Source organism: Anomaloglossus baeobatrachus, assembly GCF_048569485.1.
Source record: "Anomaloglossus baeobatrachus isolate aAnoBae1 chromosome 5 unlocalized genomic scaffold, aAnoBae1.hap1 SUPER_5_unloc_5, whole genome shotgun sequence".
NCBI classification, from domain to species: domain Eukaryota; kingdom Metazoa; phylum Chordata; class Amphibia; order Anura; family Aromobatidae; genus Anomaloglossus; species Anomaloglossus baeobatrachus.
The window spans coordinates 1,129,117-1,201,205 of NW_027441809.1; the positions used below are offsets into that span (position 1 = coordinate 1,129,117).

General features: G+C 47.5%; 2 protein-coding genes and 1 long non-coding RNA gene across 5 annotated transcripts; all 3 read left to right on the top strand.

Moving 5' to 3' along the window:
• Positions 1-17,684: 17,684 nt before the first annotated feature.
• On the top strand, positions 17,685-18,378 carry LOC142259283 (uncharacterized). The gene is made up of 3 exons (XR_012727936.1): positions 17,685-17,851; positions 17,956-18,075; positions 18,205-18,378. It is a non-coding gene; the product is annotated as an uncharacterized LOC142259283 (long non-coding RNA).
• A 317-nt stretch (positions 18,379-18,695) lies between these two features.
• LOC142259282 (uncharacterized) lies at positions 18,696-35,263 on the top strand. 2 transcript variants are annotated; one of them, XM_075331761.1, is made up of 3 exons: positions 18,696-18,782; positions 18,901-19,024; positions 32,221-35,263. In XM_075331761.1, the coding sequence occupies exon 3, from the start codon at positions 32,439-32,441 to the stop codon at positions 33,234-33,236; it is 798 nt and encodes a 265-aa protein (XP_075187876.1). In that variant the 5' UTR covers positions 18,696-18,782; positions 18,901-19,024; positions 32,221-32,438; the 3' UTR covers positions 33,237-35,263. The 2 variants fall into 2 exon arrangements, with proteins under 2 accessions (XP_075187876.1, XP_075187877.1); XM_075331762.1 differs by lacking the exon at positions 18,901-19,024.
• A 16,721-nt stretch (positions 35,264-51,984) lies between these two features.
• On the top strand, positions 51,985-56,403 carry LOC142259280 (uncharacterized). Of its 2 annotated transcripts, none has more exons than XM_075331758.1 (4): positions 51,985-52,168; positions 52,250-52,373; positions 52,457-52,570; positions 54,089-56,403. In XM_075331758.1, exons 1-4 carry the CDS (start codon positions 52,073-52,075, stop codon positions 55,177-55,179), a joined length of 1,425 nt encoding a protein of 474 aa, XP_075187873.1. In that variant the 5' UTR covers positions 51,985-52,072; the 3' UTR covers positions 55,180-56,403. The 2 variants fall into 2 exon arrangements, with proteins under 2 accessions (XP_075187873.1, XP_075187874.1); XM_075331759.1 differs by having other exon boundaries at positions 54,092-56,403.
• Positions 56,404-72,089: the final 15,686 nt, after the last annotated feature.

Genomic DNA, 72,089 nt, shown 5'->3' on the forward strand with positions numbered 1-72,089 from the left:
AGAAACACAGCATAAAGAAAGCAGTATTTTTGTTAAAAAAAAGCCGATTTCATGCGCTCGGGATGCTGCTCCCACCATAGACAGAGTGGGAGCTGCATCCAGAACGCACAAATAATTGACATGCTCATTTTATGAACGCACGGATTTGGGTCAAAATTTTAGCACTCAAATCGCTGCGTTCATAAAAGCAACGTGCGCACGTCATAGTATCATAGTTTTTAAGGTTGAAGGGAGACTCTAAGTCTATCTAGTTCAACCCATAGCCTAACATGTTGATCCAGAGGAAGGCAAAAAAAACCCAATGTGGCAAACAAGTTCCAATGGGGAAAAAATGTCCTTCCTGACTCCACATCCGGCAATCAGACTAGTTCCCTGGATCAATACCCTGTCATAAAATCTAATATACATAACTGGTAATATTACTTTTTTCAAGAAAGGCGTCCAGGCTCTGCTTAAATGTTAGTAGTGAATCACTCATTACAACATCATGCGGCAGAGAGTTCCATAGTCTCACTGCTCGTACAGTAAAGAATCCTCGTCTGTGATTATGATTAAACCTTCTTTCCTCAAGACGTAGCGGATGCCCCCATGTTCCAGTCGCAGGCCTAGGTGTAAAAAGATCTTTGGAAAGGTCTCTGTACTGTCCCCTCATATGTTTATACATTGTGATTAGATCCCCCCTAAGCCTTCGTTTTTCCAACTAAATAACCCCAAGTTTAATAACCTGTCTTGGTATTGCAGCCCACCCATTCCTCTAATAATCTTGGTCGCTCTTCTCTGTACCCTCTCCAGTTCAGCTATGTCCTTCTTATATATCGGTGACCAGAATTGTACACAGTATTCTAAGTGCGGTCGCACTAGTGACTTGTACAGAGGTAGAACTATATTTTTTTCATGAACACTTATACCTCTTTTAATACATCCCATTATTTTATTAGCCCTGGCAGCAGCTGCCTGACACTGTCCACTAAAGTGAAATTTACCATCCACCCATACACCCAAGTCTTTTTCTGTGTCTGTTTTACCCAGTTTTCTACAATTAAGTACATAATCATAAATGTTATTTCCTCTACCCAAGTGCATGACCTTACATTTATCTACATTAAACTTCAATTGCCACTTCTCAGCCCAATCCTCCAATTTACATAAATCTCCCTGTAATATAAAATTATCCTCCTCTGTATTGATTACCCTGCAGAGTTTAGTATCATCTGCAAATATTGAAATTCTACTCTGCATGCCCCCAACAAGGTCATTTTATAAATATGTTGAAAAGAAGTGGGCCCAATACTGACCCCTGTGGTACGCCACTATGAACTCAGACCCAGTCCGAGTACGTACCATTAATAACCACCCTTTTGTTTCCTATCACTGAGCCAGTTTTTAACCCAGTTACACATATTTTCCCCTATCCCCATTATTCTCATTTTATGTACCAACCTTTTGTGTGGCACCGTATCAAAAGCTTTTGAAAAGTCCATATACACAACATCCACTGCATTTCCCTGGTCCAGGCTTGAACTTACCTCTTCATAGAAGCTGATCAAATTAGTTTGACAGGATCGATCCCTCATAAACCCATGTTGATACTCTGTCATAAGGTTATTTTTCTTGAGATACTCCAGTATAGCATCACTCAAGAAACCCTCAAGGATTTTACCAACCGTAGAGGTTAAACTTACCGGCCTATAATTTCCCGGCTCAGTTTTTGTCCCCTTTTTGAATATTGGCACCACATTCGCTATGCGCCAGTCCTGCGGTACCGACCCTGTTATTAAGGAATCTGAGAAGATTAAAAATAATGGTCTATCTATCACAGAACTCAATTCCTGTAGTACTCTGGGGTGTATGCCATCCGGGCCCGGAGATTTGTCAACCTTAGTGATTTCGAGGCGGCGGCGTACTTCCTGCTGGGTTAAGCAGGTAATATTCAAGGGTGAATTTATGGTATCACTGGTCATGTCATCTGCCATGGCATTTTCTTGTATAAAAACCGTAAAAAAATAGTCATTCAGCAGGTTGGCTTTACCCTCATCCCCCTCCACCATTTCACCAAGACTATTTTTAAGGGGGCCAACACTATCGCTTTTCAGTTTTTTACTGTTTATGTAGTTAAAGAATATTTTAGGATTATTTTTACTTTCTCTCACAATGAGTCTCTCTGTCTCAAACTTAGCTAACTTAATTTGCTTTTTACATATTTTATTTAATTTTCTATAATTATATAATGCCTCATCACTACCTACCCTCTTTAATTCTTTTAAGGCTTTCTGTTTTTCTTTTATTGCTTCCCTTACAGCTCTATTTAGCCATAGGGGTTTCCTCCTATTTCTAGCATGTTTGTTCCCATAGGGTATATTTTCTGCACAAGCCCTATTCAGGTTTCTCATAAAAGTCTCCCATTTGCTTTGTGTACTTTTATTACTTAGTACATCATCCCAGTTTATTGCACTAAGATCATCTCTCAACCGTTTAAAATTTGCTTTCCTGAAGTTTAGTGTCCTTGTAGCCCCTCTACTAGACATCTTACTAAAGAATACATGAAAACTTATTATTTTGTGATCACTATTCCCCAAGTAACCCCCAACTTGTATATTTGATATGCGGTCTGGCCTATTGGTTAGTACAAGGTCTAGTAGTTCTCCCCCTCTCGTGGGGTCCTGTACCATTTGTGAAAGGTAATTATCTTTCATTGTTATCAAAAATCTATTTCCTTTGCTGGAACTGCAAGTTTCTGTTCCCCAATTTATAAGGGAGGGCAGTGTGTAGTTTATTAGGGGCAGTGTGACAGTCGCAGTATATAAGTGGGGACGGTGTGGTGGGAATATTTTATACTCATGCTATGTTTTGATGTGCCTGTGGTGATCCCGATTGGGGGGGTTAGTGCCCTTCGTTTCTCATTGATACTTTTTCAAGTGTTTTACAGAGTAGATCTGCCTTAAACAGATGTCGTGTGCGAAAACTCAGTTTTACGTTGTCACTAAAAGGCGCGACCACTTAAAGTGCCTAGGGCAGCACGAAGGCAAAATACAGCCCTGCCCTCCAGTGTCAGTGTCATTATCTTGTACCCCCAGTGTCAGTGTCATTATCCTGTATCCCCCAGTGTCAGTGTCATTATCCTGTACCCCCCAGTGTCAGTGTCATTATCCTGTACCCCCCAGTGTCAGTGTCATTATCCTGTACCCCCCAGTGTCAGTGTCATTATCCTGTACCCCCCAGTGTCAGTGTCATTATCCTGTACCCCCAGTGTCAGTATTCTGTATTTCCAGTGTCAGTGTCATTATCCTGTACCCCCAGTGTCATTATCCTGTACCCCCAGTGTCATTATCCTGTATTCCCAGTGTCAGTGTCATTATCCTGTACCCCCAGTGTCATTATCCTGTACCCCCAGTGTCAGTGTCATTATCCTGTACCCCAGTGTCAGTGCTATTATCCTGTACCCCCAGTGTCAGTGTTATTATCCTGTACCCCCAGTGTCAGTGTCATTATCCTGTACCCCCAGTGTCAGTGTTATTATCCTGTACCCCCAGTGTCAGTGTCATTATCCTGTACCCCCAGTGTCAGTGTCATTATCCTGTACCCCAGTGTCAGTGTTATTATCCTGTACCCCCAGTGTCAGTGTCATTATCCTGTAGCCCCAGTGTCAGTGTCATTATCCTGTACCCCCCAGTGTCAGTGTCATTATCCTGTACCCCCAGTGTCATTATCCTGTATTCCCAGTGTCAGTGTCATTATCCTGTACCCCCAGTGTCATTATCTTGTACCCCCAGTGTCATTATCCTGTACCCCCAGTGTCATTATCCTGTATCCCAAGTGTCAGTGTCATTATCCTGTACCCCCAGTGTCAGTGTCATTATCCTGTACCCCCAGTATCAGTGTCATTATCCTGTACCCCCAGTGTCATTATCCTGTACCCCCAGTGTCAGTGTCATTATCCTGTACCCCCAGTGTCAGTGTCATTATCCTGTACCCCCAGTGTCAGTGTCATTATCCTGTACCCCCAGTGTCAGTGTGATTATCCTGTACCCCCAGTGTCAGTGTCATTATCCTATACCCCAGTGTCAGTGTCATTATCCTGTACCCCCAGTGTCAGTGTCATTATTCTGTACCCCCAGTGTCATTATCCTGTACCCCCAGTGTCAGTGTCATTATCCTGTACCCCCAGTGTCAGTGTCATTATCCTGTACTCCAGTGTCAGTGTCATTTTCCTGTACTCCAGTGTCATTATCCTGTACCCCCAGTGTCAGTGTCATTATTCTGTACTCCAGTGTCAGTGTCATTATCCTGTACCCCCAGTGTCAGTGTCATTATTCTGTACTCCAGTGTCAGTGTCATTATCCTGTACTCCAGTGTCATTATCCTGTACCCCCAGTGTCAGTGTCATTTTCCTGTACCCCCAGTGTCAGTGTCATTATCCTGTACCCCCAGTGTCAGTGCCATTATCCTGTACCCCCAGTGTCAGTGTCATTATCCTGTACTCCCAGTGTCAGTGCTATTATCTTAGGCTATATGTAATTACGTTTCAGGGGGCCTCTATATGTGATGATAGCACAGGAGGAGCCTCTATATGTGATGATAGTACAGGAGGAGCCTCTATATGTGATGATAGTACAGGAGGAGCCTCTATATGTGATGATAGTAGAGGAGGAGCCTCTATATGTGATGATAGCACAGGAGGAGCCTCTATATGTGATGATAGTACAGGAGGGGCCTCTATATGTGATGATAGTACAGGAGGAGCCTCTATATGTGATGATAGTACAGGAGGGGCCTCTATATGTGATGATAGTACAGGAGGGACCTCTATATGTGATGATAGTACAGGAGGAGCCTCTATATGTGATGATAGTACAGGAGCAGCCTCTATATGTGATGATAGTACAGGAGGAGCCTCTATATGTGATGATAGTACAGGAGGAGCTTCTATATGTGATGATAGTACAGGAGGAGCCTCTATATGTGATGATAGTACAGGAGGAGCCTCTATATGTGATGATGGTACAGGAGGAGCCTCTATATGTGATGATAGTACAGGAGGAGCCTCTATATGTGATGATAGTACAGGAGGAGCTTCTATATGTGATGATAGTACAGGAGGAGCCTCTATATGTGATGATAGTACAGGAGGAGCTTCTATATGTGATGATAGTACAGGAGGAGCCTCTATATGTGATGATAGTACAGGAGGAGCCTCTATATGTGATGATAGTACAGGAGGAGCCTCTATATGTGATGATAGTACAGGAGGAGCCTCTATATGTGATGATAGTACAGGAGGAGCCTCTATATGTGATGATAGTACAGGAGGAGCCTCTATATGTGATGATAGTACAGGAGGAGCCTCTATATGTGATGATAGTACAGGAGGGACCTCTATATGTGATGATAGTACAGGAGGAGCTTCTATATGTGATGATAGTACAGGAGGAGCCTCTATATGTGATGATAGTACAGGAGGGACCTCTATATGTGATGATAGTACAGGAGGAGCCTCTATATGTGATGATAGTACAGGAGGAGCCTCTATATGTGATGATAGTACAGGAGGAGCTTCTATATGTGATGATAGTACAGGAGCAGCCTCTATATGTGATGATAGTACAGGAGGAGCCTCTATATGTGATGATAGTACAGGAGGAGCCTCTATATGTGATGATAGCACAGGAGGAGCCTCTATATGTGATGATAGTACAGGAGGAGCCTCTATATGTGATGATAGTACAGGAGAAGCCTCTATATGTGATGATAGTACAGGAGGAGCCTCTATATGTGATGATAGTAGAGGAGGAGCCTCTATATGTGATGATAGTACAGGAGCAGCCTCTATATGTGATGATAGTACAGGAGGAGCCTCTATATGTGATGATAGTACAGGAGGAGCCTCTATATGTGATGATAGTACAGGAGGAGCCTCTATATGTGATGATAGTACAGGAGGAGCTTCTATATGTGATGATAGTACAGGAGGAGCCTCTATATGTGATGATAGTACAGGAGGAGCCTCTATATGTGATGATAGTACAGGAGCAGCCTCTATATGTGATGATAGTACAGGAGGAGCCTCTATATGTGATGATAGCACAGGAGGAGCCTCTATATGTGATGATAGTACAGGAGGGACCTCTATATGTGATGATAGTACAGGAGGAGCCTCTATATGTGATGATAGTACAGGAGAAGCCTCTATATGTGATGATAGTACAGGAGGAGCCTCTATATGTAATGATAGTACAGGAGGAGCCTCTATATGTGATGATAGTACAGGAGGAGCCTCTATATGTGATGATAGTACAGGAGGAGCCTCTATATGTGATGATAGTACAGGAGGAGCCTCTATATGTGATGATACTGCAGGAGGGACCTCTATATGTGATGATAGTACAGGAGGAGCCTCTATATGTGATGATAGTACAGGAGGTGCCTCTATATGTGATGATAGTACAAGAGGAGCCTCTATATGTGATGATAGTACAGGAGCAGCCTCTATATGTGATGATAGTACAGGAGCAGCCTCTATATGTGATGATAGTACAGGAGGGACCTCTATATGTGATGATAGTACAGGAGGAGCTTCTATATGTGATGATAGTACAGGAGCAGCCTCTATATGTGATGATAGTACAGGAGGAGCCTCTATATGTGATGATAGTACAGGAGCAGCCTCTATATGTGATGATAGTACAGGAGGAGCCTCTATATGTGATGATAGTACAGGAGGGACCTCTATATGTGATGATAGTACAGGATGGACCTCTATATGTGATGATAGTACAGGAGGAGCCTCTATATGTGATGATAGCACAGGAGGAGCCTCTATATGTGATGATAGTACAGGAGGAGCCTCTATATGTGATGATAGTACAGGAGGGACCTCTATATGTGATGATAGTACAGGAGGAGCCTCTATATGTGATGATAGTACAGGAGGAGCCTCTATATGTGATGATAGTACAGGAGGAGCCTCTATATGTGATGATAGTACAGGAGGGACCTCTATATGTGATGATAGTACAGGAGGAGCCTCTATATGTGATGATAGTACAGGAGGAGCTTCTATATGTGATGATAGTACAGGAGGAGCCTCTATATGTGATGATAGTACAGGAGGGACCTCTATATGTGATGATAGTACAGGAGGAGCCTCTATATGTGATGATAGTACAGGAGGAGCCTCTATATGTGATGATAGTACAGGAGGGACCTCTATATGTGATGATAGTACAGGAGAAGCCTCTATATGTGATGATAGTAGAGGAGGAGCCTCTATATGTGATGATAGTACAGGAGGAGCCTCTATATGTGATGATAGTACAGGAGGAGCCTCTATATGTGATGATAGTACAGGAGGAGCCTCTATATGTGATGATAGTACAGGAGGGACCTCTATATGTGATGATAGTACAGGAGAAGCCTCTATATGTGATGATAGTAGAGGAGGAGCCTCTATATGTGATGATAGTACAGGAGGAGCCTCTATATGTGATGATAGTACAGGAGGAGCCTCTATATGTGATGATAGTACAGGAGGAGCTTCTATATGTGATGATAGTACAGGAGGAGCCTCTATATGTGATGATAGTACAGGAGGGACCTCTATATGTGATGATAGTACAGGAGGAGCCTCTATATGTGATGATAGTACAGGAGGAGCCTCTATATGTGATGATAGTACAGGAGGAGCCTCTATATGTGATGATAGTACAGGAGGGACCTCTATATGTGATGATAGTACAGGAGGAGCCTCTATATGTGATGATAGTACAGGAGGAGCCTCTATATGTGATGATAGTACAGGAGGAGCCTCTATATGTGATGATAGTACAGGAGGAGCTTCTATATGTGATGATAGTACAGGAGGAGCCTCTATATGTGATGATAGTAGAGGAGGAGCCTCTATATGTGATGATAGTACAGGAGGAGCCTCTATATGTGATGATAGTACAGGAGGGACCTCTATATGTGATGATAGTACAGGAGGAGCCTCTATATGTGATGATAGTACAGGAGGAGCCTCTATATGTGATGATAGTACAGGAGGAGCCTCTATATGTGATGATAGTACAGGAGGGACCTCTATATGTGATGATAGTACAGGAGGAGCCTCTATATGTGATGATAGTACAGGAGGAGCCTCTATATGTGATGATAGTACAGGAGGAGCCTCTATATGTGATGATAGTACAGGAGGGACCTCTATAGTGATGATAGTACAGGAGGAGCCTCTATATGTGATGATAGTACAGGAGGAGCCTCTATATGTGATGATAGTACAGGAGGAGCCTCTATATGTGATGATAGTACAGGAGGAGCCTCTATATGTGATGATAGTACAGGAGGGACCTCTATATGTGATGATAGTACAGGAGGAGCTTCTATATGTGATGATAGTACAGGAGGAGCCTCTATATGTGGTGATAGTACAGGAGGAGTCTCTATATGTGATGATAGTACAGGAGGAGCCTCTATATGTGATGATAGTACAGGAGGGACCTCTATATGTGATGATAGTACAGGAGGAGCCTCTATATGTGATGATAGTACAGGAGGAGCCTCTATATGTGATGATAGTACAGGAGGAGCCTCTATATGTGATGATAGTACAGGAGGAGCCTCTATATGTGATGATAGTACAGGAGGAGCCTCTATATGTGATGATAGTACAGGAGGAGCCTCTATATGTGATGATAGTACAGGAGGAGCCTCTATATGTGATGATAGTACAGGAGGAGCCTCTATATGTGATGATAGTACAGGAGAAGCCTCTATATGTGATGATAGTACAGGAGGAGCCTCTATATGTGATGATAGTACAGGAGGAGCCTCTATATGTGATGATAGTACAGGAGGAGCCTCTATATGTGATGATAGTACAGGAGGAGCCTCTATATGTGATGATAGTACAGGAGGAGCCTCTATATGTGATGATAGTACAGGAGGAGCCTCTATATGTGATGATAGTACAGGAGGAGCCTCTATATGTGATGATAGTACAGGAGGAGCCTCTATATGTGATGATAGTACAGGAGGAGCCTCTATATGTGATGATAGTACAGGAGGAGCCTCTATATGTGATGATAGTACAGGAGGAGCCTCTATATGTGATGATAGTACAGGAGGAGCCTCTATATGTGATGATAGTACAGGAGGAGCCTCTATATGTGATGATAGTACAGGAGGAGCCTCTATATGTGATGATAGTACAGGAGGAGCCTCTATATGTGATGATAGTACAGGAGGAGCCTCTATATGTGATGATAGTATAGGAGGGACCTCTATATGTGATGATAGTACAGGAGGAGCCTCTATATGTGATGATAGTACAGGAGGAGCCTCTATATGTGATGATAGTACAGGAGGAGCCTCTATATGTGATGATAGTACAGGAGGAGCCTCTATATGTGATGATAGTACAGGAGGAGCCTCTATATGTGATGATAGTACAGGAGGGACCTCTATATGTGATGATAGTACAGGAGGAGCCTCTATATGTGATGATAGTACAGGAGGAGCCTCTATATGTGATGATAGTACAGGAGGAGCCTCTATATGTGATGATAGTACAGGAGAAGCCTCTATATGTGATGATAGTACAGGAGAAGCCTCTATATGTGATGATAGTACAGGAGGAGCCTCTATATGTGATGATATTACAGGAGGAGCCTCTATATGTGATGATAGTACAGGAGGAGCCTCTATATGTGATGATAGTACAGGAGGAGCCTCTATATGTGATGATAGTACAGGAGGAGCCTCTATATGTGATGATAGTACAGGAGGAGCCTCTATATGTGATGATAGTACAGGAGGGACCTCTATATGTGATGATAGTACAGGAGGAGCCTCTATATGTGATGATAGTACAGGAGGAGCCTCTATATGTGATGATAGTACAGGAGGGACCTCTATATGTGATGATAGTACAGGAGGAGCCTCTATATGTGATGATAGTACAGGAGGAGCCTCTATATGTGATGATAGTACAGGAGGAGCCTCTATATGTGATGATAGTACAGGAGGAGCCTCTATATGTGATGATAGTACAGGAGGAGCCTCTATATGTGATGATAGTACAGGAGGGACCTCTATATGTGATGATAGTACAGGAGGGGCCTCTATATGTGATGATAGTACAGGAGGAGCCTCTATATGTGATGATAGTACAGGAGGAGCCTCTATATGTGATGATAGTACAGGAGGAGCCTCTATATGTGATGATAGTACAGGAGGGGCCTCTATATGTGATGATAGTACAGGAGGAGCCTCTATATGTGATGATAGTACAGGAGGAGCCTCTATATGTGATGATAGTACAGGAGGAGCCTCTATATGTGATGATAGTACAGGAGGAGCCTCTATATGTGATGATAGTACAGGAGGAGCCTCTATATGTGATGATAGTACAGGAGGGACCTCTATATGTGATGATAGTACAGGAGGAGCCTCTATATGTGATGATAGTACAGGAGGGACCTCTATATGTGATGATAGTACAGGAGGAGCTTCTATATGTGATGATAGTACAGGAGGAGCCTCTATATGTGATGATAGTACAGGAGGAGCCTCTATATGTGATGATAGTACAGGAGGAGCCTCTATATGTGATGATAGTACAGGAGGAGCCTCTATATGTGATGATAGTACAGGAGGAGCCTCTATATGTGATGATAGTACAGGAGGAGCCTGTATATGTGATGATAGCACAGGAGGAGCTTCTATATGTGATGATAGTACAGGAGGAGCCTCTATATGTGATGATAGTACAGGAGGAGCCTCTATATGTGATGATAGTACAGGAGGAGCCTCTATATGTGATGATAGTACAGGAGGGACCTCTATATGTGATGATAGTACAGGAGGAGCCTCTATATGTGATGATAGTACAGGAGGAGCCTCTATATGTGATGATAGTACAGGAGGAGCCTCTATATGTGATGATAGTACAGGAGGGACCTCTATATGTGATGATAGTACAGGAGGAGCCTCTATATGTGATGATAGTACAGGAGAAGCCTCTATATGTGATGATAGTACAGGAGGAGCTTCTATATGTGATGATAGTACAGGAGGGACCTCTATATGTGATGATAGTACAGGAGGAGCCTCTATATGTGATGATAGTACAGGAGGAGCCTCTATATGTGATGATAGTACAGGAGGAGCTTCTATATGTGATGATAGTACAGGAGGAGCCTCTATATGTGATGATAGTACAGGAGGAGCTTCAGTATAAATACTGTATATGTTTAAAAAAAAAAAAGCCTGATCTGCCTATAGAGCAGTGTTGTCAGAATACACAGGACTAGTGAAGGGTTTATCCAGCATGTAACACTAATGTGGAAACTATAGTGAAGACAAATATTTACCAGTCTCCAAATGGTAAAGTGTATTGGGTGGTAATGCTTCACACCTCCACATACTGACTCTTAGGGTATGTGCCCACGATCAGGACTCACTGTGTTCTGCATGGAGCGGGTCCTGACCTGCGGGGCCACGAGTCCCCTCCGCAGGAGACCGCAGCTGTCAGTACCCACAATCAGGCTTCAGTGCGCTGCGGTCTTTCGCTTGTGTTCTCCCTACGGAGGAGCACGCGATTACGCAGCAAACAATTGACATGCTGCGTCTAGAAAGAAGATCCGCAGGTCAGTGTTTGCTGCGGAAACAAGAAGCACATCGGGCACGGGATTTCTAGAAATCCATCCACTGCTTGTACTTACAACACAGCATTTTGGATGCAGCTGAACCATGCTACAGCCAACATGCTGCACACACTGATCGTGGATGGCTGGGCACGCACCCTTACAGGGGATTTCCCAGATAGATGGCGGCAGAGGGGGATTAATGTTAGTAAATGTTTCCATGTGAAGATGCTGGAGAACGTTCTGCTTCTCTTTGATTATTGTTTGGCTGATGGACTCGGTGGTTTCATAGGACCGGGAATGTCCGTGTGTAAAAAACACTGCGACTGACTGTAAATAACAGATTCCATTATTAACCATATAAGAGGCTACAAGAAATCCTGTGCTATCTGCAGGCACAGGACAGGGCTCTTCTGCGCTATCTGCAGGCCCAGGACAGGGCTCTACTGCGCTATCTGCAGGCCCAGGACAGGGCTCTACTGCGCTATCTGCAGGCACAGGACAGGGCTCTTCTGCGCTATCTGCAGGCCCAGGACAGGGCTCTTCTGCGCTATCTGCAGGCACAGGACAGGGCTCTTCTGCGCTATCTGCAGGCCCAGGACAGGGCTCTACTGCGCTATCTGCAGGCCCAGGACAGGGCTCTACTGCGCTATCTGCAGGCACAGGACAGGTCTCTTCTGCGCTATCTACAGGCACAGGACAGGGCTCTTCTGCGCTATCTGCAGGCCCAGGACAGGGCTCTTCTGCGCTATCTGCAGGCACAGGACAGGGCTCTTCTGCGCTATCTGCAGGCCCAGGACAGGGCTCTTCTGCGCTATCTGCAGGCCCAGGACAGGGCTCTTCTGCGCTATCTGCAGGCCCAGGACAGGGCTCTTCTGCGCTATCTGCAGGCACAGGACAGGGCTCTTCTGCGCTATCTGCAGGCACAGGACAGGGCTCTTCTGCGCTATCTGCAGGTACAGGACAGGGCTTTTCTGCGCTATCTGCAGGCACAGGACAGGGCTCTTCTGCGCTATCTGCAGGCACAGGACAGGGCTCTTCTGCGCTATCTGCAGGCCCAGGACAGGGCTCTTCTGCGCTATGTGCAGGCCCAGGACAGGGCTCTTCTGCGCTATGTGCAGGCCCAGGACAGGGCTCTTCTGCGCTATCTGCAGGCCCAGGACAGGGCTCTTCTGCGCTATCTGCAGGCCCAGGACAGGGCTCTTCTGCGCTATCTGCAGGCCCAGGACAGGGCTCTTCTGCGCTATCTGCAGGCCCAGGACAGGGCTCTTCTGCGCTATCTGCAGGGCACAGGACAGGGCTCTTCTGCGCTATCTGCAGGCCCAGGACAGGGCTCTTCTGCGCTATCTGCAGGCACAGGACAGGGCTCTTCTGCGCTATCTGCAGGCACAGGACAGGGCTCTTCTGCGCTATCTGCAGGCCCAGGACAGGGCTCTTCTGCGCTATCTGCAGGCACAGGACAGGGCTCTTCTGCGCTATCTGCAGGCACAGGACAGGGCTCTTCTGCGCTATCTGCAGGCACAGGACAGGGCTCTTCTGCGCTATCTGCAGGCACAGGACAGGGCTCTTCTGCGCTATCTGCAGGCACAGGACAGGGCTCTTCTGCGCTATCTGCAGGCACAGGACAGGGCTCTTCTGCGCTATCTGCAGGCACAGGACAGGGCTCTTCTGCGCTATCTGCAGGCACAGGACAGGGCTCTTCTGCGCTATCTGCAGGCACAGGACAGGGCTCTTCTGCGCTATCTGCAGGCACAGGACAGGGCTCTTCTGCGCTATCTGCAGGCACAGGACAGGGCTCTTCTGCGCTATCTGCAGGCACAGGACAGGGCTCTTCTGCGCTATCTGCAGGCCCAGGACAGGGCTCTTCTGCACACTGTAGAGTTTGCTAAAAGGCGCACGTTATACTAAGAGAAGCCGAAAATGTACAAGTAATAAAAACGTTTATGGTAGCTATAGTGTGGGCCCCTAGAGGCAATTTCCCTGGTAGGCCCCTGATACCCCAGTCCGACCCTGGTGGGGTGTGATGTTGCTGTTTCTGTGACGACCTGGCTTGTCCAGGGCGCCACACATAGGCTAATTTCACACATCCGGTTTGAGCCGTGCGGCTCAATCCGGCTGTGAAACCTATGCAACGGATGCGGCGAAAACACTGCATCCTTTGCATAAGTTTTTACATGCGGCTGGTCCGTTTTTTTCCGGTTGCGGCACGCTACTGAGCATGCGCAGTGGAAAAAAACCGCATGCGGTGGCCGGATGCGGTTTTTTCCGCATCGCGCCGCATTCGGCATCCATAGGCATGCATTGAAAATGCGCCGCAGCAGCCGGCTAAATCTGCCGCATGCGGCAAAAACCGGACCGAACGCAAGCCCATGCGGCACAATACGGCACTAATGTAAGTCTATGCAAAAAAACCCGCAACCGGCGGCAAATAAAACGTTTGCGGTTTTTCTGCAGAGCGCCGTATTGTGCCGCAGAGCAAAATCCGGATGTGTAAAAGTAGCCATACACAGAGGAGCTGATCATGTGACCCCTGACTCCTCCCCTCCATGTGACATCATCACAGGTCCTGTAAGCACAGAGCAGCCATATATCTAGTGTGCGGCTCTGCAGGAGGAGGTAGGTGCAGGGTATTATATATCTAGTGTGCGGCTCTGCAGGTGGAGGTAGGTGCAGGTTATTATATATCTAGTGTGCGGCTCTGCAGGAGGAGGTAGGTGCAGGGTATTATATATCTAGTGTGCGGCTCTGCAGGTGGAGGTAGGTGCAGGGTATTATATATCTAGTGTGCGGCTCTGCAGGTGGAGGTAGGTGCGGGGTATTATATATCTAGTGTGCGGCTCTGCAGGTGGAGGTAGGTGCAGGTTATTATATATCTAGTGTGCGGCTCTGCAGGAGGAGGTAGGTGCAGGGTATTATATATCTAGTGTGCGGCTCTGCAGGGGGAGGTAGGTGCAGGGTATTATATATCTAGTGTGCGGCTCTGCAGGGGGAGGTAGGTGAAGGGTATTATATATCTAGTGTGCGGCTCTGCAGGTGGAGGTAGGTGCAGGGTATTATATATCTAGTGTGCGGCTCTGCAGGTGGAGGTAGGTGCAGGGTATTATATATCTAGTGTGCGGCTCTGCAGGAGGAGGTAGGTGCAGGGTATTATATATCTAGTGTGCGGCTCTGCAGGTGGAGGTAGGTGCAGGGTATTATATATCTAGTGTGCGGCTCTGCAGGTGGAGGTAGGTGCAGGGTATTATATATCTAGTGTGCGGCTCTGCAGGTGGAGGTAGGTGCAGGGTATTATATATCTAGTGTGCGGCTCTGCAGGTGGAGGTAGGTGCAGGTTATTATATATCTAGTGTGTGGCTCTGCAGGAGGAGGTAGGTGCAGGGTATTATATATCTAGTGTGCGGCTCTGCAGGTGGAGGTAGGTGCAGGGTATTATATATCTAGTGTGCGGCTCTGCAGGTGGAGGTAGGTGCAGGGTATTATATATCTAGTGTGCGGCTCTGCAGGTGGAGGTAGGTGCAGGGTATTATATATCTAGTGTGCGGCTCTGCAGGTGGAGGTAGGTGCAGGTTATTATATATCTAGTGTGCGGCTCTGCAGGTGGAGGTAGGTGCAGGGTATTATATATCTAGTGTGCGGCTCTGCAGGTGGAGGTAGGTGCAGGGTATTATATATCTAGTGTGCGGCTCTGCAGGTGGAGGTAGGTGCAGGGTATTATATATCTAGTGTGCGGCTCTGCAGGTGGAGGTAGGTGCAGGGTATTATATATCTAGTGTGCGGCTCTGCAGGAGGAGGTAGGTGCAGGGTATTATATATCTAGTGTGCGGCTCTGCAGGTGGAGGTAGGTGCAGGGTATTATATATCTAGTGTGCGGCTCTGCAGGTGGAGGTAGGTGCAGGGTATTATATATCTAGTGTGCGGCTCTGCAGGTGGAGGTAGGTGCAGGGTATTATATATCTGGTGTGCGGCTCTGCAGGTGGAGGTAGGTGCAGGTTATTATATATCTAGTGTGCGGCTCTGCAGGTGGAGGTAGGTGCAGGGTATTATATATCTAGTGTGCGGCTCTGCAGGTGGAGGTAGGTGCAGGTTATTATATATCTAGTGTGCGGCTCTGCAGGTGGAGGTAGGTGCAGGGTATTATATATCTAGTGTGCGGCTCTGCAGGTGGAGGTAGGTGCAGGGTATTATATATCTAGTGTGCGGCTCTGCAGGTGGAGGTAGGTGCAGGTTATTATATATCTAGTGTGCGGCTCTGCAGGTGGAGGTAGGTGCAGGGTATTATATATCTAGTGTGCGGCTCTGCAGGTGGAGGTAGGTGCAGGGTATTATATATCTAGTGTGAGGCTCTGCAGGTGGAGGTAGGTGCAGGGTATTATATATCTAGTGTGCGGCTCTGCAGGTGGAGGTAGGTGCAGGGTATTATATATCTAGTGTGCGGCTCTGCAGGTGGAGGTAGGTGCAGGGTATTATATATCTAGTGTGCGGCTCTGCAGGTGGAGGTAGGTGCAGGGTATTATATATCTAGTGTGCGGCTCTGCAGGTGGAGGTAGGTGCAGGGTATTATATATCTAGTGTGCGGCTCTGCAGGTGGAGGTAGGTGCAGGGTATTATATATCCGGTGTGCGGCTCTGCAGGTGGAGGTAGGTGCAGGGTATTATATATCTAGTGTGCGGCTCTGCAGGTGGAGGTAGGTGCAGGTTATTATATATCTAGTGTGCAGCTCTGCAGGTGGAGGTAGGTGCAGGTTATTATATATCTAGTGTGCAGCTCTGCAGGTGGAGGTAGGTGCAGGGTATTATATATCTAGTGTGCGGCTCTGCAGGTGGAGGTAGGTGCAGGGTATTATATATCTAGTGTGCGGCTCTGCAGGTGGAGGTAGGTGCAGGTTATTATATATCTAGTGTGCGGCTCTGCAGGTGGAGGTAGGTGCAGGGTATTATATATCCGGTGTGCGGCTCTGCAGGTGGAGGTAGGTGCAGGGTATTATATATCTAGTGTGCGGCTCTGCAGGAGGAGGTAGGTGCAGGGTATTATATATCTAGTGTGCGGCTCTGCAGGTGGAGGTAGGTGCAGGGTATTATATATCTAGTGTGCGGCTCTGCAGGTGGAGGTAGGTGCAGGGTATTATATATCTAGTGTGCTGCTCTGCAGGTGGAGGTAGGTGCAGGGTATTATATATCTAGTGTGCGGCTCTGCAGGTGGAGGTAGGTGCAGGGTATTATATATCTAGTGTGCGGCTCTGCAGGTGGAGGTAGGTGCAGGGTATTATATATCTAGTGTGCGGCTCTGCAGGTGGAGGTAGGTGCAGGGTATTATATATCTAGTGTGCGGCTCTGCAGGTGGAGGTAGGTGCAGGGTATTATATATCTAGTGTGCGGCTCTGCAGGTGGAGGTAGGTGCAGGGTATTATATATCTAGTGTGCGGCTCTGCAGGTGGAGGTAGGTGCAGGTTATTATATATCTAGTGTGCGGCTCTGCAGGTGGAGGTAGGTGCAGGTTATTATATATCTAGTGTGCGGCTCTGCAGGTGGAGGTAGGTGCAGGGTATTATATATCTAGTGTGCGGCTCTGCAGGTGGAGGTAGGTGCAGGGTATTATATATCTAGTGTGAGGCTCTGCAGGTGGAGGTAGGTGCAGGGTATTATATATCTAGTGTGCGGCTCTGCAGGTGGAGGTAGGTGCAGGGTATTATATATCTAGTGTGCGGCTCTGCAGGTGGAGGTAGGTGCAGGGTATTATATATCTAGTGTGCGGCTCTGCAGGTGGAGGTAGGTGCAGGGTATTATATATCTAGTGTGCGGCTCTGCAGGTGGAGGTAGGTGCAGGGTATTATATATCTAGTGTGCGGCTCTGCAGGTGGAGGTAGGTGCAGGGTATTATATATCTAGTGCGCGGCTCTGCAGGTGGAGGTAGGTGCAGGGTCTCTGTTATTTTGGGGGGGGGGGGGTCATCATCGTTATAATTAACTCTTTTAGGTCTGGGCTATTTTACACTTAAGCGAGTGTCTAAACTTTTTATTTGTCACTATTTTGCTGCCTTCATGGAAGAAATGGGCAGTAACGTGCTTGTTACGAAATGCACAGATCCGTCCGCCATCCGTTTAGCTCTGTGACCCTTGAATAAGAGGAACCCCGCGACTGTCCCAGCGTCAGATCATCTGATTTTACTACATACGTCTCACTGTCAATCAATTCGCAGGACCCGGATACAGAGGCCAGGTCGGTAGTCTGCTGTGAACAATAGATATGTTACTTTCCTCATTATTTCCAGTAATTTTACATATTGGCTAATTTCCTTCCCATTTACGTCCCTATAATATCAGATCTTCTGAGTTTCTTCTGCATAAGAGTATTTCCTCTCAAGGATGGATATGGACAGGGACAAGATGGCGGAGAGGATATTACACCTCACCCTAGAGATCCTCTTCCGGCTTACTGGAGAGGTGAGAGATTCTGATGACGTCACATTACATCATTCTTATCTATGGGAATAACAGATGGACAGAACTGGAGAGGTGAGGACTCTGGAAATGTCTGGAGTGAGATTTATTACTGTGTCTCTCCATAACCAGGATTACACAGTAGTGAAGAAGACCTCTAGTGAGCGCTGTCAGGCCCCTGTGTCTGAGGGATGGGGAAGACCCCTGAGCCCAATCACGGGGCCTCCACCTCACCCCCCGATACATGAGGACATCAATGACCAGAAGATCCTAGAACTCACCTACAAGATGATTGAGCTGCTGACTGGAGAGGTGACACTGCTGGGAATGCTGGGACATTATACAGTAATGCTATGAAGGGATCGGGGGTGACGGTATCATTGTATGTGTCAGGTTCCTATAAGGTGTCAGGACGTCACCGTCTATTTCTCCATGGAGGAGTGGGAGTATTTAGAAGGACACAAAGATCTGTACAAGGACGTCATGATGGAGGATCCCCAGCCCCTCACATCACCAGGTAATAGACAGGACTAAATACACACGGCCTATAATTATCTGTAAGGAATGAATTCAGTCCCTGTATGTGTCTCCTCCAGTTCTATCCAGTAAGAGGACAACACCAGAGAGATGTCCCCATCCTCTTCTCCCACAGGACTGTAAACAAGAAGATCCCGATGTTCCTCAGGATGTGTTTCCTCCAGCTCTATCCTGTAAGAGATATCTACTCATGTACTTTCTGCACTAATTTGTGGTTACATTTTTAGACTTTCTGCTATGGGTTTTTTTAGCTGTATTTTCTTTTCTGCTTCTTCTGCTGTTTGTTTCTAGTGTCTTCTCTATGTCATTATGAAGGCAACTCAAAGACCTGCAGAGGGTTCATGAATACCCGGTTTCCCCGAAAAGACGACTAAAACCGAAAATAAGCCATAGCATGATTTTATGCAATTTTTAGGTAATGCTTGAAATATAAGCCCTACTCAAAAAAAAACCTAGTTAGAGTCAGGGCCAGCGTTGGAAGGAGTCAAACTGTGCAATTTCTCAGGAACCCCACTCTCTTAGTGACCCCATCAGTTGTATTCTAAAGTTGATTGTTTAAAGGGAACCTGTCATCAGAAATTTTGCTTTAAACCTAAATGTTTCCCCCTCTGCAGCTCCTGGGCTGCATTCTAACAAGGTTCCTGTTGGTGTTTTGCTCCCTTTTAGACCAAATATAATACTTTATAAAAGATGTACCTTTTGGGGTGCAAATTTTCTAAATCGTCCATGGGGGCGGGCTCTCTGGTGTCCGTTATGTCCATCCTGCCGATTTACGACGTCCCCAACGAGATTATGGGCGGCGCTGTGATTATCATTGCAAGTGCCCACCCATAATCTAGTACACGCGCTTTCCTCTCTGCCTCCAGCGTTCTGCGCAAGCGCTGGCCGTAACCGGTGGTGTCCTGCTCTGATCCTCCCATCTATTTTCTGCTACAGGGAAAGATGGGAAAGAGGGGACGTGCGGTCATCTGGCCAGCGCTTGCGCAGAACGCTGGAGGCAGAGGGGAAAGCGCGGGCACTTGCGATGACAACACAGCGCTGCCCATTCTCATGCCTGCGCAAACGTCACCAGCGGTCACACTGTGCACGCAGTGCACAGTCCCGCTACAGTGGCACTGCGCATGCGCCGGACCACGGGCTCACTGGGCGGCATCCTGGAAGTATGAAATGCTGCATTGGGGGACGGCGTAAATCGGCAGGATGGACATAACGGACACCAGAGAGCCCGCCCCCATGGACGATTTAGAAAATTTGCATCCCAAAATGGTACACCTTTATAAAGTATTATATTTGGTCTAAAAGGGAGCAAAAAACCAACAGGAACCTTGCTAGAATGCAGCCCAGGAGCTGCAGAGGGGGAAACATTTAGGTTTAAAGCAAAATTTCTGATGAAAGGTTCCCTTTAAGGACCTTTGATGGCTTCAAAGTCATGTGACATGATGTAACCAAAGGTCTCTTAATTGCAGAAGTCTAAACTGAACACGACACAGGCTGGAATTAGGGGAAAGGAAGAGCAAATTGGAATTGTGCGACTTTTGTAGGTTGGCCAGAAGAAGGGTGTGAAGCTACTGCTTCTCTAATTCATAACAAACTGCGGCCTTCCCTATGACAGAAATCTCACTCCAGTCCCTGATGTCATTTTTCAGTGTCCATTGCTGGTATTCATGAATTAGAGCCCTAATGTTTATCTGCACATACAGCAAGACCCTGCTACCTGTTTTAGTTACAAAGGATAGGCCATCAATTCTACAGTCCAGTCCCTATTTAAATATCCGTAATCTTTCTGTAATTATTACACTGTGTGCCGAATTATTAGGCAAATGAGTATTTTGATCACATGATACTTTTTATACATGTTGTCCTACTCCAAGCTGTATAGGCTGAGAGCCAACTACCAATTAAGTAAATCAGGTGCTGTGCACCTCTGTAATGAGGAGGGGTGCGGTGTAATGACATCAACACCCTATATAATGTGTGCTTAATTATTACACAACTTCCTTTCCTTTGGCAAAATGGCTCAGAAGAGAGATTTGACTGGCTCTGAAAAGTCCAAAATTGTGAGATGTCTAGCAGAGGGATGCAGCAGTCTTGAAATTGCCAAACTTTTGAAACGTGATCACCGAACAATCAAGTGTTTCATGGCAAATAGCCAACAGGGTCGCAAGACGTGTGTTGGGCAAAAAAGGCGCACAATAACTACCCATGAATTGAGGAAAATCAAACGTGAAGCTGCCAAGATGCCATTTACCACCAGTTTGGGCACATTTCAGAGCTGCAGCGTTACTGGAGTATCAAAAAGCACAAGGTGTGCCATACTCAGGGACATGGCCAAGATAAGGAAGGCTGAAAAACGACCACTTTTGAACAAGAAACTGTAACGTTGCACCCTGCAACCTGGGGGTTCCACTCGCTTGCAGCGGTGTGAGGTAGCTTCAGCAACATATGTACACAGTCTCTTTATAAGAATTCTGGCAGTTTATTTAAAAACACTCTCAGCATAAACTGCTCTTAAACATAAACGGTCCACGTACCGTAGCCATCCAGTCCATTATAAGTCCATAGTGGAAGTTTTAGCAACTTCCCCACTCTCTGGCTCCTGCCAGTGTACAGCTCTAGCCAAGGTTCCTTCCAGCACCCAGGGCCCTCTGCAGACCCCGGTCTGTCCTCTCCTCCAGGAGAGATTCGGCCCTACAGCCCTGGCCTGGCTGCTCTCACCTCAGTCTCAACTCAGACTCAATTAATTTCAGAGCCCTGTGTTCAGCCTCCACACAGGCTCATACACCCAGAGCTCCCTGTTCTGCTCTCACTCGTCTCCAGCACACACACTGGAAGTCTAGAGCCAGTCTCTCTCTAGACTGCCCTAGACACACTCCACCCAGGTTCAGAGACAGGATTGCCTTAACCCCTGGAGCCAAACCCACAGGTGGTAAGGAGTGTGTAATCAGCATCACACACCCTTCCATAGCTCTGCATGTAATGCAATCCTGTGGAACCCAGCCAACTTCACATTGCAGAGCACCAACACTTCTGCAAAACATACCGACCCTTTGTAATACAGCCGGTTGATACTTCACATACCCTCCACCTCTGTTCAAACCCGTAGGGGAGAACACTTCCCAACGACCTGGGGCCGCGAGACAGGGTATCCCTGCTGCCATGCCCCACCAGTCGAGAGGGCCGTTCAAGGTGCCCAAGAGCATTAGTCCCTGAGACATCTCCCGACAGTGTCACCAAACCCTGTCGTGTCAACCTAGGGTTAAAGGACGTCCCCTTTCCGGACCGTTCTCTCCCTTACCCCCTCCCAGGGTCACCGTAGTAGAGAGACACGTCCTCAGTCAAACCTACAGTCTTGTCCGAACTGAGGCTTACTCGTGTACCCCCAGGGCTCTGTCAGGAACTCTAAGCTCATAGCGGCCACTATCTACAGTACATCGTAGGTTACTTCTCTGTCGGCGATTCCTTCTATCGCGTGTCTTAACTACTGGACCGATTCGCCATCTTCCACTTCTTTCCCCTGAACAACGGATGGAAGACGGCTGCTGTCCCCCACACAGTTGGCGAAGCTGCTCCTCAATTTTCAGGTTTTCTTGCCTCAACCGCTCCATGTCACGTACATGGTGTACCCGATATTCAAGAAGGCTTTGAATGTTTCCAAGACTCTCTACAGTCCCGACACAGACGAACGGAACCACACCAGCTGCTCTCATTAGCAGCAGGGATTCTTAATCTCACCAATACCGACTTATTCACCAATCACCATGTCTTGCATGACTCGTCCGGTTCTTCCAATGACTCTCCCCACCAGACCCCAGGGTACTAGGACGATATCTTCCGCCAGACTCTGCGCTTTCCTTTTATACTCTAGCTGTCTAGTGGCTTCTTCATTTTGCAGTTGGACCTGCCACTTCATACGAACACATCTGAAGTGCATGTCCTTTAGAATAGCCACCCGCTGCCCAGTAACTGCAGTGGTGGACAATATCACTAACTGTTCAGCCTCTGGAGTACAGTAGACCTCACACGCTTCCACAGCTCTCTTAAATTCGTCATGCATGCCCTCGGTGGCACATGTGTCTCTTAAGTCCTCAGGTATATCCACCATGCACTTGACTACAGAAGTCTCATTCATCCCTGCCGCTTCCACATGCTTGTCCAGTTTAGCTTCCAGAGTCAGCTCTCTTTGGGCCTCCCCTGCTTCAACAAGTTTGGTCAGGATCGACACTCGCTGCTCCATCTGCTCCAAGGCTACCTGGGACCTGGACTGGTACTCTGCCAAGCGACTTCGGAGCTCTGCCACTTCTTTCTCCAGCTCCCTTACTCAACTCTCAGTAGCCTTCCTAAGACCCGCAACACACACATCCGTTTTTTTTGTACGTCTGCGGTACGTATTTGCACGTACCGCAGACACATACACACGGATACCCATGTTATGCAATGGTAGATGGCACACACACGTAAAATCACACAAAACGTGTGTCCGTGTGATAAGTACGTGTGTGCGCTTTTCTGCACGGACGACATGTCCGTTTTTGGCCAACAGCACGCAGGCACGGACCCGCTAAAGTCTATGGGTCCGTGCCTGCACGGACCGCACACGGAGTATGTCCGTGTTCAGCACGTTTCGTGCGTGTGCGTTTTTACACTAGCGATCTTATTTTTATTTTTTATTAAATTCAGTATACTTACCTTTTTTTCTGCTGTTCTCAGTCATACTTACATTGGCGCTCGTTTTTTTTCTTCCCCCGGCTGATACCGCTCCCCGATCACCAGCGCGGCGAGGAACAGCTGTGCAGAGAATACGCGGCAACAATTACTTTGAATATGCCGGCCGCTCATTAATCAATCTCGTATTCCCTGCTTTCCACGCCCACTGGCAAATATGATTGGTTGCAGTGAGACACGCCCCCCACGCTGAGTGACAGCTGTGTAACTGCAACCAATCACAGCCGCCGGTGGGCGTGTTTGTACTGTGCAGTAAAATAAATAAATAATTAAAAAAAAAACGGCGTGCGGTCCCCCCCAATTTTAATACCAGCCAGATAAAGCCATACGGCTGCAGGCTGGTATTCTCAGGATGGGGAGCCCCACGTTATGGGGAGCTCCCCAGCCTAACAATATCAGCCAGCAGACGCCCAGAATTGCCGCATACATTAGATGCGACAGTTCTGGGACTTTACCCGGCTCTTCACGATTTGCCCTGGTGCGTTGGCAAATCGGGGTAATAAGGAGTTAATGGCAGCCCATAGCTGCCACTAAATCCTAGATTAATCATGTCAGGCGATCAGCTGCTGTCAGTCAGGTAACTCACGGCCACCGCTGGATCCAGCGGTGGCCGCGGGTAACCTCAGTGACAGCACAGCTGATCGCGCTACTCACCTCATTTGCTGCGTGGAGCTGACAGGAGCGGCGGTGTATTCTGCAGCTCCTGTCACCTCCATGTAGCAGAGCTAGAAGCGACGCTGGAATTCCGTGGATTACGCCAGACATGGAGGGTTTTATCGGCCTGAATAAAGTGGTGAATGAGGGTATGTGTTATTGTTTTTTATTGCAAATAAAGGATTTCTTCAGGTGTGTGTGTATTTATTTACTGTAACTTACCCTCCATGATTAATCTGTATCTCGGGGAGACGCCTGACATGATTAATCTAGGATTTAGTGGCAGCTATGGGCTGCCATTAACTCCTTATTACCCCGATTTGCCAACGCACCAGGGCAAATCGGGAAGAGGCGGGTAAAGTCCCAGAACTGTCGCATCTAATGTATGTGGCAATTCTGGGCGTCTGCTGGCTGATATTGTTAGGCTGGGGGGCTCCCCATCCTGAGAATACCAGCCTGCAGCCGTATGTCTTTATCTGGCTGGTATTAAAATTGGGGGGGACCGCACGCCAGTTTTTTAAATTTATTTATTTTACTGCACAGTATAGACACGCCCACCAGCGGCTGTGATTGGTTGCAGTTACACAGCTGTCACTCAGCGTGGGGGGCGTGTCTCACTGCAACCAATCACAGGCGTCTGTGGGTGGGGACAGCAGGGAATACGAGATTGATTAATTAGCAGCCGGCATATTCAAAGTAATTGTTGCCGCGTATTCTCTGCACAGCTGTTCCTCGCCGCGCGGGTGATCGGGGAGCGGTAAGTATGAGAGAGGGCTGCTCACTTCAGTCACTCGGGGGATTAGCGGTCACTGGTGAATCCTTCACAGGTGACCGCTAATCAGTACGCGGCACACAGACAGAGCCGCGGCATGACAATGAAATCGGGTGAAGTACACCCGAGTTCATTCTCATTGCGCAACTCTGTCTGCTGGCAGCCGACATGTATCAACGACATTGTGCAACACACAAACAGACATTCCACACGGACATTCCACGTACACATACACGTGCATTGTACACACAAACACGGACATTTTACACATACACACGGCTCGCATACGCCATCACACGGATGCCATACGTACCGGAGAAACGCCCCAAAGAAACGGAACACGGACCCGAAAAACGGACCGTGTCACACGGACGTTTTTTTTTGCGGAAGTGTGTTTTAGGCCTAAGAAGTATCTCTTATTGCAGATGGTCTTTGCTCATCCTCTTGAATGAGTGTTCACTTGCGGACCTCTCTGGTCTACGACACCCTCTTTCCGAGACTTCTTCCACCTCTACACCTCTGGCTTTTTCGTGGGGTTCAACTTTGTCATAGTCACCACTCTCTTGGGTCTCAGCTGCTTCACCTTCGGCTTTCAACTCTGGGGTCGGCTCCTTCTCCATGGCTTCATCGCACGGACCACTGTTGTCCCGATTTATCGGTTTCTCTGGCAGCACGTCATCGCTTGCCAGTGTACCCGCCTCAGCTGCAGAACCTTTGGGTTTCTTACTCTTCTTACCCACGACCTTCGCTATATCCTCCATCTTGGTTTTACCAAGCAGGTCAGGCAGGCTCTCAATCCTGGATGAGACCTCTGGTCCAGACTTCACCTCCTCAGAGGCTCTCTTCACTTCAGCGCCAGCTGTTTCTTGGGTCTTCACTGCATTACCTTCAACTTCCTCTGGTGTCTTTGCAGTGTCACCCTCAGCCTGGGTGTCACACCCTTCAACATGGCACTCTGTTCCTTTTAGAGATTTGGGGCTGAATTCGCTGTCATCCACCCCAGCACCCGGTAGTTCACCAGTCTGCTCACCATGACTGTTGGGGATTATTCCTCCCCCCCTCACTCTCCAGGATTCCATTTCCTATACCACTCTCGCTTGACAGACTATCAGCTGCACCCGGGGAAATCATAGGGACCACCCCCATTACGTCCTTGGTTGGCTCCTTTTCTGCGTTTTTACCCTGCTGATTTCTGTCGTTACAATGTGTCAGTTCCGTCTCTGATTCCTCTTTCTTTTGTAGGACATCACCATCTGACTCTACTGTAGCAGTTTTTACTGGCACCAAGTCTTCATTACCCAGGCATGTCACTTTCTCTGCACCCTCAGACAGCATACACTGTGCCCCCTCTCGGTGCTTATTACGTCTTCGGCGTCGTGAGGATGTTTTACCCTTCTCGCCCATCTGTACCTCACTGTACTCGTTTGTCCCCTTTCTAGAGTCAGTGTCTTTACTGGAGTCATCATCACTCCCCCTGGTGTCCTGGACTAACATGTCCCCGCTTAACCAGGTGTCAGTCTCCTCCCCTGAAATTACTTGGGTTTTAGTCGTCAGACTGTCACTTCCCTTTGGAGACGTCACGTCACTAACTTGGGGAGACCCTCTATGTCCCTTGGTCACCCCTAACTCTGGACAGTCCTTATTTGGAGGTGCCATCTCCTCTTTGCACCTCAATATACCACAGGGAATCGATATAACCTCATACGGTAAACAGGCTGTCTTAGGCGGGGGCCGACTCATTCCGGTGTAATCGGTCCCGGCCTCTGTCTTCCATAAGTCCTTAAACAACTCAAAGTCCTGTCCTATGATAACTGGATAGATCAAATCCCGAACCACACCCACGTCTGGGCGCCCCATACGGTCGGGCGTCTGAATCATGACTCTGGCCAGAGGATATTCTTTAGTGGTCCCATGCACACAGCGTCCTTCTATTGTCCTACCATCCATAAAATGGAGATTGGGCATGGGTCTCACTAAGGTCAACCGGCTCCCCGGGTCTAACAGACCAAACACACGTAGCCCATTCAAGTCCATGGAGCACTTCTGTGGCCTCACATCGGATGGATAGCCTATACCGCAGGTAGGACATAGGTAAGGCGAACCCCATTGCCCCTTGCTATAGTCCACCTGTTCGGCTTGAGAATGCTCCACCCCCTTGTGGGTCATCAGTGCTTTCTGAGGCGCCGCCCCCTGTTGGGTAACCACCCCCTTCCAGGACTCCGCCCCCTTTTGGATAACCATAACGGACTCCGCCCCCTTTTGGGTAACCATTCCCTTCTGGGACTCCGCCCCCTTTTGCTGTTTCCATGCAATGTCCTTAGCCCCCAGTTCACACCGTTCGCCCTTATCTCCCTGGTCACCCAGTGTCCATACTGGCCCCCGAAGGGAACGCTCAAACTGGTCCATGGCTGCGACATCGCTACACACTGACAGCTCCTGCTGTCCCCGGACCAGGAACTAGTACAGCTCCTCCACAACATCCGCAGGGACCATTCCCTCTTTTTGGTTTTCAGCCCCCACTGCTGTCACTGGACCTCCTGGCACATGCTGTTGGTGCTGCTGGCTCTGCAGCAGCTGGTTCAGGAGCCCCTCCATGCTGCAACGAGAAGAGGAACAGGAGGGGCGCTCCAATGGGTAATACCCAGTGGTCAAAGACAGGGAGGGGGTTAGAGAACCACTAACCTTTCCAGGTTGTACCACCCGCACAACCAGGATCTCTAGCCTGTGGTGTATCGCTGCTCACCAAGCAGGGCCTCACAATTCCGCCTGGCCTGGAACCTCCAGTCACTGGTCTTGCCACTGCAGCACAGAACCCCGCTGATTCACCGCCAGCAGCTGGAGCACGCTGTCCCTGTTCGTGGACCCGCCGATCCACCGCCAGCTGCTTGAGTGCGCAGACAAAATTTTCGTGGACCTGCCAATCCACAGCAATACTTCCTAGGCCGTTGCCCTTAGCAACCAGACTGCATTGCCCCTAGCAACCAGACCGCATGCCCGCATTCTCCACCATATGTAACGTTGCACCCCGCAACCTGGGGGTTCCACTCGCTTGCAGCGGTGTGAGGTAGCTTCAGCAACATATGTACACAGTCTCTTTATAAGAATTCTGGCAGTTTATTTAAAAACACTCTCAGCATAAACTGCTCTTAAACATAAACGGTCCACGTACCGTGGGCATGCAGTCCATTATAAGTCCATAGTGGAAGTTTTAGCAACTTCCCCACTCTCTGGCTCCTGCCAGTCTACAGCTCTAGCCAAGGTTCCTTCCAGCACCCAGGGCCCTCTGCAGACCCCGGTCTGTCCTCTCCTCCAGGAGAGATTCGGCCCTACAGCCCTGGCCTAGCTGCACTCACCTCAGTCTCAACTCAGACTCAATTTCAGAGCCCTGTGTTCAGCCTCCACACAGGCTGATACACCCAGAGCTCCCTGCTCTGTTCTCACTCGTCTCCAGCACACACACTGGAAGTCTAGAGCCAGTCTCTCTCTAGACTGCCCTAGACACACTCCACCCAGGTTCAGAGACAGGATTGCTTTAACCCCTGGAGCCACACCCACAGGTAGTAAGGAGTGTGTAATCAGCATCACACACCCTTCCATGGCTCTGCATGTAATGCAATCCTGTGGAACCACAGGTCCCAGCCAACTTCACATTGCAGAGCACCCACGCTTCTGCAAAACATACCGGCCCTTTGTAATACAGCCGGTTGATACTTCACAAAACGTAAGATATCTTCAGGCTTTATCAGTTAAGGGCAGAGAGCTCCTCTCCGACTCAGACGCCAGCAAGGTGGAGGTGGGGTACTGGTATGGGTTGGTATCATCAAAGATGAACTTGTGGGACCTTTTTGGGTTGAGGATGGAGTGAAGCTCAACTCCAAGACCTACTGCCAGTTTCTGGAAGACAACTTCTTCAAGCAGTGGTACAGGAAAAAGTCAGTATCGTTCTAGAAAAACATGATTTTCATGCAGGACAATTCTCCATCACATGCATCCAACTACTCCACAGCGTGGCTGGCCAGTAAAGGTCTAAAAGATGAAAAAATAATGACATGGCTCCCTTGTTCACATAATCTGAACCCCATCGAGAACCTGTGGTCCCTCACAAAATGTGAGGTCTACAGGGAGGAAAAACAGTACACCTCTCGGAACAGTGTCTGGAGGCTGTGGTGACTGCTGCATGCAATGTTGATCGTAAACAGATCAAGCAACTGACGGAATCTATGGATGGTAGGCTGTTGAGTGTCATCATAAAGAAAGGTGGCTATATTGGTCACTTTTTTGGGTTTTGTTTTTGCATGTCAGAAATGTTTATTTCTAAAAATTTTTGCAGTTATATTGGTGTACCTAGTGAAAATAAAGAAGTGAGATGGGAATATATTTGGTTTTTATTAAGTTGCCTAAAAATTCTGCACAGTAATAGTTACCTGCACAAACAGATATCCTCCTGAGATAGCCAAATCTAAAAAAAAAAACACTCCTACTTCCAAAAATATTAAGCTTTGATATTTATGAGTCTTTTTGGTTGATTGAGAACATAGTTGTTGATCAATAATAAAAAAAATCCTCTAAAATAAAACTTGCCTAATAATTCTGTACACGGTGTATATAAAGGGTACTTTACACGCTGCGATATCGGTACCGATATCGCTAGCGAGCGTACCCGCCCCCGTCGGTTGTGTGTCACGGACAAATCGCTGCCCGTGGCGCACAACATCGCTAACACCCGTCACACGGACTTACCTTCCCTGCGACGTCGCTCTGGCCGGAGATCCGCCTCCTTTCTAAGGGGGCAGGGCGTGCGGCATCACAGCGACATCACACGGCAGCCGACCAATAGCAGAGGAGGGGCAGAGATGAGCGGCCGGACCATGCCGCCCACCTCCTTCCTTCCTCATTGCCGGTGGACGGAGGTAAGGAGATGTTCGTCGTTCCTACGGTGTCACACATAGTGATGTGTGATGCCGCAGGAACGACGAACAACATCGTACCTGCAGCAGCAACGATATTAAGGAAATGAGCGACGTGTCAACGAGCAACGATTTTTCACGTTTTTGTGCTCGTTGATTGTCGCTCATTGGTGTCACACGCTGCGATGTCGGTAACGGCGCTGGATGTGCGTCACTACCGACGTGGCCACGACGTTATATCGTTACCGATGTCGCAGCATGTAAAGCACCCTTTAGTCTTCGAAAAAAAATCTCTTTAAATTGTCTATGCTGTGGATCAATGTTACAAGGAGATTTTTGCAGGTTTTGACAACTGTCATGGTGGTGTCAGGATCTGTGGAAATTATAGATTCTAGTACTCTACATGTTAACTTCTCTGTCTATGAGCAGTGCAGGGAGACATAGGCATCGAACCACAGGCTTGGGCAGTCTAGCAAGAGTTATTCTCGGGTAATCTGCTTGTTAATGTCTTTGATCACATGCTGTGGAGGAGAAAGTATCATTCGCTCCCCTTCTGTATATGCTGGCTGGGCTATTTCATTAATGCCAGCTATAATTTACCTATACTGGTCTGGTGAGGTGTTGTGATCCAGACGAAAGGCCCTGTCACACACAGATAAATCTGCGGCAGATCTGTGGTTGCAGTGAAATTGTGGACAATCAGTGTCAGGTTTGTGGCTGTGCACAAATGGAACAATATGTCCATGATTTCACTGCAACCACAGATCTGCCAAACATTTATCTCTGTGTGTGACGGGGCCTTTACAGGTAGTTGTTGTGAATTATTGCTGTGAGCTGTTGTTGTTCTCTTTTTATCGCTGCCTTCCTGCTCTTGCTTTTCTCTTTAGTCTCTCACTGTTTATTTCTGTGAGTTTGCAATATGTCCCGTCTGTCTTAGGCCCCTTTCACACACACGTGTCTCCGGTATGTGCTACGTCCGTTTCCACATGTACCGGAGACACGGGCACACGTATACCCATTAAAATCAATGGGTTTATGTGCACGCACGTGTTCCGCAATTGGCCCGTGCCTCCGTGTGCAGCAGACGTGAGCCCATGTGCTCCATACAAAAGCTTGTCCATTTTTCTCCAGCAGCACAGGTGTCACGCGGCCCGCACACGTACCACACGGATGTAGTGTGGATGCGGTCCTGTGTGACACACGCCGGAGAAACACGTGTCATTATTTTAAAATAAAAAAACACATACTCGCCTCCACCAGTCCTGCAGAATCTTCCGCTGCAAACAGTTGCTGCCGACCACCGCACATTCTGAGCATGTTAAGGAGGTGGGAGTGGTGTCACAGCCGCTGATCTCCGCCCCCCTATTCTCAGCCAGAAGCAACATCAACGGGGAGTGGGCAGGGCTGGAGCCGAAGATCAGTACCCTGGACAGCAGGAAGGACCACGTGAGTATTCAAATTACAGGTTCTCCGTGTGTTATCGCGGATAGCACACGTAGAACACACGTGGCCCGCACGTACCGGAGACACGTACTTACCAAACGCAACACGCAAGGAAAATACGTGTCTCGCGGCACGTGCGTGATTTTCACGTGAGTGTGAAGGGAGCCTTAATCTGTGTTTCCATCATACTACTGCCCCTTCCTAACCGATTAGAGCTGGTCAGAAGAATAGTAAGATATGGGCGTCTCCATCTTCAGGGGTAATCCACAGGTTAGGAATAGCTTAGGGTCCCCTAGCGTGTGAGACAGTATAGGAGCCTCCTGTCCCTCATTATCCTGCAGTCACATTGTGACAATCAATCAGATTATTTACTGTAGCACATTCCAGAGAACTGGTGCTAGGAATGGGAGATCCGCATTAACTAAGATGTAACTCTTAAGTGGGCTTTACACGCAACAATATCGCTAGCGAGCGTACCCGCCCCCGTCAGGTTGTGCGTCATGGGCAAATCGCTGCCCATGGCGCACAACATCGCTTACACCTGTCACACTATACTTACCTGCCTAGCGACGTCGCAGTGGCCGGCAAAACGCCTCCTTTCTAAGGGGGCGGTTTGTGCGGCGTCACTAAGCAGCTGCCCAATAGAAGTGGAGGGGTGGAGATGAGCGGGCCGAACATCCCGCCTACCTTCTTCCTTCCTCATTGAGTGCGGCCGCAGGTATGATGTAGTTCCTCGTTCCTGCGGTGTCACTCAGAGCAAATGTGTGCTGCTGCAGGAACGACGAACAACATCGTACCTGCAACAGCAATGATAATCGGGATAGGAACGACTGGACAACGATATGGTGAATATTTCTGATCGTTAACAGTCGTTCCTGCGGTGTCACACGCAACGACGTCGCTAACAAGGCTGGATGTGCGTCACGAATTCCGTGACCCCAACGGCATCTCGTTTGCGATGTCGTTGCGTGTAAAGCCCGCTTTAGATGTCGAAATTGGACAAGAGATTCAGAATACATTTTTTCCTAATTTAATTTATGTTCTGGTTTAAAAAAGTAAATGTACTTTCAAGATAATATCATTAAAAAATAATAACATTGTGTTTATTTTTAGCCGATGACTGTATTGGGAGTTCAGATGGAAATCTTATATCTTCAGAATTTATAACAGATGATGAAAGTATCACACATGATACATATGAAGAGCATGCTGCTGTCCCAGATATACCTCCAGTCCTTCCTCGGAAAGCTTTATCATCAGATCTTTTCAAAGAAGTCCAAAATTCCGATTTATCACAGAATTGTCAGCAAAATTAAACTTACGGAAGTGATATGGAACATGAAATGGCTCATACAAAGGAGAAACCATTTTCATGTTCAAAATGTGGGAAATGTGTTACCAAGAAATCACATCTTGTTAACCTTCAAAAAGTTCAGACACATGAAAATCCGTTTTCATCTCCTCAATGTGAGAAATGTTTTGCTCGAAAATCAAACCTTATTGATAATCAAAAATATCAGATAGGGAAGAAGCTATTTTCATGTGCAGAGTGTGGGAATTGTTTTAAATGGAAATCAGAACTTGTCCGGCATCAAAGATTTCACACAGGGGAGAAGCCATTTTCATGTTCAGAATGTGGGAAATGTTTCCACCAGAAATCAGATCTTGTTATGCATCAAAGATCTCACACAGGAGAGAAACCATTTTTATGTTCAGAGTGTGGGAAATGTTTTATTCGGAAATCAGATCTTGTTATGCATCAAAGATCTCACACAGGGGAGAAACCATTTTCATGTTCAGAGTGTGGGAAATGTTTTAATTGGAAATCAGATCTTCTTGAGCATCAAAGATCTCACACAGGAGAGAAGTCATTTTCATGTTCAGAGTGTGGGAAATGTTTTATTCAGAGATCAAGCCTTGTTAGGCATCAGAAAATTCACACAGGGGAGAAGCTATTTTCATGTTCAGAGTGTGGGAAATGTTTTATTCGGAAATCAGAACTTGTTGGGCATCAAAGATTTCACACCGGGGACAAGCCATTTTCATGTTCAGAGTGTGGAAAATGTTTTATTCAGAAATCAGACCTTGTTAGACATCACAAAATTCACACAGGGGAAAAGCCTGTGTGAAAAGGTTCTAACAACACAAGGGGTTTCACCAACAGTAGATATAACAAGACTAGGTTTCAGCAATTCAGTAGAATTAGATCACATTCTGCTGATCCTTGTGTGTCATCACCACTACTAGCCAGTGGTGGAGACAGTAGGTCACAAAAGATTGACCAAGCGACCCCTCCTGTACGGACCACTACCCCCTACAGTCCTTGAGAAATACTCATCTCTTCCTCCTATTGAAGTTATTAAAGTACACATTTCTTCTTCTATTGCTCCTATCACTACTAATACAACGCTTATGTGGGCAAATACTCTGTCCTCGGATGTTAATAAGGTTTTTGATACCAATACAGACATATCCAACACTGATACACAACAGGATTTGGCTATCATTCAGACACAAATTGATAAATTGAGGAAAGAGAAATATGTGGTTTCTTTGATGGTAGCTAATTCCAGAAACTTTAAGGAGATTGGAATAGTTGACTCTGTATCTAACCCTCTGGCATCTGATACATATATCAACCCTCTAGTATCTAACACATGTAACAATACTTCATTTGATTTGCTTGATCTCTCCATTCATTATAATATAGACGATTTTATTGCAACCCCTGGTTCATCCTCTAGACTACCTGATCATAATAAACTTATCACTATTGATAATTCCACTAATGCTGCAGCATTGGTGCCTTTTTTTACCCAAAGCCATCCCCGGTCAGAACAATGTGATAACCAATTATCTAACTCCAAAGTCGGTAAAAAGAAAAAGCGTTACAGAGGGACCAGAACTGGAGCCAAAACAAAGCAGAAAAGGGAAAAAAGTTTATCTGCTGGATGCTTAAATAAGACAAATAATATATTTCATCTTTCAGATTATACACCTACTACTGCTGCAATTTCTTTACTTAATAAAGGCCTTTCTTTTTGTACCACTTTTAATATAAAAGATTTTTATTTATTTACCGATCTACAGACATTTATTAGAAAATTGACTCTGCAGAGACACTATACCATTATGGCGGGTAGGGCGACATCCAGTAGTACACTGTTAGGTGATTCGGTCACCGATCAATTCTTACACACTGACTTTAAAAGGACCTCTAATTTTTATCCAACGGAAAGTAAAGGACACAATTTACACACATTCTGTAAAATGGTGCTTCAGGATTTCAACCTGTTAAAAAGCCGATGTGGAAATATTCCTTGGAACTTATCCAGATCTGAAAAGAGGGCATTAAACTCACTAAAAGGGAATAATGATATCAGACCAGCGGATAAAGGGGGGTTGTCCTACAGAATAAATCAGACTATATAGCACAGGCTTTTAGAATCCTATCTGATCCCACGAATTATCAGCGGGTGACACAAAAGGATTAGCAACTAGAGATGAGCCACCCCCCTAGAGTTCAAGTTCGGTTCGTCGAACGGAGAACATGTTCGACGAACCAATTCGAACCCCATTGAAAACAATGGCAGGCAAACACAAACACATAAAAACACATAGAAAACACCTTCTAAGGTGTCCAAAAGGTGACAAACAACTCACAAGACACCACAAACACATGGAAAAGTGACAAGGATATATACTCATGCGAAAACAAAAGATCTGGACGAGTAAAAAGAGGAGGAGACAGATATCGGAGTATCTGCAAGTGAACATCGATGCCATTACTGTGCAACCTGAGCCTTGCTCATTTTGGGCTTCCAATCTGGATAAATTGCCTGAGCTTGCCACTTACGCCTTGGAGATCTTGTCGTGTCCCGCAGCCAGTGTTTTCTCGGAATGTGTCTTCAGTGCTGTTGGGTGTGTGCTGACAGATAAGCGCACGCATCTGTCCAGTGACAATGTGGACAGACTAACGTTCATCAAGATGAACAAGTCATGGATCCGCAAGGACTTTTCTACCCTGTGTCATCCAGGGGAAACTAAAGGCTGGTGGATTTTTGATAGTGCTTCATGCAAATCAACTTTTTAAGTTTGCAACTGGGGGACAACTGATGCCAGTGAAGTGGTGTGTGTGGCCCAATTTTTGGAAAAGACAGAGACTGTGGTTGGAGTCCCCCTTTTTTTGAAAAATGAATCAAGATGAAGAAGTCATGGATCAGAGAGGACTTTTCTACCCCTGTGTCTTCCAAGTGAGATGAAAGGCTGGTGGATTTTTGATAGTGCTTCATTCAAATCAACTTTTTAAGTTTGCAACTGGGGGACAACTGATGCCAGTGAAGTGGTGTGTGTGGCCCAATTTTTGGAAAAGAGGGAGACTGTGGTTGGAGTCTGTTTGCTGTGTTTTACATGATTTTAGAAGGGCATAAAAAGTTGTTTAAAAGAACTGAATTCCTCAGTGGTTGATACCTTTTAATGGCTAAAGGCTACTTTACACACTGCGATATCGGTCCCGATATCGCTAGTGTGGGTACCCGCCCCCATCTGTTGTGCGACACGGGCAAATCGCTGCCCGTGTCGCACAACAGCCGTAACACATACATACCTGTCCGGCGATGTCGCTGTGACGGGCGAACCGCCTCCTTTCTAAGGGGGCGGTCCGTGCGGCGTCACAGCGACGTCACTGAACCGCCGCCCAATAGCAGCGGAGGGGCGGAGCTGAGCGGGACGTAACATCCCGCCCACCTCCTTCCTTCCTCATAGCGGCCGGGAGGCAGGTAAGGGGAGCTTCCTCGTTCCTGCAGCGTCACACGCAGCGATGTGTGCTGCCGCAGGAACGAGGAACAACCTCGTTACTGCTGCAGTAACGAGATTTGAGAATGGACCCCCGTGTCGCCGATTAGCGATTTTGCACGTTTTTGCAACGATGCAAAATCGCTTATCGGTGTCACACGCAACGGCATCGCTAATGCGGCCGGATGTGCGTCACGAATTCCGTGACCCCAACGACTCCGCATTAGCGATGTCGCAGCGTGTAAAGCCCGCTTAACTGAAAAGATGGTAATAATAGCAAGCTTTCGAGACTACTCAGGTCTCTTCATCAGGCATGGTATAACACAAAATCTGAAGAGTCACATATTTATACACAACAGGACATAGAATAGTGCAGTAAAAAAAAACCAAAAAAAAACAAACCCAAGTTATATGAAACAGAACTATCACTATGGCAGGGGGGCAAACTGTTGTGGCCAAAAATATTGCTGCAGTTCAGTGTGAAAGTTTCATTGTCCCCTGATTAGGGTCTGGTCCAGGGCTGTGACACGCTCAGATGGTCAGAGGAGCACATCTCTTGACTGATGTAAAAAGACATGAATCCATGAGACACATTCATTCCTGCTCTGAATGTGTCAAAGGTCATCATAAGTTTGTACTTCCATAGTCTCCTATCTCTCTGGGACTTGAAATTCCCTTTCAATACCAGCAATTTCATGTCCATGATGCTGTGGTCTGAGTTACAAAAATGTTTGGCCACAGGTAGATCTATTCTTTTTTCCTTAATTGTGTGGCGGTGAGAATTCATCCTTGTCCTGAGCTGTTGTCCTGTCTCCCCTACATACAGACCCCCAGTTGGACATTTTGTACATATAATTAAGTACACCACATTGGTTGTGGTGCAGCTGAAGGTGCCTGGGATCTTGTAGTCCTGATGTGATTTGGGAATCTTTATCCTGTCCGTTGTCAATATAAATGGACAGGCGAAGGGGCGAAGTCTTCTTCAGTTCAGTGCAGACTGAGCTATTAGACTGAGGGGCTGCGTACGTTACACTGAGAGGACCGAGGGGCTGCAGAAGTGTGAGGACTGAGGCACTGTTTAGGGTTACTTGCTGGGAGCGTTGCTTGGGGAAAGGGGTTATTATTATTTATTATTATATAGCGCCATTTATTCCATGGTGCTTTACAAGTGAAAGAGGGTTTACGTACAACAATCATTAACAGTTCAAAACAGACTGGTATAGGAGGAGAGAGGACCCTGCCAGTGAGGGCTCACAGTCTACAGGGAATGGGTGATGGTACAATAGGTGAGGACAGAGCTGGTTGCGCAGTACTGGACTGAGGGCTATTGTAGGTTGTAGGCTTGTTGGAAGAGGTGGGTCTTGAGGTTCCTCTTGAAGCTCTCCGCGGTAGGGGGGAGTCTGATATGCTGAGGTAGAGCGTTCCAGAGTATGGGGGGAGGCACGGGAGAAATCTTGTACGCGATTGTGGGAGGAGGAGATAAGAGAGGAGTAGAGAAGGAGATCTTGTGAGGATCTGAGGTAGTGTGCAGGTAGGTACCGGGAGACTAGGTCACAGATGTAGGGAGCAGACAGGTTGTGGATGGCTTTGTATGTCATGGTTAATGTTTTGAACTGGAGTCGTTGGGCGATGGGAAGCCAGTGGAGGGATCCGCAGAGTGGCGAGGCTGGGGAATAGCGAGGGGAAAGGTGGATTAAGCGGGCCGCAGAGTTTAGGATAAATTGGAGGGGTGCAAGAGTGTTCAAAGGGAGGCCAGAGAGCAGGAGGTTGCAGTAGTCGAGGCGGGAGATGATGAGGGCATGTACTAATGTTTTTGCTGATTCTTGGTTAAGGAAAGCACGGATCTGGGAGATATTTTTGAGTTGTAGTCTGCATGAGGTGAAGAGGGCTTGGATGTGTGGCTTGAAGGATAGAGCAGGGGTTGACATTTCTTCCATGTGCTGCTGGTGTTAATTTCTTGCGGCTGCAGCATGCTGGGGGTGATGTTACTCGTGTGGAGCGTGTGCTGGGATTTTGCATGGGTACTGAGAGATTGATGTTCCTTGTTGTGGGGGAAGGAGGTGATGTTTCTCACATGAGGCTACATGGGAAAGGAAGGGGTGATTTTTTTGACTGTTGGTGGCCTGTATAGGGAAGGGGGTGATGTTAACACTTGGGGCTGCATTGGAAAGGCGGTGATTTTAATCGTATCAGGCTGTGTGCTAGGAGGGGCTGCGTGGGAAAGTGAGTGATATTACTTGCATGGGGTTGCATTCTAGGTGCTGATGTTGTTTGCGTGGGGTTGCGTGCAGGAGGGCTGATGTTACATGTGTGTGGAAGGGTGATGTTATGTGCAGGGGGCTCTGTGCTAAGGGAGCTGCATGGTGGGGGGTTGCATAGGGAAATGGGTGATTTTACTCGCATGGGGCATTGGCAAGTGGCTGATGTTACATGTGTGGGACTATGTGCTTGGGGGCTGCGTTGAGGAGGGGGTTATATTCTTAGCGTGGGTCTGTGTGGTGATGTATGGGGTGATGTTACTCGAATGGATCGAGATAACAGAGCAACCCAGGATTAAGTTACATAGTTAATCGCCTTCAGGGCACACTAGACAAAACACTATATGCACAATGGATATACAGATACAATGGACAGATAGGCAGACACAGGAGGTAATACAAGAGGTATAAGTAGACTTAAATAAGTCATTTACCAGGTAGATGTTTAGGCCTTGGTGCAGGCAGAAACATGGGAGGTGTGTGGTGCCAGGGGTTTCCGATTATTTCCACCACGATACACAGCGTACCCTCCCTAGAAAACAACACTTGGCGACTGCCTGACCCTGGAAATAAGCTCTTGGTCAGTAACTCCCTTTCCCGCCCACTGAATTGTTCTTCTCCCTCCCCTGGGTCTGATGGATGAAAACTCCCAAAAACCTATAATAGGTCAGAACTTCTCGCTGGGAGGTCGTAGAGAGGCTATTCTGGTGCCATTGGATCTGGACAGGCCCTAATTATGCTTGGAGACCAAATACAGCTTCACTTCCTGGCTTTTACTAGCCATTATCCGTAGCTCCCCACCCCGGGGTGCTGGAGAGAGTTGAAACCCATGTGCGTGTACGGCCTGTCCCCACGGTCCTGGAAATATAATCAATGTACGGCTAGGACATGCAATAATTTCATAACTCCTTATGGCATTATGTCTCCTGTTTGTCTCAAGAATGTGAATCCTGAACTCACAGCAGGGGGTTCATTGTGCCAATAACTTGTCTGTTGTGAATACATTTTCCAGTTTGGGGCTCCCTCTTGTGGTCAGTGCAGTTGATGTGTGGAATGAAAGCCACACACCTGTGGAGGACTGGCAATCAGGTATTTCTGATTAGACTATATAGCTGAGCAGTTTTCTCCTGTTACTTGCCGATGCTCAATGGATAACCTGTGTGTTAAGGACATTCTGAAACCAGCCCTGCTCACTACCAGAACTCCTCTCTCAGATAAGTGGTCTTTGTACCTCTGCTTATTGTTTTCACTCTCTTGTTGTTTTTTCGGTTTTGATACTAATGCTTGATTCCTATTTTGTCTGTGTGGAGTTCTTGGTGGAATTGAATCATTCCCTGCTGGAAGTGTCTGTATACTTAACTCCATGATTCTGCAATGTGTTTTGTCATGCTTGGTATTAATTCAGTCCCTCATCTATATTAGTGTTTTTGGATTCCAGTAACCGTGTGCTGAAATAGTGGAGGAGAGGTTGTGCTACCTCAGGGTTTTTCCATATCAGGCGTGCTGGTATTTATTAGGGTTTTTACGGCTGCAGACAGTGCTCCTTCCTATCCTTTCCTATACATGTAGTTTGGGCCTCACCTTTGCTGAATCTGTTTTTTAGCTTTGTATTGTGTTTTCCTATATCACCGTAGTCTTTACATGTGGGGGGCTATCTATATCGTTGGGGATTGCTCCGAGGCAGATTAGCTTTCTAATATCTCTATCTATAAGAATATCTAGTTCTCCGGCTGTGTCGAGACGACTAGGTCATCGTAGGCTCGTCCCACGGCTACTTCTAGTTGTGTGTCAGGATTAGGTCTGCAGTCCGTTAAGATTCCAGCCACTCTGTTACCTTTTGGGTTTCCGCGTTTTTTGATCCTCCTCGGTCCCTGAATCATAACACTTGTCCCAGCTATCAGCTGCTGGGGAGGTGAGGTTTTCCCTTTGAAGCTGGTTACACTGAACCACTTGCTGACTCCGATATCCTGTCTCAGATTCACTCTTTGAATAGGAGTCTATAGCTGCTCAACCAGATACTGTATACTGACAAGGCAAGATATCGCCCATATTTTTCACAGCGGCCAAAGTCAGAAAGATGAGTATAATTCTGTGACTCCACTGTAATTATGACCCCACTGCCCCACCACCGTGCGGAGCTGCCGCCCCACCACCGTGCGGAGCTGCCGCCCCACCACCGTGCGGAGCTGACGCCAGACTTACACTCCACCTACTGTCTCCTCCCCAAAATCCTTTAGAATGTAAGCCCGCAAGGGCAGGGTCCTCTTCCTTCTGTACTATTCAATCTATTGTAAGTTGTATATGTATTCTGTATGTAACCCCCTTTTCATGTACAGCCCCATGGAATCAATGGTGCTCTATAAATTAATAATAATAATTATAATAATAATAATTCCTCCTTACGGGCAGTTTGACTTGTATTAATCTATTGCTATGGTTTTGACAAAAAAAAAAATCTTTAAAGTGATCAATTTCATTTACAGAAGAAAAGTACAGCAATGGGGTCTAATGTGGCCCCATGGTATGCCAACATTATTATGCCTGGCTTTAAAGATCATTTTGTATATCAATATTCCCTGTTTAGACACAGTGTGCGGTTATTTGGAGGCGTTTTATAGACAATGTGTTTTTGATTTGGAAGGGTGATTTACAGTCAGGGCCGGCCTTAGCCTGAATGGTGCCCTGTGCAAAACAAGCATTTGGTGCCCCCACCCTACTAATTTTTTTTACCTAGTTTCCCAGGAAACAAACGAGGACAGGAGGCCATTTTTTTTCTACATGCTAAGAAAATTAATCTCTTCTAATGTACAATAAACTCCTCCAGATTTGTGCTGGAGAATCTGCACCTCAAATCTACATTAATGTCACCATGTCTGATCTTGTTCTTATAGGGGGGTCTTCTGATTTCATCCATTTATGCTGTATGCCTGGATGTTACATCATGGATGGTACATGCGGATCTCACCAATGGGGCGCACATGTATCTGGAGAATGAGGCGCTGCCGCTCTTCGTGGAGAGATGGTATAAATCCCTGTACACTTAGATGGGAGTTCTGCGTCTCTGGACTGAGAACGGCGCATGTCGTGGCCACATTGGTGGGATCAGCATCTACTATACAAATCCTGTGGATAAATGTACCAGATGATTCCAGGCAAGGCACCATGGAGCCGTCGGACGATGATGCGTGTACTCCGGACCAAAAAGTCCAAAATACAGATGTTAAAGGGGAATGTAAGAAATTAGAAAACAAATCTCTGCTTTCTACATAATAAAGTGTTCTCAGGTTATATGTGTCGCTGCGTCTCAGCTCCATTGACCTGAACAGATTGAGGTGCAGTACCACATACACACCATAAGGACAGAAGGTGCTGTGTATGTGTCACTGCCTCTCAGCTCCACTTACCTGAACACAATGAGGTGCAGTACCACATACACACCATAAGGACTGGGGGTGCTGTGTATGTGTCAGGGCTTTTCAGCTCCACTGTCCTGAACAGACTGAGGTGCAGTACCACATACACACCATAAGGACGGGGGGTGCTATGTATGTGTCACTGCCTCTCAGCTCCACTGACCTGAAGACACTGAGATGAAGTACCACATACACACCATTAGGACGGGGGGCGCTGTGTATGTGTCGCGGCTTTTCAGCTCCAATGACCTGAGCAGACTAAGCTGCAGTATCACATACACACCATGAGGGAGGGGCACTTTGTATGGAATAACTATGGCATATATACTGTAATCCCTTTATTAATCAGTCTGGGCTCACACCAGCTGGCAATGCTGCAAATAATTTTGTTGGAAAATTTGTAAGATAAATCCATGCAGAATCATGTGATATTCTGCAGAATATTCTGCTTCTCCCTGCTCTGCTGCCCTAGACTGACCAGTGTCTCCCCTAGGTTTGACATTCTGCACATTGACCGGCCGGATCTCCAAAGTGGGTTATATACGCTGTGAGGATTTCATTTGCCAATCTGAGTGGTCATGTGATCGCTCACCAGTGATTTGCAGACTGGGGGTCATCTGCAGAATGACATCTCCTCCTGCTTCTCTCATTGTTATAATTTTCTCATTGTTATACTTTTCAATTTGAGAGAAACAGACATCATTCGGTAGATGACCACACATTGCAAATCACATGTGATCGATCAGATGACAACAACTCGAATCGGCAAGTGAAATCCTAGCAGAGAGCATATTACACACCTTTAGGATATGGCAGGTAAATATTCAGAATTACATTACACACTATACGTGACAGGTACAGGGCATATGTAGGGTCTATAATAAATATACATGTATCTATTACCCCCTACACATGCTCTGCACCCACTCTGACCGCAGCTGCAGGGCACACTGGCATCACGTCACAGGCTCCCCCTGATGTCATTACACTATCTCAGACCCACAGCTGCAGAGCAAGGGCGAAATGGAGCCAGTGGCCATCAGCTCCTCAATGGTGTTCAACCATGCATCCGAGGAAACAGCAATGGCCCCCATCACCCACAGGCCCAGTCGTTTTAGATACTGTGGATGCAGGGTCGGACTGGAGTGTATGGGTCCACAGGAGTTAAATCTAGAGGCAACACCACAACTATATGCAAATACCTGCAGCAGCCCCCACACAGCCTCCTATGCACAGCAGGAGCCCCCACACAGCCTCCTATGCACAGCAGGAGCCCCCACACAGCCTCCTATGCACAGCAGGAGCCCCCACACAGCCTCCTATGCACAGCAGAAGCCCCCACACAGCCTCCTATGCACAGCAGGAGCCCCCACACAGCCTCCTATGCACAGCAGGAGCCCCCACACAGCCTCCTATACACAGCAGGATCCCCCACACAGCCTCCTATACACAGCAGGAGCCCCCACATTGCCTCCTATACACATCAGGAGCCCCAACACAGTCTTCTACACACAGCAGGAGCCCCTATACACAGCAGGAGCCCCCCCACAGCCTCTTATACACAGCAGGAGCACCCATACAGCCTCCTTTGTACAGCAGGCAACCCCACACAGCCTCCTATGCAAAGCAGAAGCCTACACACAGCTTTCTATACACAGCAGGAGCCCCCACAAAGCCTTCTATACACAGCAGGAGCCCTCATACAGACTCCTATACACAGCAGGAGCCTCCACACAGGCTCCTATGCACAGCAGGAGCCCCCACACAGGCTCCTATGCACAGCAGGAGCCCCCACACAGTCTCGTATGCACAGCAGGAGTGCCTACACAGCCTCCTATGCACAGCAGGAGCCCCCACACAGCCTCCTATGCACAGCAGGAGCCCCCACATTGCGTCCTATACACAGCAGGAACCCCTACACAGTCTTCTACACACAGCAGGAGCCCCTATACACAGCAGGAGCCCTCACACAGCCTCCTTTGTACAGCAGGTAACCCCATACAGCCTCCTATGCAAAGCAGAAGCCTATACACAGCCTTCTATACACAGCAGGAGCCCTCACAAAGCCTTCTATACACAGCAGGAGCCCTCACACAGCTTCCTATACACAGCAGGAGCCTCCACACAGGCTCCTATACATAGAAGTGACCTCCACATAGCCTCCTATATACAGCAGGGGCCTCCACATAGCCTCTTATATAGAGCAGGGGCCCCTACATAGCCTCTTATGTACAACAGAAGCCCCCACAGATCCCATATAGACATAAAGGCAGTGACCTCCTCAGTGCTTTCTATATACAGCAGGGGCCCCCACATAGCCTCTTATATATAACAGGAGCCCCCACAGATCCCATATAGACATTAAAAAAAAATATACTCACCTAATCCTGATTCCCAGCACCGCAGCTTTCATCTCCTCTTCTATGGTGGCCTCCAGAGGCAGCGCGATGCAATGATGTCACTGCACCGCGTTCGTGGGCATATGGTCTTCTAAGCCACAGACCTGTAGCAATCTGAGGCTTAGGAAACAGGCAGTGATAGAGCATGAAACTCTTCCTCCATTCTCTGACACAGGATTGAATTGTATCAGGGCAATGCGACGCCGACACAGTTCAGTACGGTGGTTGCAGAAGATTCCGTGCTTTGGGCAAGAAGTTCTGGGCTGGAGCCCCGCATCTTTGATGCCAGTGGTGCCCTTGCTGGCGGGTCCCCTCTATATCCAGTTGGAGAGCCCACCGGGGCATTCACCAGTGTCTCAGTGTGCCAGACCAACGCTGGATAGATGATAGACAAATACATATCAGACAGACAGATCAATAGACAGATAATATATAGAGAAATACTGTAGATAATAGATAGAGGGATAGATAGATATATGATTGATAGATAGATAATAGACAGGCAAATAGATGGATAGACAAAAATAGATGGATAGATAGATATATAGTAGAGAGATATACAGACTGATAAATAATGGAGAGATAGATAGATAATAGCGAGATAGACAGAAAGACAGATATATACCATAATAGAGACATAGATGGATAGACAAATATATAATTGAGAAATAGATAGAAAAGACAGATAGATTAGATAGATAATAAAGAGATACAGACAGATATAGACAGATATATAATAGATAGCTAGACAGACAGAGGGATAGATAGATAGATAGACATAGACAGACAGCCAGAATGGATGTATAGACAGACAGACAGCTAGATATTGCACAGTATACAGGACACACAAGTTATACATCACACATTCAGACAGCCCATAATACATTACAGATATGACACACAGCCCATTATACTCACATACAAGTTACTTCCTGGGCTCCAGGATTTTAGTGGGGCTTTAGCAGCATCTCTAGTACTGCAGGCGCCCCTCCCCCCTCTCTCTGGTAAAGACGGGAGAAGAGAGGAAACCGAGCCCAGGAAAGGGGAGGGCACCCCCTGCTGTAGATTGTGCAGAGCGGGAGGAGACTAGACACAGGGCACAGAAGAGGGTGCTGACTGCTGGAGGCTGTGCAGAGTGGGAGCAGACAGTAGAGCCGATAGGAGGGGAGGGCGCCCTCTGCTGGAGCCTGTGCAGAGAAGGAGCAGCAAAGTGAAAGTGAATTGCTGCTTCTCAGGTGCCTCCTCTGCTGTCTGCCAGCCGGCGCCCTGTGCGACTGCACCACTCGCACATAGGTAAAGCCGGCCATGATGGGTGGGGACTGTAGGAAGGATGGATGGGGCACATCCAGGGTGGGGACTGTGGGGGCACATCTAGGGTGGGGGTTATGGAAGTCCATGGCTTATGATGGGGCATATTCAGGGTGGGGACTGTAGGAAGGATGGATGGGGCATATCCAGGGTGGGGACTACTGTGGGGGCACATCTAGGGTGGGGGCTATGGAAGTCCATGACTTATGATGGGGCATATCCAGGGTGGGGACTGTAGTAAAGATGGATGGGGCACATCTAGGGTGGGGGCTATGGAAGTCCATGGCTTATTATAGTTCTCTTTCTCAAAGTCTATGACATTCGCTCACATAGTGTGCTGCTATCTCCACTGCGCTCTCTTCTTCCCCCAGCAGGATATATGTTTCCTTGTCCTCCTTCATGGAGCTGAAATCCGGGAAGAGATTGGAAAGTCTCCTGAAGTGAGTGTCCCTCACTGCTGAGTACTTGGTGCAGTGTAGCAGGAAGTGGGTTTCATCCTCCAGGGCCTCCAGGTCACAGTGTTGGCACAGTCTGTCCTCCCTGGGCTTGTAGCTCTGCTTGTGTCGGCCGGATTCGATGGCTAGACTGTGGGCACTGAGTCTATATCGGCTCAGGGTTTTGCGGTCTCTGGGGTCTGGGAGTTTTTCCAGATATGGGGCCAGTCTGTAGTCTCTCTGTAGACTCTGGTACGTGGTCAGTTTATATGAGTTGTTGATGTCGGTCCTCCAGTCACTGACATACCTCTCCTGGCCCTCGTCTACCATCTTCCTGATTCTGGTTTTTGTAAGTCTGCTGTGATTGGTTATTTTATCCAGTCGGGTTTGCGAGAGCTGTGCCAGGGGTCCTGGTTCATCTGGACCACGTATATACTGTATATCAGAGCTTTGTGGTAATAGGAGCTTGGATGGCTACTCTGTAGGTGAGCCTGAAATGATAGTGACCTCTTCAGAGCTGCTAGGTGTAGAGGAAATCTGCCCAGCTCGGCCCGACAGGCGCTGTTGGAGGTGATTCGATGGACCTGGAGAAGGTGCTTACAAAATTCTAGGTGAAATATTGCTGTTGGGCTGGAATCCCACCTTGACCAATCTGGGTAAGTGTGAGGGCCCCAGACTTCACTGCCATACAGGAGGATTGGGGCGATGATGGAATCGAATCTAGTGTGCGGCTCTGCAGGTGGAGGTAGGTGCAGAGTCCTGCATACACTGAGGAGCTGACCATGTGACCCTGACTCCTCCCCTCCATGTGACATCATCACAGGTCCTGTAAGCACAGAGCAGCCATATATCTAGTGTGCGGCTCTGCAGGTGGAGGTAGGTGCAGAGTCCTGCATACACTGAGGAGCTGACCATGTGACCCCTGACTCCTCCCCTCCATGTGACATCATCACAGGTCCTGTAAGCACAGAGCAGCCATATATCTAGTGTGCGGCTCTGCAGGTGGAGGTAGGTGCAGGGTATTATATATCTAGTGTGCGGCTCTGCAGGTGGAGGTAGGTGCAGGGTATTATATATCTAGTGTGCGGCTCTGCAGGTGGAGGTAGGTGCAGGGTATTATATATCTAGTGTGCGGCTCTGCAGGAGGAGGTAGGTGCAGGTTATTATATATCTAGTGTGCGGCTCTGCAGGAGGAGGTAGGTGCAGGTTATTATATATCTAGTGTGCGGCTCTGCAGGTGGAGGTAGGTGCAGGTTATTATATATCTAGTGTGCGGCTCTGCAGGTGGAGGTAGGTGCAGGGTATTATATATCTAGTGTGCGGCTCTGCAGGTGGAGGTAGGTGCAGGGTATTATATATCTAGTGTGCGGCTCTGCAGGTGGAGGTAGGTGCAGGGTATTATATATCTAGTGTGCGGCTCTGCAGGTGGAGGTAGGTGCAGGGTATTATATATCTAGTGTGCGGCTCTGCAGGTGGAGGTAGGTGCAGGGTATTATATATCTAGTGTGCGGCTCTGCAGGTGGAGGTAGGTGCAGGGTATTATATATCTAGTGTGCGGCTCTGCAGGTGGAGGTAGGTGCAGGGTATTATATATCTAGTGTGCGGCTCTGCAGGTGGAGGTAGGTGCAGGGTATTATATATCTAGTGTGCGGCTCTGCAGGTGGAGGTAGGTGCAGGGTATTATATATCTAGTGTGCGGCTCTGCAGGTGGAGGTAGGTGCAGGGTATTATATATCTAGTGTGCGGCTCTGCAGGTGGAGGTAGGTGCAGGGTATTATATATCTAGTGTGCGGCTCTGCAGGAGGAGGTAGGTGCAGGGTATTATATATCTAGTGTGCGGCTCTGCAGGTGGAGGTAGGTGCAGGGTATTATATATCTAGTGTGCGGCTCTGCAGGTGAAGGTAGGTGCAGGGTCTCTATTATTTTGGGGTCATCATTATCATTAACCCCTTCATTTCTCAACTATTTTCAACTTTAACCAGTTCAAGACTAGTTTCCTGCTATTCCTAACCGACTCATTTACATTCAGTTTAACCCCTTGGATGGACCCAGTTTTGTACTTTATGACTCGGCCATTTTTTGCCATTCTGACCAGTGTCACTTTGACAGGTTTCGAGACGAAACGCCAAAAAGTGGACCCCACGGTTTATTACCCACTTTTTGAATGCGGTGATACCCCACATGTGGTCAGATACCTCGGTTTGGACAAATGGGAGGAGCCAGAAAAGAAGGAGCACCATTTCAATTTTGGAAAAGTTGATATAAATTCCGGGCACCATGTCTCATTTGTAGGGCCCTAAGATACCTATACAGCAGAAACCACCACAAGTAACCCTATTTTGGACACTAGACCCCTCAAGGATTTTATTCAGGGATATAGTGAGCATTTTGAACCCACAAAAATGTTGCTTTAGTGCCAAATTTCTCACTTTTAGGCTATGTGCCCACGATCCGGTGAGGATGCAGTGTCAGCCTTACTGCGCAGATGTCAGTGTTGTCCACAGGAGAATGCAGTTGCCCGTGCCCACGTTTTGGGTTCAAGCCGCTGCGGACTTTATTCTGGAACCCTGCAAAGAACACTCTCATCTTCACAGCATAAACTGAAATCCTGCGTCTCAGGAAGCCGCGCCGCTGGTCAGTTTATGCTGCAGAGAAAAGAAGCACAGTGGGCAGGAGATTTCTAAACATCCCGCTACTGTGCTTGTACTGCACAACATCGCAGTCAAAACACTCTGTCACCAAACCGCTATAAATCCTGATCGTGGGCACACAGCCTAAGAAGCTAGGATTGGTTGGATGAATGGATAGATGGCTAGCTAAATAGACGTCAAACGCATATATAATGTCCTACCCCCTGCATATTATAAGCTGACACCCTTTAGTAACATTCATGTGGCACTAAAGGGTGTTTTGCCTTATATTTAGCCCCAAAAAATAAATTAAAAAAATAGCTAGGGTAAAGCAGACAGCTGCAGACCACAGCTGGCAACTTCACCTTGGCTGGTAATCCAAACTGGAGGTCTACCCATGCTGTTTTTCTTAAATTATTTATCAATAATTAAAAAAAAAAAAAAGTGGGGTTCCCCCCAAATTGGATTTCCAGCCAAGGTAAAGTGGACAGCTGTGGTCTTGGTATTCTCAGGGTGGGAAGGACCATGGGTATTTGGCCCTTCCCAACCTAAAAATAGCAGACCGCAGTCACCCCAGAAGTGGCGCAACCATTAGATGCACTAATCCTGGTAATTTGCCCTGACTCTTCTCGTTGCCCTGAAGCAGTGGCAAATGGGGTAATAAATGGTGTTGATGGGGTTGGGGTTAATGATATCATGGCGTCTATCAGATACCTGCCATCACTAACCTAGTCAGTTATAAAAAAAAGACAAAAAAATGTATTTGAAAAAACTCTCCCCAACACATTCCCTCTTTCACCAATTTATTGAAAAGAAAAAAAAATCCGGTCTGCCGTAATCCATTTTGGAAATCCAATGACGAAAATCCAGAATATAGGGTGCACGCTCAGAGAACATATCTCCCTTGAGAGGAGTGTGGGTGCAGTGATGCTGCACTCACACTCCCTGGGTCCTCAGCATGACAGTGTGAGCTGCAGTAAGCTCAGTGTCACTACTAGCAGGGAGCCGGCCGAGAACCATTCTGCACATCTTTTTAGAAGGAAGAGAAGGGATCGTCGTTGAAGGAGGTAACGAGAGACCGGGGATTGACAGGGGGTGACCTGGCTGGACCTGGGGAGAACTTTGATGTCACATCTGACATGTCAGATGCGACAGAACTCAGAGGAGGAGGATGAGCGCAGCGTGCGTGGCGGCCATTTTAGATCATGGGGTTGAGTGGGACTAGGGGGGCACTTTGGCCACATCGGGCACCAGGGAGGCGACTTATCTCCCATCTGACATGATTAATTATACCAGGTGGGAGATAAATCATTTTTTTCCGCTTTATTTTACGTTTGTTGTTAAATCTGTAAAAAGAAAAACAGAAAAAAAAATTAAATAAGAAACCAACTTCAGCATTGAGTTTTTATTGCTGATGTCGAGTGATACTGGTGGGAAAATAAGGGAAATGTCTGTTATTACCACATATATACCCTGCCCCCCGCAGTGACTGACAGCCGCTCAGCATTAGAACCTGCTGTCAGTCAGTGGTGAGAGCGTGTATACAACCACTGATCACTGTATACTGAGCAATGACTAAAAACTCATCGGGGCCATCCCTATCACTGAAAGCCGGACACTGTCATATTATATGTTTATGACCTCATGTAAATATTTCTTAGCTATTTTGTAACACTTATTATTTTGTATATATGGCTGATTTTTACCTGGTCGGAGATAATAACAGAGATTTGGATTCACAGTGGCATTTTCCTATATCTCACATATTCCAAGGAGAGGGAGGCAGGGGGGGGCAGTTCCGTATTTAAGTATTTTTAATTTACTTCTTAGCAGTGACCACATGGCCTCTGCGTATGGGGGAGGAAGCACCGTCGGCTCTTTCCACCTTGAAAATAAGACCTACCTGGAAAATAAGCCCTAGTAGGATTTTTAGGGCTTTTTTTTTACTATACTGTAATTAAAATATAAGCCCTACTCTAAAAATAAGCCCTAGTTTCCATAGGGAAGTGTCCAAGCATCTAAAAAAGTTAAAGAATACAGCAGGACTCGTCATCAAAGAAAGCAGACATCCCCAAAAGAAAGCAGACTGATCCCCCCCAAAACAAAAATCGAACTTACCAGACCCTAAACAATTACAGTTGGCAAGTACCGATGGTGGATGGGCTCTCACACAGAGATTTGTGCCGCTGTCGGGTCCCTCACCATTCCTGCTGCATTGCTCCGCAGAGTTGTGTATACAGTGACAGAGAAGGCAGAGGCAGTAATAAACCGTTGGTGCCTTATGTAGAGATGGACGGATTTCCTCTCCGTTGCTACATGTTTGCGTATAGATGCACTGCTATGTAATGACATTGTAGAACATCACTGCAGAGTAGGAGTCAGATGGTTCCGATATTTAACCCCTTCACCCCCGGGGGTTTTTATTGTTTTTTATCTCTCCCCTTCTTCTGATAGCCATAACTTTTTTTACTTTTAAGTCAATTTTGCAATATAAGGGCAAGTTGTACATTTAAATGAAACCATGAGTTTTACCATATAGTGTACTGGGAAACGGCAAAAAAATTCCAAATGCAGAAAAATTGCAAAAAAAGTGTGATTGCACAATTGTTTTTGAGATATTTTATTCTCTATGTTCACTATATAGTAAAACTGATGTGTGGGTGTGATGCCTGAGGTCGGTACATATTCGTAAACATCAAACATGAATAGGTTTACTTTTCTCTAAGGGGTTAAAAAAAATCAGAAGTTTGTCCAAAAAAGTGGCGTACATTTTGCGCCATTTTCTGTAACCCGTAGCGTTCACATGATCTATGGCTCAGTGACGGCTTATTTTTTTGTGTCTCAAACTCAAGATTTTAATGGTACCGTTTTTTGCGCAGATACTACAGTTTGATTGCTTGTTATCGCATTTTGCGCAAAATTTACTGCGACCAAAAAACGTAATTTTGGCGTTTAGCATTTTTTTGCCGCTATGTCGTTTAGCAATCAGATTAATTGGTTTTATATTTTGATAGATCAGGTATTTTTGAACGCGGCGATACCAAATGTGTGTATATTTTTATTTTTTTAACCCTTTCATTGTCAATGGGGTGAAAGGAGCGTGATTTGAACTTATAGGTTTTTTTTTTTTTTTAATTTTTGAAAACTTTTTTTTACTTTTTTTTTTATTTTACTAGTTCTCCTAGGGGGCTATAAGGATCAGCAGTCTGATCGCTCATTCATTTATCCAGATCAGAGCAGCACTGGTCAGATCAGGAAAAATACTCATCTCCTGTAACCTGCAGTACCTGGCTGCTTGTTACAGGACCTAAGTCATGGGGGCTACAGGAGTCATTTTATGTACCACCATGACAACCATTGGATCCACGTGATCATGGCACGTGACTTCCGGTGGAGGCCTATGAGTAAAGTTTTATGGCAATTGCGATTATACTGGCACTGTCATATTTTGACAGCGCAATTTAAGGGGTTAACAGGCACGGGCAGATCGCGGATCTGCTCGTACCTGCTAGGCACACATCTCAGCTGTACAAATCAGCTGAGGTGTGCGCCTATCTCCGCCGGCAGCAGCGAGAGGGAATAAACACTATGACCGCTAGGACATAATTTTACTGCAGTCGTTAAGGGGTTAAAGTCCATAACCAGGACTACACAGTAGTGAAGAAGACCTCTAGTGAGCGCTGTCAGGCCCCTGTGTCTGAGGGATGGGGAAGACCCCCAAGCCCAATCATGGGGCCTCCACCTCACCCCCCGATACATGAGGACATCAATGACCAGAAGATCCTAGACCTCACCTACAAGATGATTGAGCTGCTGACTGGAGAGGTGACACTGCTGGGAATGCTGGGACATTATACAGTAACGCTATGAAGGGATCGGGGGTGACGGTATCATTCTATGTGTCAGGTTCCTATAAGGTGTCAGGACGTCACCGTCTATTTCTCCATGGAGGAGTGGGAGTATTTAGAAGGACACAAAGATCTGTACAAGGACGTCATGATGGAGGTTCCCCAGCCCCTCACATCACCAGGTAATAGACAGGACTAAATACACACGGCCTATAATTATCTGTATGTAAGGAATGAATTCAGTCCCTGTATGTGTCTCCTCCAGTTCTATCCAGTAAGAGGACAACACCAGAGAGATGTCCCCGTCCTCTTCTCCCACAGGACTGTATACAAGAAGATCCCGATGTTCCTCAGGATGTGTTTCCTCCAGCTCTATCCAGTAAGAGATATCTACTCATGTACTTTCTGCACTAATTTTGTGTTTACATTTTTAGGCTTTCTGCTCTGGGTTTTTTCAGCTGTATTTTCTTTGCTTCTGCTTCTTCTGCTGTTTCTTTCTATTGCCTTCTCTATGTTGTGGTGAAGGCAACTCAAAGACCTGCAGAGAGTTCACGAATACTCTGTTTCCCTGAAAATACGACCTACACCAAAAATAAGACCTAGCATGATTTTATGGGATTTTTGGAGAATGCTTGAAATATAAGCCCTACTCCAAAAATAAGCCCTAGTTACAGTCAGAGCCAACATTGGGAGGAGTCAAATTGCGCAATTTCACTGGAACCCCACTCTCTTAGTGACCCCATCAGTTGTATTCTAAGGTTGATTGTTTAAGGACCTTTGATGATTTCAAAGTCATGTGACATGATGTAACCAAAGGTCTCTTAATTGCAGGAGTCTAAAAGAACTGAACAAAAGACAGGCTGGCATGCAGGACTGGCATTAGGGGAAAGAGAGAGCAAACTGGACAATTTCAAAGGGCCCCCATTCTCCTAAGGGCCCCAGTGTTTATATGTCGATTTTAGGACTGCTTAAGGACGTTTTTGACAACATGTCATGTGACCAAAGATCTCTTATTTACAGAAGTCTAAAGCTGAAAAGGCGACAGGCTGGTGTCTGTGTGTGTTCACGCCAGTTTTAACCAGCTTTGTCAAAATAGGCAGAGCATGACCAGAAGAAGGGTGTGATGCCACGGCTTCTTTAATTCGTAACAAACTGGGGCATTTGCTATGCCAGAAATCTTACTCTAGTCCCTAACATCATTTTTCAGTGTCCATCTCTGGTCTTGATGAACTGGAGCCCTAATGGTTATCTGCACAGCCCGCAAGACCCTGCTACCTGCTTTTACGTCGAACCACAGGCTTGGGCAGGCTAGCAAGAGTTATTCTCCAGACATACTGGTGGTTGTTGTGTATTATTGCTGTGAGCTGTTGTGGTGTTAACCCTTTTTGTCTTTTTGTTGCTGCCTTCCTGCTCTTGCTTTTCTCCTTAGTCCCTCACTGCTTATTTCTGTGAGTTTGCAATGTGTCCCATCTGTCTTAATCTATGTTTCCATCATATTCCTGCCCCTTCCTTCCCCAGGGCTATAACATATTTGATCTGGTCAGGGGAGTAGTAAGGCATGGGACTCCGCCATGTCCAACTTCAGTGGTAATCCAGAGGTTAGGAATAGCTTAAGGTCTCCTAGCATGAGGGACAGTATAGGAGCCACCTGTCCCTGATTATCCTGCAGTCACATTGTGATAATCCATAACATTATTTACTGCAGCACATTCCAGAGAACTGGTGCTAGGAATGGGAGATTCGAATTAACGAAGATGTAGCTCTTAGATGTTGAAATTGGAAAACAGATTCAGAATACATTTTTTCCTCATTTTAATTTCTGATGTTATGGTTTAAAAAAATAAATGTACTTTCGAGATAATATCATTAAAAATAATAACATTGTGTTTATTTTTAGCAGATGACTGTATTGGGGGTTCAGATGGAAATCTAATATCTTCAGAATTTATAACAGATGATGACAGTATCACACATGATACATATGAAGAGCATGCTGCTGTCCCAGATATACCTCCAGTCCTTCCTCGGAAAGCTTTATCACATGATCTTTTCAAACAAGTCCAAAATTCCGATTTATCACAGAATTGTAAGCAAAATAAAAGTTACAGAAGTGATATGGAACATGAAACCGCTCCTACAAGGGAGAAACCCTTTTCATGCCCAGAATGTGAGAAATGTTTTGCTCGAAAATCAAACCTTATTTATCATCAAAAATATCACACAGGGGAGAAGCCATTGTCTTGTTCAGAGTGTGAGAAATCTTTTGTTCGGAAATCAGAACTTGTTAGACATCTGAAAACTCACACAGGGGAGAAGCCATTTTCATGTTCAGAGTGTGGGAAATGTTTTATTCAGAAATCAGAACTTGTTAGGCATCAGAAAAATCACACAGGGGCGAAGCCATTTTCATGTTCAGAATGTGGGAAATGTTTTAACCCTAAATCAGAACTTGTTAGGCATCAAAGAATTCACACAGGGGAGAAGCCATTTTTATGTTCAGAATGTGGGAAATGTTTTAACCAGAAATCAAAACTTGTTAAGCATCAAAGATCTCACACAGGGGAGAAGCCATTTTTATGTTTAGAGTGTGGGAAATGTTTTTACGAGAAGTCACAACTTGTTAGGCATCAAAAATATCACACAGGGGAGAAGCCATTTTTATGTTCAGAATGTGGGAGATATTTTTACCAGAAATCATACCTTGTTGAGCATCAAAGATCTCACACAGGGGAGAAGCCATTTTCATGTTTAGAATGTGGGAAATGTTTTATTCTAAGCTCACATCTTGTTACGCATCAAAGATCTCACACAGGAGAGAAGCCATTTTCATGCCTGGAATGTGGTAAATGTTTTACTAGGAAATCATCTCTTTTTGACCATGAAAAGGTTCACACAGGAGATAAACCATTTTTATGTTCTGAATGTGGGAAATGTTTTTCTCAGAAATCAGATCTTGTTAAACATGTGAAGAGGCTGCACAGGAAATAAACCTTTTTCATGTTGTGAATAATTGAAATGTTTAACTGGTAAATCAATTCTTGTCGACTATGAGAAAACCCACACAGTAGAGGAGCCATTTTTGTATTCAGAATTTTGCAGATATTTTTATCAATAATCAGGTCCTGTTGTGAGATGAGTCACATAGGAGAAATCATCATGATGTACCGTGATTCAATGGGTTTTATCCAAAAATCAATTGCTCCACTAAGAATTGGTCAGGGAAAGCACCATTTTCTTTCTTTTTAAACTTACTGTATTATTATGACCATAAGCTGCACCTAGGTTTTAGTGGAGGAAAATAGGGAAAAATATTGTAGTAAAAAATGTAGTCATTACGCACTTATGGGGGAAAATGTGCTGCTAACACTGTTATGGGGGCAATATACACCAATTCTGTATTAGTGTCCCCCATCCTGGGCCCCTTTCAGTTATATATGTCGATCATTCTGGTGTATATGTCGTTCTTCCTGGTAAATATGTTCCCTATATTTGTCCTATCCTGGTGTATATGGCTCGCATCCTGGGCTCATCCTGGTATATACAGTATGATCCCTATCCTGGTATATATGGCTCTCATCCTGGTATATATGGCAATCATCATGGTATATATGGCCTTCATCCTGGACTCATCCTGGTGTATATGATCCCCATCCTGGGCCCATTCTGGAATATATCTTTTATCCTCGTATATATGTTCCCCATCTTGGTATTTACAGGTTAAAATGGGCCCCCTTACTTCTTGGAATGCAGGTTGCACCAATGATGTGTCTGCTTCTGCCGTCATCCTGGTATATATATCCCTCATCACGCTGCAAACATAAAAAAAAATGATTATACTCATCATCCCTCTGCTCCCCCAGTGTGCGGTCTCGTCTTTGACGGCAAGTGAATTCAGTGTGGAAGCGGCGCATCGCATGACGTCACTGTCATGCACCTGCAGTTACACGCGTACATCAGCTCCCGAAATATTCACTGCTCCCCATACCTGGGATTATGGACTTGGGGAGTAGTGAATATTCATTCTCTAATAGCAGACACACGTGATCACCCAGCTGCAGCATTAAGTTGGCGGCTGGGTGATCATGTGTGCATGCTATTAAAGAGGATGAATATTCACTGCTCCCCACACACAATTCTACCCACCCCTCGATGCCGGCTTCAGTGCTCAGAGGTAGACGCGATTATGGGAGTGAGGAGCAGTGAATTTTGAAGCGTGAGTATTGAAGTATATCCCATTGTATATAATTGCATTTCAAAACTTGTTGTTTTGTTAATAAATACTTGTAAATATATATTCTTCATGCCTGGCTTTCTGTTGTTTAGATGTGATGATTTTGCCTCAGAACCTCTGGAGTTGAGGCACAGCTGTAGACATTTGACACAAAAATAGTGGGGGGAGAATTGAATCACACTGTATCTTAAGCCTGCTTTACACGTTGCAATTAGTTGTACAATCGCATTTGCGATGTGACACGCCCAGGTTGCATACGGGATCTTATGAGATTGCACGTAGGTCGTTCATTTGCTGTCACACGTGCGTTAGTAGTCTATGTTAAATTGATCAATTTTGTGTGCGATCCTTTAGATCATGTGTTCTGTGACGTATGCATTGGGCCCCCTTTTTTTTTTTTATTTATTGACTTGACAAGCGTGTGTAATGTGTAGGGATGCGTTTTTACTATGTCATCTGCCATTCAGCTCTGCTACATGGCCGCTGACAGCAGACACAGACAGCCATGTAGCAGAGCTGAATGGCAGATGACAGCAGACACAGACAGAGCCGCACGATCAGAATGAACTCGGGTGAACTTCACCCGACTTCATGGTCATGCTGCGGCTCTGTCTGTGTCGCGTCCTGATTAGCGGTCACCTGTGAAGGACTCAACGGTGACCGCTAAACTCCCGAGTAACTGAATTGAGCAGCCCTCTCTCATATACTCACAGATCCCCGATCACCGGCGCTGCACGGCATTCACACTGCTCCGGCGGCTTTTACTGTTTTGAGAAAGCCGGCCGCCCATTAAACAATCTCGTATTCCCTGCTTTCCCCGCCCACTGGCGCCAATGATTGGTTACAGTGAGACACGCCCCCACGCTGAGTGACAGGTGTCACACTGCACCCAATCACAGCAGCCGGTGGGCGTGTCTATACTGTGTAGTGAAATAAATAGTTAAATAATTAAAAAAAACGGTGTGCGGTACCCCCCAATTTTAAAACTAGCCAGATAAAGCCATACGGCTGAAGGCTGGTATTCTCAGGATGGGGAGCTCCACGTTATGGGGAGCCCCCCAGCCTAACAATATCAGCCAACAGCCGCCCAGAATTGCCGCATACATCAGCTCAGCTGATCGCGATACTCACCTCAGTTGCTGCGTGGAGGTGAGAGGAGCGGCGGTGAGTAGCGCGATCAGCTGAGCTGTCACTGAGGTTACCCGCGGCCACCGCTGTATCCAGTGACAGCGGGTGGCGGGGAAAGCAGGGAATACGAGATTGTTTAATGGGCGGCCGGCTTTTTCAAAACAGTAAAAGCCGCCGGAGCAGTGTGAACGCCGTGCAGCGCCGGGGATCAGGGATCGGTGAGTATATGAGAGAGGGGGATAGACTGACATGGACAGAGAGTGAGGGACAGAGATAGTGACCGACTGACAGAGATTAGTGAATGACAGACATTGTGAGGCGCTTCAGAACGCAGCTTTTCAGCTGCGCTCTGAAGCGGACCTTTTTTAAGCTGCGGTGCAGAGCGCACACCTGCGCACATAGCATCAGACACCAAAATCGTATGAGGGATGTCACACGTTACAATTGACTAGGTTCGTGCAACAAAACGCTCAATTCTAGACAAAGATACAATGTGTTTGCGATCAATGGTTTTGCGTTCAATCCTGATCGCACGTAGATGTCACACGCAGATACCTCACAAACGGTGCCGGATGTGCGTCACTTACAACCTGACCCCAACGACGAATTGTGAGATATATTGAAGCGTATGTAGCGGGCTTTAGTGTCACGCTAGGTACGGGGAAGTACCAAGCGCACGGAAGAAGGGAGTGGAAAGGAAACCCTGTGTCTAGGAAGATGGTGACCCCTGACTAAACCTACTGCTGGTCCCTGGGGTTCCTCATCACCCGAAATAGGTTCCGCACCTATGTGCCAAGTCGGATACCTGACCCTAGGTATCCCTAATGTTGGGCCCTAAATAGGGAACAGATGGGATGCGCTCTTTATTAACCCCACTAAACAACTATAGAAGACACAAGGGGGACGGGACACGAGGAAATGCATGATCTACTTATCATTAATGTGTCAGGAAGGAGGTCAGCAGAGCTTTCAGGAACAACACCACAGAGGAGAACAAGCCACCTGCTTGCAACCTCGGTTCGAAGGAACTGAAAATATCACCAGCACAATCCAAAGGAAGGAATGGGAATTTAAACACCAAGGGAATACTGATAATCAACAGGTGGGTGGAAGTCGAGCTCCTGCTGGGTCCAAAAGGGAGAGAGATGAATCCAGCAGGAATGCATTCTGTACGGACACTGTGACCATTGATGGCAAGAAACCACATGACTGTCTGTCACCCGTGACACCTAGATATGTGGAAGTTATTAAGACACTCCGGTCCCAATTCATCAAAGATTTATGCCAAAAAATTGTCATACAAACTTTGAAAAGTCTCACATACTTGGCTTAACTCAGTCAGTGAAGAGCAAGTAACATGTATGATACCTATGCTGGGGTTTTCGGAATTAATGGGGATCTGTCACTAAGTGTTTAAGTCATAATTAAACGTCAGAATAATATAAAGACAGGGACTCTGATTCCAATGGTGTGTCACTTACTGGGCTGCTTTCTGTAGTTTTGATTAAAACACTGTATTACCGCTAGGGAATTATCACTAGAGAACTAGTAAACCTGCTGCCATGTATTCTCTTTCTACATAAGCTCTGTATGACCCCACCCCACCCCTGATTGGCAGCTTTCTGTCGAAGCCCATTGTACACAGCTGCCAATCAGTGGTGTGGGTGGGGTTATACACAGAGCATTTCGAGAACTGGTAGATCTTAAGCAGATAAAACTGATTTTTATCAAAACTTCAGCAAGCAGCCAAGTAAGTGACCCATCGCTGGAATAAGGGTCTCTTCTTATACAGGTCGATTGGACACACATTACAAGTAGCTTTGTTCTTCTTAATCTATAAATCACATCCTGAAGCCATACACTATGAATTTTATATATTTAATCTGAAAAGTAGGCAGTGTATACCTCAGGGGTGGGGAACATCAGGCCCGCGGGAAGTATGAGTCTCGCCATGACTTTCTGCGACCCCCAGGCAGATTGCGGGGGGGGGCAGCAGTGTTCAAGCCACCACTGCAGTCTTGCAGGCCACTGGCCCTTTAAATCCCCACATGCGCATACATACAAGTGGGTTCTCCCGTTGTCAGTGCCAGCTTGCTCACGACTTACTTTGTGGGCGGGTTTAGTGCTATGCGATTCCATCCCACAGCAGCTTCATAACTTCCAGCGGTCTGTGCCCACCCTCTGCCCTCCGGTTGTGTGCCCACTCTCCGCTGCCTGCTCTTTGGTGCTGTGAGTCCGGCGCTGCTGTGTGTCCATCGCCCACCCTCTGCTGCTGTGTGCCCTGTCCAGTGCTTTGTGGCCTGCCCCTCTAGTGTTGTGTACCACGCCCCCTCAGAGTTGCGTGCAACCCTCAGTGCTCTGTGCCCCCCAATGCTGAGTATCCCCCCAAGGTTTATGTGCCCCCCCATTGATGTCAGGGCTCCGCAAGTGCTTTGTGCAGCCCCCCAGTGATGTCTGTGCCTCCCCCCCCCAGGGATGTCTGTGCCTCCCTTCAGTGATGACTGTGCTCCCCACAGTGATGTCTGTGCTCCCCCCAGTGATGTCTGTGCCTCCCCCCAGTGATGTCAGTGCCTCCCTTCCAGTGATGTCTGTGCCTCCCCCTCATTGATGTCTGTGCCTCCCCCCAGTGATGTCTGTGCCTCCCCCAGTGATGTCTGTGCCTCTTCCCCCAGTGATGTCTGTGCTTCCCCTCCAGTGATGTCCGTGGCTCCCCCCAGTGATGTCTGTGCCTCCCCCCAGTGATGTCTCTGCTCTCCCCAGTGATGTCTGTGCTCTACCCAGTGATGTCTGTGCTTCCCCTCCAGTGATGTCTGTGCCTCCCCCCAGTGATGTCTGTGCCTCCCCCCAGTGATGTCTGTGCCTCCCCCCAGTGATGTCTGTGCCTCCCCCAGTGATGTCTGTGCCTCCCCCAGTGATGTCTGTGCCTCCCCCCAGTGATGTCTGTGCTCTCCCCAGTGATGTCTGTGACTCCCCCCCCAGTGATGTCTGTGCCTCCCCCAGTGATGTCTGTGCCTCCCCCCAGTGATGTCTGTGCCTCCCCCCCAGTGATGTCTGTGCCTCCCCCCCAGTGATGTCTGTGCCTCCCCCCCAGTGATGTCTGTGCCTCCCCCCCAGTGATGTCTGTGCCTCCCCCAGTGATGTCTGTGCCTCCCCCCAGTGATGTCTGTGCTCTCCCCAGTGATGTCTGTGCCCCCCCCAGTGATGTCTGTGCCCCCCCAGTGATGTCTGTGCCTCCCCCCAGTGATGTCTGTGCCTCCCCCCAGTGATGTCTGTGCCTCCCCCCAGTGATGTCTGTGCCTTCCCCCACAGTGATGTCTGTGCCTCCCCCCCCAGTGATGTCTGTGCCTCCCCCCAGTGATGTCTGTGCCTTCCCCCCCCAGTGATGTCTGTGCCTCCCGCCCCAGTGATGTCTGTGCCTCCCCCCCAGTGATGTCTGTGCCTCCCCCCCAGTGATGTCTGTGCCTCCCCCCCCCAGTGATGTCTGTGCCTCCCACCCAGTGATGTCTGTGCCTCCCCCCCAGTGATGTCTGTGCCTCCCACCCAGTGATGTCTGTGCCTCCCCCCCCAGTGATGTCTGTGCTCCACTCTGTGATGTCTGTGCTCCACTCTGTGATGTCTGTGCTCGACACAGTGATGTCTGTGCTCGACAGTGATGTCTGTGCCTCCCCCCCAGTGATGTCTGTGCCTCCCTTCAGTGATGACTGTGCTCCCCACAGTGATGTCTGTGCTCCCCCCCCCCAGGGATGTCTGTGCCTCCCTTCAGTGATGACTGTGCTCCCCACAGTGATGTCTGTGCTCCCCCCAGTGATGTCTGTGCCTCCCCCCCCCAGGGATGTCTGTGCCTCCCTTCAGTGATGACTGTGCTCCCCACAGTGATGTCTGTGCTCCCCCCAGTGATGTCTGTGCCTCCCCCCAGTGATGTCAGTGCCTCCCTTCCAGTGATGTCTGTGCCTCCCCCTCATTGATGTCTGTGCCTCCCCCCAGTGATGTCTGTGCCTCCCCCAGTGATGTCTGTGCCTCTTCCCCCAGTGATGTCTGTGCTTCCCCTCCAGTGATGTCCGTGGCTCCCCCCAGTGATGTCTGTGCCTCCCCCCAGTGATGTCTCTGCTCTCCCCAGTGATGTCTGTGCTCTACCCAGTGATGTCTGTGCTTCCCCTCCAGTGATGTCTGTGCCTCCCCCCAGTGATGTCTGTGCCTCCCCCCAGTGATGTCTGTGCCTCCCCCCAGTGATGTCTGTGCCTCCCCCAGTGATGTCTGTGCCTCCCCCCAGTGATGTCTGTGCTCTCCCCAGTGATGTCTGTGACTCCCCCCCCCAGTGATGTCTGTGCCTCCCCCAGTGATGTCTGTGCCTCCCCCCAGTGATGTCTGTGCTCTCCCCAGTGATATCTGTGCCTCCCCCCCAGTGATGTCTGTGCCTCCCCCCCAGTGATGTCTGTGCCTCCCCCCCAGTGATGTCTGTGCCTCCCCCAGTGATGTCTGTGCCTCCCCCCAGTGATGTCTGTGCTCTCCCCAGTGATGTCTGTGCCCCCCCAGTGATGTCTGTGCCCCCCCAGTGATGTCTGTGCCTCCCCCCAGTGATGTCTGTGCCTCCCCCCAGTGATGTCTGTGCCTCCCCCCAGTGATGTCTGTGCCTTCCCCCACAGTGATGTCTGTGCCTCCCCCCCCAGTGATGTCTGTGCCTCCCCCCAGTGATGTCTGTGCCTTCCCCCCCAGTGATGTCTGTGCCTCCCGCCCCAGTGATGTCTGTGCCTCCCCCCCAGTGATGTCTGTGCCTCCCCCCCAGTGATGTCTGTGCCTCCCCCCCCCAGTGATGTCTGTGCCTCCCACCCAGTGATGTCTGTGCCTCCCCCCCAGTGATGTCTGTGCCTCCCACCCAGTGATGTCTGTGCCTCCCCCCCCAGTGATGTCTGTGCTCCACTCTGTGATGTCTGTGCTCCACTCTGTGATGTCTGTGCTCGACACAGTGATGTCTGTGCTCGACAGTGATGTCTGTGCCTCCCCCCCAGTGATGTCTGTGCCTCCCTTCAGTGATGACTGTGCTCCCCACAGTGATGTCTGTGCTCCCCCCCCAGGGATGTCTGTGCCTCCCTTCAGTGATGACTGTGCTCCCCACAGTGATGTCTGTGCTCCCCCCAGTGATGTCTGTGCCTCCCCCCCCAGGGATGTCTGTGCCTCCCTTCAGTGATGACTGTGCTCCCCACAGTGATGTCTGTGCTCCCCCCAGTGATGTCTGTGCCTCCCCCCAGTGATGTCAGTGCCTCCCTTCCAGTGATGTCTGTGCCTCCCCCTCATTGATGTCTGTGCCTCCCCCCAGTGATGTCTGTGCCTCCCCCAGTGATGTCTGTGCCTCTTCCCCCAGTGATGTCTGTGCTTCCCCTCCAGTGATGTCCGTGGCTCCCCCCAGTGATGTCTGTGCCTCCCCCCAGTGATGTCTCTGCTCTCCCCAGTGATGTCTGTGCTCTACCCAGTGATGTCTGTGCTTCCCCTCCAGTGATGTCTGTGCCTCCCCCCAGTGATGTCTGTGCCTCCCCCCAGTGATGTCTGTGCCTCCCCCCAGTGATGTCTGTGCCTCCCCCAGTGATGTCTGTGCCTCCCCCCAGTGATGTCTGTGCTCTCCCCAGTGATGTCTGTGACTCCCCCCCCAGTGATGTCTGTGCCTCCCCCAGTGATGTCTGTGCCTCCCCCCAGTGATGTCTGTGCTCTCCCCAGTGATATCTGTGCCTCCCCCCCAGTGATGTCTGTGCCTCCCCCCCAGTGATGTCTGTGCCTCCCCCCCAGTGATGTCTGTGCCTCCCCCAGTGATGTCTGTGCCTCCCCCCAGTGATGTCTGTGCTCTCCCCAGTGATGTCTGTGCCCCCCCCAGTGATGTCTGTGCCCCCCCAGTGATGTCTGTGCCTCCCCCCAGTGATGTCTGTGCCTCCCCCAGTGATGTCTGTGCCTCCCCCCAGTGATGTCTGTGCCTTCCCCCACAGTGATGTCTGTGCCTCCCCCCCCAGTGATGTCTGTGCCTCCCCCCAGTGATGTCTGTGCCTTCCCCCCCAGTGATGTCTGTGCCTCCCGCCCCAGTGATGTCTGTGCCTCCCCCCCAGTGATGTCTGTGCCTCCCCCCCAGTGATGTCTGTGCCTCCCCCCCCAGTGATGTCTGTGCCTCCCACCCAGTGATGTCTGTGCCTCCCCCCCAGTGATGTCTGTGCCTCCCACCCAGTGATGTCTGTGCCTCCCCCCCCAGTGATGTCTGTGCTCCACTCTGTGATGTCTGTGCTCCACTCTGTGATGTCTGTGCTCGACACAGTGATGTCTGTGCTCGACAGTGATGTCTGTGCCTCCCCCCCAGTGATGTCTGTGCCTCCCCCCCAGTGATGTCTGTGCCTCCCCCCCAGTGATGTCTGTGCCTCCCCCCAGTGATGTCTGTGCCTCCCCCCCAGTGAGGTCTGTGCCTCCCCCCCCAGTGAGGTCTGTGCCTCCCCCCCCAGTGAGGTCTGTGCCTTCCCCCCAGTGAGGTCTGTGCCTCCCCCCCCAGTGAGGTCTGTGCCTCCCACGCCAGTGAGGTCTGTGCCTCCCCCCCAGTGATGTCTGTGCCTCCCCCCCCCCAGTGATGTCTGTGCCTTTCCCAGTGATTTCAAATATATAGGTGTACGGCACTCCTGGGGTTATGATTGGGGCTCAGAAAGGGTCCAACTCTGTATTCATATAGAAAGAAGACTCCGGCACTCAATATTGTAGTGAAAGAAAGATGATTCCTTTAATTGGTATATTGTATAATATCAATATCATTGATGTTTTGGTCTATATGACCTTCCTCATGTATACACTGTCAAAGGTGCTGGACACAAAGAAAACAGATAATCAGCTGTGAAATGCTGTGCACAGCAGGTGAGGGACCTGTGATGAGAAAGAGGCACAATAGTGAAAACATTATGTTAAAAAGTATAAGCCGGGGGGCGTGGCCAGCAGCACATGGAGAAGGAAGCACAGTAGTGAGTCTCCGGTGCATAATGACCCCATACAGCGGCACACAGCGTTATTTAGCAGCAGCTCCAGACCCGATTGTCAGTGGAAGAAGTCAGGAGTGGGGAGCCATGAAAGAGCAGCGGAGCGGCAGGGGCAAAGGAAGGAAAAGCCCCATCAAACTCACCCAGTTTTACCCTGCAGCAGAGGGCACTCAAAATGGTGCCGGAAAGCACAAGCACAATGTGGCAGTGCTGAAATCCACAACTCCATGCGGGCTGGGAGAGGTAGGAGACATCATGCAGGGGACAGCAGAAGGGAAACATGGAGGGAGCAGCCCCTATAACCGCAGGGAAGAAGAACAGGACTGAGATACACTCAGGGAGCACACGGGCCAGGAGGAGAGGGACCAGGGGGAGGACCCGGTAATCCAGTCCCAGGCTTCCTCTCCTGGAAGAGGCCTGAAAGATACCAGCAGCACTATAGAGTACAGGCATCGCAATACAAATGTTACAGCTGCAGAGCCACTCAATGAGCATACTATGAGACAGCTTATGTCTGAAATAATGTCCACATTTAAAAAAGATATGCAAAATATGCTTAGATCTATGCAAAGGGACATTAATGCCATAGGAGAACGCACGTCTCACATAGAAGATAAGATGGCGGAGCGAACAACGGCGCACAATGAGGTGGTGGATTCAGTTGTGTCTATAGATGAAGAGGTAGACGCACTAAAGCTCAAAATAGCGGATATGGAGTACAGATCTCGCCGCCACAACGTCAGACTGAGAGGTATTTCAGAGACGGTTAAAATAGATACTCTCAAAGAATTTCTCCCTGATTATTTCTCATGCCTGATGCCGGACTCTACGCAGATGGATCTGGTTCTGGACAGAGCCCACAGGCTTCCTAAGCCTAAGCATCTCCCAGCCTCAATACCCAGAGATGTAATAGTTAGAATACATTTCTTCCACATCAAATAAAAAGTGATGGAGGCAGCTCGAAACCCGCCATCTCTGCCTGATCGTTTTAAAGATATATCCATATATGCAGACTTATCGGCATTCACTTTAACACGCAGAAAGGCATTCTCATCATGCACAGGGATGCTAAGGGAACACAACATCCCATACAAATAGGGTTTCCCAGTAAAGCTCATAATAACTAAAGATGGGCACAAGCATGTGGCAAGCAGCCCGGAACAAGCCTTACGACTCTGCAAGAAGTGGGCTCTACCCTCTACAGCCAGGGAAGGCCTGGAAAGAAACCCACTACCACGACAAATTGCGGAGGATTGGTCCAAAGCATGAATTCTGCATGTAGAGAAAGTGTTTAAGCCGCCAGGAACAGAGATTGAAAAACCGGAATTGAACTCTGCTAATTGATCCTTTACAGAAGAGTTCTTTGGGATTCGCCATTTGGATAAACAGACTGAGAAGAGTAAGGCCCCTCTTTGGGAAGAAGAAGAAGCCGGGGGTCACTTCTGGCATGGACCCCATACAATATCGGGACTTGGACATGGACCCTTTACCTGGATTTCTTGGAGATCTTGGTTTTCTGTTTTTCTCCTTTTTTTTTTTCTTTTCTCTACACTGAGAATTTACCTGAATTTTTTCCTAAATTTTTTCTTTTTTTATTCTCTTTGTTTTATTTTTCTGTTTCTCTTTTGAACAGGCATTTTTCTTTTTCCTGGTCTACTCCTGGGGAATATGTCAGAGCCCAGGCCAAATTTTGTTTGATAGGCCTAAATTTGGCTCCTGATACACGATATGGAAAGCCCATAAGGGCACCCTATGTTTTTTCTCTTGAGAGCAAGGTTATTTGTGCAACAGTTAAGGCCACTTTACATGCTGCGATATCGGTACCGATATTGCTAGCGTGGGTACCCGGCCCCATCGGTTGTGTGACACGGGCAAATCACTGCCCATGGCGCACAACATCGCCCGGACCCGTCACACTACTTACCTGCCCTGCGACGTCGCTGTGACCGGCGAACCGCCTCCTTTCTAAGGGGGCGGTCCATGCGGCATCACTAAGCGGCCGCCCAATCAAAGCTGAGGGGCGGAGATGAGCGGGACGTAACATCCCACCCACCTCCTTCCTTCCGCATTGCGGGCGGTGGCAGGTAAGGTGAGGTTCCTCGTTCCTGCGGCGTCACACGGAGCGATGTGTGCTCCCGCAGGAGCGACGAACTACATCGTATATGCTGCAGCAGCGATATTTGAGAAGGGACCCCCATGTCACCGATGAGCGATTTTGAACGTTTTTGCGACGATTCAAAATTGCTCATAGATGTCACACGCAACGACATCGCTAATGCGGCCGGATGTGCGTCACAAATTGCGTGACCCCAACGATATTGCATTAGTGATGTTGTAGCATGTAAAGCGGCCTTTACTTGTGTTTGTTTTTTTTTTATTTACAGCTGAAGAAACTTCCAGTCGGAATTGCGGGAAAGAAAGAAGGGGGTATGAAGCGACGTGGTCATACGATGGACGTGGGCATCAGTAATGTAGATGAGTATGAAATTCAGAGAGTGTAACAGTGTGCCCCATCAGTTCCCATAAGAGAAAAGGGACAAAATATACACAGCAGAAAAATTTAGCAAACAAGACAAAACATTTAGATGGGGTTAAATTCATATCTATTAACGCCAAAGGTCTAAATTCCCCATACAAGAGGTCAACATTATGGAAAGAAGCATTGAAGAACAATGCAGACATATTGTGTGTACAGGAGACTCACTTAAACAGTGGAGATACGAGTAGATTAAAACATAAAAGATTCCCGCATGTGCTACTGGCACCAGCTGATCGGAAGAAAGGAGGGGTGGCAATTGCAATAAGGGATTCGGTTGCTTTTTCTCAAACAAACCAAATTATAGATCCTCATGGACGATATATTATATTACAATGTTTAATTAATAATATCCCATACACGCTGGTAACCGTATATGCCCCTAATAAAGGACAATATACACACATTAGGAAAACAATAGTAGAAGCCAACAAAGTTAAAAAGGGCCCTCTAATACTAGTAGGGGATTTCAATGTAGCACTGTGGCCAAACATGGATTCCACGTCTAGATAAAAAAAACTTAACCCTAGCCCACTTACAAAACTGTTTCACACACATGAATTATATGACGTTTGCAGACTAAAGAACCCATCCACAAGAGATTACACGTTTCTTTCACACCCGCACAATACCTACACAAGAATGGATTTCTTTCTAGTTGATAAAACAGTTATTCAACGAGTGTTAGTCGCAAAAATAGGAAATATCACTTGGAGTGACCACGCTCCCATCACGCTGGAAATAGAGGAGAAGCATGAAATAGATAAATCTCCAATATGGAGGCTCAATACTTATATCAATACTTATATCAATACTTATACAATACTTATACTTATATACTTATATACTTATACTTATATATGGAGGCTCAATACTTATACAATACTTATACAATACTTATACAATAACAATACTTATATCAATACTCAATACTTATATCAATACTTATATCTTGAACCACCCTACTTACGCACCACAAATGCAGCAAACCATCTGTGAGGAAAGAGTTAACCTTTTTCACTGACTTAGAAAATAATAGAAATTCATTCTCCCTGGCAAGACCGAACCAGACTTATTTGCGTAATAAACTGTGAGACCAACCTCAAGGACGCAGAATGTTTTGACTTAGAGACGACTGAAAAACATCTTGTTATTGGAGTATAAGTCATTATATTAATTTCTCTTGCTGGGAATATGTAATTCACGCCTTTAATGAATATGTATGTTGCATAGTTACGCCCTAATCAACTTTGTATAACTTTGTAATGTAAACAATACACTTTCTATTCGGAGCCGCACATCTCCAGTCTTATGTGTATAACGGCGTTCGCTTGTTTTCATTGAGACGGAGTAGCAGAGGGGGGGTCACCGGTACCCTCTCTGCATTCGGACATCGCTGGCAACAGCTGTGACCGTTAGGTCAACCTAACATTATCTGGCGCCCGAACAGGGACCCGTGTTTCTAATCCCAGGACGCAGTGGACTGTCTTGCCATTCAGAGGAGGAGTGGACCAGACGTGGGGACCAGAAACACCTGGCCAGGTAAGAGTTGAACCTTATTCTTCTCTTTATGCTCCCCACATCTGATCTCCCCTCTCCTCAACGCGCAAAATGGTACACTGTGAGTAGAAACTGGGTTATTGGCGGGTTTCCACTGAACTCTGAGAGAGCCTTGCCAGCTGATGTTTTCTGTGCCTTGTTTGGTTGTTTGTTTGTTTGTTTCTCTGCCTCTCCGTGTGTCGCGTGTCTGCTCTCCTGCGCTTTACTTCTGTGCTGTTGTCCTTGTTGGTTGTCATAGATCCCATACATCAGTGAGTGTTGAAAGGGAATAGTGTACCTGCTCTGTCAAATGGATGTGATATTCACTGCCCTAGTGTTAGTGGGAATAGCCCTGTTTGCCATTGCTATCGGATATAGAGTGTATCTCTGGTACAAGAAGGGTAACCCAGCGCCATTCAACATTCTCAGCCCCCTCTGAAGTTAGGACACCACCTTTCAGTAGGAATACAAAAGGAGTTAGTCTCTGAGTATCTCCAGGAAAGGTGGTTCTAGACCTCACCTTAGGTAGGAATACAAAAGGAGTTAGTCTCTGAGTATCTCCAGGATAGGTAGGTTTAGTCCAAAGGACGTTCAAGGGTCTAAAAGCTGAAGAAGATAGAAGAAGAAGAATGGGGCAAGGAATATCAAAAGACAGAAGAACTGGATGCACCCTGCAACATCTCATTACGTGTTATCATGGCAAAAGAACAGCCAGTCAGTCCAAGGAAGTTTTTTAAGACATTTGGATTGAAGGGGAAGGATCAATTGGACCCCAACAAATGGGACACAATAAGAGCTACTAGAGCAGGAGTGATAGCAGATAAATCATGGACTGAACTAGTCAGAACTCTTTCTGACATTGCAAAAACAGACCACGATCAAGGTTGGATATATCATGAAGAATCAGACACATGGGAAGAAGCTGGGAAGAAGGCTAATAAGGATCAACAGCAGCTTCCTCCGTACCTGTCAGCTACTTCTAGAACAGCTCCAAAAATAGCAGGATCCCTGGAATGGACCTGCACAAACTGTAGCCAACAAAATCCGGACTGGAGTGAAACATGCCTAGCCTGTGGAGCCCCACAGCACAAGCTACAAGCCACAGCACCAGTGCCTCTTTATCCCGTAGTGGAAAGAAGAGTTCTGATAAGACCACCTGTTAATCCACAAAACCCAGATGCTCCCAGAGATGCAGTTCCTCGTACGTATGATGACTACGTACCCTGGACTCCAGCCGAGCAGATGGCTTTCCTGCAAAATGCTCCAGACCCGACTAGAAACCCAGTCAGTTTTTCACGTTACCTGAACCAAATACAGGTCTCCTACAGAAGCACTTGGTTGGACATGGAAGGTTTGTGTAGAGTTAAAATGTCTCCCGAACTGTATGCCAAACTCACTGCCCACCTGACAGGACATGTTCCGGACGATACCCGTAATGTGGAATCGGGCCAAGATTTCATGATAAGACTCAATCTCTTCTGCGCCCAGGAGCAAAGAACTAGGGGCACAATGGGACCAGTGCATCAAGGTCCTGTGGAGAATGTCAGCTCATTTTACTACAGATTAATGCAGTCATTCGCAGATGAAGGGCTGGACTTACAAGCGGGTGCAATACGTCGCCTGATGGTAAGATCCTTCATGGATGGAATACATGCACCTCTGGCAGAAAGATTGAAAGCGTGCTGCCCAGAATGGAGGAACATGGAAGACATAGATCTTCTAGTCAACAAAGCAAGTGGCTTAGAAACCGACGCAAAGGATAAAAGGAGCAACAAGAAAGTTGTCATAGCAGCAGTGGACGGTCAGCCAGAAGGTACAAGAAGGAAGTCACCGACCTGCTACTATTGTGGAGTCAGAGGACGTGATCAGAGACTGTAGAAAGAAGAAGAGGGACACTCAAAACCAACCCGAGAGTCAGGAGGAGAAGACTGCCTGACTTGCGGCAGCACGGGATAGGGATGCCAGAGGTCCATTTATACACGTCCCCCTTCACATTGGCAACAAGGAAATAAGAGCTTTGGTGGACTCAGGAGCCTCACGCTCCTGAACCCCAGGAAGCGAGTGCCTGAAGGATCCATCTCATCTGAAGCTACTGTAGTATCCGGAGTTGATGGACAAGCCCAGATAATCTCAATAATACATCCACTGAAGGTGAAACTGGGACCATACATGTTCGTGTCTAAATTCTTAGTGTCCCCCCTGGGTGGAGATGCTCTAGTGGGAGAAGATCTACTATCAAGACTACAAGTTCAGATTGTCTACAATGAAGATGGATCTGCTATCCTGCAAATTCCAGAAGATATCCCAGAAGAAATCCTGTGCACTCTCCAGATGATAGAAGACCAACCAGAATCTGAAGTTACACATGAAGTAAACACGGACCCAATACTTCTACAAGTTCCTGCAAAACTCTGGTCCACATCAAAAACTGACCTCGGCACACTACCCGTGCCCACAGTAAAAGTTTCAGTCAAGCCTGGAATTACGCCACCGCAGCTGAGACAATCCCCCCTCCCGCTACCTCTCGCAGTACATCTACCAGTATGTGGATAATTTACTACTGTGCTGCCCTAGTGAAGAGGAATGCTTACCTTTCTGGCAGAAGTAGGATGCAAAGCAAGCAGAGATAAATGCAGACGGTGGATTCCCAATGCGTCACTACTCATGCAACCGCTGTATGATTGCACAAAGAATGTTCCTTTCTCCCTTACAGAAGAAGCTCGACAAAACTTTCAAAAGCTCAAGGAACTAGTGATTGATGCACCTGCTCTGGCACTACCAAACTATGATCTCACCTTTAATCTGTTTGTAGCAGAGCTTCAAGGATTTGCCGTAGGAGTACTCACCCAGAAGACGGACAAACATCACATAATCGGGTACTACTCCTCTCAACTTGACAACATCACAAAAGCAGCACCAACCTGTGTCCGTGCTGTTACAGCAGTTTCAAACATACTGAAGAAAGCATCTGAAATCTCACTTGATTTCCCGACTACCATCCTTACCAGCCATTACATCTATGCTGTTCTCAATCAAGTGCAGCTGAAACACCTCTCCATGGCAAGACAAGTCAGACTCCAGTGCATGCTGTTGCTACCCATTTGCTCGAGTTACAAGTCTAAACCTTGCTGATCTGCTGATCTTTACAAGTTTAGAAGGGGGGACAGAAGAGAGGACAGAAGAGAGTGACAAATGTACCAGTGCACCATTTGATCATGATTGTCAGGAATTCATTGAACATGAGGCAAAGCCCCTGCACAATATACAGGCAACACCGCTTACAAATCCAGACTTTAAACTTTTTGTGGATGTAGCAGATACGCTGATGAAACAGGCAAGTTCCACACCGGATTTGCAGTAGTGACTCTATATGCAGTCTTAGCCAAGCAACCGCTACCTCCACGCACATCTGCTCAAGAAGCAGAACTTCTTGCTCTCATCTGGGCAATTGAATTTCTGGAAGAACGAACAG

Excerpts from the sequence above, each read along its gene's own strand:
- LOC142259282 (XM_075331761.1), top strand. The coding sequence starts at position 32,439 with ATGGAACATGAAATGGCTCATACAAAGGAGAAACCATTTTCATGTTCA.
- LOC142259280 (XM_075331758.1), top strand. The coding sequence starts at position 52,073 with ATGGGGCCTCCACCTCACCCCCCGATACATGAGGACATCAATGACCAG. Across the intron at positions 52,169-52,249 it reads TTGAGCTGCTGACTGGAGAG|GTTCCTATAAGGTGTCAGGA; the intron begins GTGACACTGCTG and ends TCTATGTGTCAG. Across the intron at positions 52,571-54,088 it reads GTTTCCTCCAGCTCTATCCA|CAGATGACTGTATTGGGGGT; the intron begins GTAAGAGATATC and ends GTTTATTTTTAG.